The sequence below is a fragment of the Chelonoidis abingdonii genome, chromosome 18 (assembly GCF_003597395.2).
Source record: "Chelonoidis abingdonii isolate Lonesome George chromosome 18, CheloAbing_2.0, whole genome shotgun sequence".
Taxonomy (NCBI): Eukaryota; Metazoa; Chordata; order Testudines; family Testudinidae; genus Chelonoidis; species Chelonoidis abingdonii.
Genome location: NC_133786.1, coordinates 16,717,317 through 16,789,405, shown reverse-complemented (window position 1 = coordinate 16,789,405; position 72,089 = coordinate 16,717,317). Strand labels below are relative to the sequence as shown.

The 72,089-nt window shown below is 42.7% G+C and overlaps 3 protein-coding genes across 3 annotated transcripts; 1 reads left to right on the top strand and 2 right to left on the bottom strand.

Annotated features, from left to right (window-relative positions):
* Positions 1–39,497: 39,497 nt before the first annotated feature.
* Positions 39,498–57,214, top strand: LOC116834188 (NXPE family member 1). The gene is given in 6 exon segments (XM_075073448.1): positions 39,498–39,577; positions 42,386–42,672; positions 42,675–42,790; positions 43,371–43,425; positions 43,428–43,467; positions 57,061–57,214. Coding segments are annotated over 6 exon segments (666 nt in total). The 3' UTR covers positions 57,149–57,214.
* On the bottom strand, positions 49,192–56,447 carry REXO2 (RNA exonuclease 2). Its single transcript, XM_032796114.2, has 7 exons — positions 56,291–56,447; positions 55,480–55,563; positions 54,497–54,574; positions 53,334–53,445; positions 52,409–52,517; positions 51,981–52,034; positions 49,192–49,602 (listed from the first exon to the last, which is right to left on the bottom strand). The coding sequence occupies exons 1-7, from the start codon at positions 56,414–56,416 to the stop codon at positions 49,473–49,475; spliced, it is 693 nt and encodes a 230-aa protein (XP_032652005.1). The 5' UTR covers positions 56,417–56,447; the 3' UTR covers positions 49,192–49,472.
* A 7,414-nt stretch (positions 57,215–64,628) lies between the features above and the next one.
* RBM7 (RNA binding motif protein 7) lies at positions 64,629–70,765 on the bottom strand. Its single transcript, XM_032796115.2, has 4 exons — positions 70,588–70,765; positions 68,023–68,125; positions 67,027–67,129; positions 64,629–66,105 (listed from the first exon to the last, which is right to left on the bottom strand). The coding sequence occupies exons 1-4, from the start codon at positions 70,646–70,648 to the stop codon at positions 65,665–65,667; spliced, it is 708 nt and encodes a 235-aa protein (XP_032652006.1). The 5' UTR covers positions 70,649–70,765; the 3' UTR covers positions 64,629–65,664.
* Positions 70,766–72,089: the final 1,324 nt, after the last annotated feature.

Genomic DNA, 72,089 nt, shown 5'->3' with positions numbered 1-72,089 from the left:
AGCAGCTCACTAAGACTCAGGTGATGGTGAAGAATGAGGCTGCATATCATCATGTGTGTGACCTTGGGAGAACTGAACATTGTCCTTGGGGCTCAGAGCATCTACCTGGTGGGGTTTTATTTTTTTTTTAATCCAGACTGGTTGACAGTGTCATTCTTCAATGTGAAAAACACTTTGATGGAAAAGAATTGGGGAAGTGTGACACAGAGGATGAAATCATTGCCGAGCACATCTGGGATGGGAGGTGGTAACAGGCGAGCCTGTGCTGCAGAGGGTTTCGGGGCACTGCGGTATTAACCAGATGCTTCGGGGATGTTATTGATGTATTGTGGCACTTCTAGTCATTGAGGCCACTTTGTCAAGGCCCCAGAGGTGAAGCCAAGGCCCAAACTGAGAGAGAGATGGGGCCTGAACTGAAGCCCACTAAAGCCAGCAGAATGACTCTCATCGACTTCGGATCAGCCCCAAAGTGAGCAAAGGAGACCCCTCTCCCCCAACCTTCATTTTCTTAGGTTAGTTTTCTCTCTTAGTTATCTTCATAAGATAGAACCTTAATTTCTTTGATAATCCTAGCAGCCTTTCTCTGTGCCTGTTCCATGTGAATTGCACACACTATCCCAGATGAGGTCTTTCCAGTGCTTTGTACAATGGTGTTAATACTTCCCTATCATGACTGCAAATGCCTGGCTTGGAATATCCAAGGCTCACACTTGCCTTTTTCACAGCCACATCACACTGGTGGCTTATAGTCTTCCTGTGATTGACCAACTTGGCCAGGTCTTTTTCTTCTTCTGTAGTTTCCAACATGATGAGCCCTCAGCTTATAAAGACTATTCTTGTTAATGGTCTTTAAGTGCATGACCTTGCCTTTTGTATTATTAAATTTCACCCCATTTCTATTACTCCAATCCTCAAAGTGAGCCAGTTCTTCCTGTACAATATTCTGATCCTCCTTTGTATTGACGATACCTCCCAGCTTTGTCATCAGCAAATTTCATTAGCCCACTCCTAATTTTTGTGCCAGCGTCATTAATGAAAATATTACATAAAATCAGTCCCATAACCTGTCTTTGGAGAACTGCACTAGTAACCTCTCTACAGCTCTACAGTTCTCCTTTCAGCACAGCTCACTGCCAATCTCCCCTTTAGCCAGATCCCTACACACCTTACAATTTCTGCACTAATCCCAACTTCTCCAATTTAACTAACAATTTCCCATGTGGTACCACATCAAATGCTTTACTCAAATCCATAAATTAGATTGACTGACTGCATTTTCCTTGTCTAAGAAATCAGCTAGCTTATCAAAGAAAGATATAAGATTAAGCTGGCACTATTTGCCTTGGTAAATCATTGGTGCATTTTATCCCATTTTCCATTTACTTCCATGTCTTTAATTAGTCTTTCCTTCAAAATTCATTCTAATGCCTTGCATGCTAGTGCAGTCTGACTAATGGATCTACAGTTGTTTGGATTAGTTTTTCTCCCATCTTTCTTAAATACAGGTATTCTATTTGCTGTTCTCCGGTCATACAGTAGCACCCCCAATTTGATAGATTTATTATAAATCTTTGATATTGGACCTGTAATTTCATGTGACAGTTCTTTCAATATTCCCCTTTATTTGAATACATTAAGCTCTTTGAATTTTGCTTCCACCTCAGATGTGGTCATTTCCATTTCTATATACTCGGTCCCATTATCCATCCTGCCTTTGCTTGCATGCTCTACATTATCATTCTTATCAAAAACTGAGGCATGAGACAACAACCATTAGAGATTCTAAAATGTTACTCTGTAGGTGGAAGCTGGTAATGATGTGAAATAGCTTTATATAACAAGGAAGCTGCTTGCCAAAGAATTTGTTCCTTGATTCAGCAGTTTGGTACCTGCAGAGTCAGACTCAGGCTTATAATGTCTAATTATGGAAGCTAAGTTTATGTGTGCACAATTCTCTGTCTCTGTTCCTTTTTTGAACAGATACACAGGCATTTTGCTACATTGCCAATTCAGATCTGCCTTTCTGCTTCTCCAAATCTTTGTCACATTTTATTCACAAGCAGTTTTGCCATCCTGTTGGGCCAAACTCCAGCTGAGTCAGCAAGAAAATGGGACAGAGGCACAGAAGATGGTCAGTGAAGTGAGACAGGTACAAGTTTTTCTGTACCTCTGACAATATACCGATGTGGGGCAGCAGCTACATCCTCAGAAGAAAGATCTTGAAATCCCACTTCCCATGCGCTGTGTTTCCTATTTCCAGAAAGCAATGATCAGCAAATCCTGGCGAGTTTAATTGCTGATATTTATCTGAACCTCTCTGCACTAGAAATGAGAGTTTTGTATCTTCTAACAGTGAGGCATTAGAAAGAAACTTGGCCTATGGACAGGTTATTCTGTAGTTGTCCAACTGGAGAACACTTGTACTTTTTACAAGTATCTACATGAAGAAGAGATTTCTGAGAGCATGTGGATCATTACAGTAGCATAAGAAGTCAGAATGAGATCTTATGGTTGGAATCTTGACAAATTCAGACTAGAAATAAAGTGCATATTTTTAACAATGAGGGTACCATTTACCTAGCCACGTGGTAGATTCTCATTTCTTGATGCAGTAATTATTGACTGAGGTTCTCTGGCCTGTGTGTGGTGCAAGAGGTCAGATTAGATGATCACCATGGTTCTTGTAGGTGTAAAAACAAACGAACTATAAATCTTCCTCTGAAGCATCTGGTGATGGCTGGTATTAGGCACACGGTACACAGCTGCTATGATCCACTGTGGCTTTCCCTATGTTCCAGAAATCTCTGGAGCTGGGCGAATAATGTTTTTTTAAGGAATCACTAGTATTTTATTTGAGAAAAAAATCATGGCTATACACAAATATTCACCAGTTATTTTTTCACCTCTGTCAACTGGGTAATAACTGAAGGATTGAAAAAATGTTTGAGGCAGACCCCATTTGTTATAAAAGGGAATGGCTAGCACACACCCACACATATATATGAGGCCTGATCAGAAAACCCTGTGTGCAGGCATGACATGCCCACAAGGGACTGACAGACCCCAGATGACTTTGCTGGGGCTCTCATGGAGTTTGTGTGTGGCCAAGGTTTACTCCACATGTAAAAAAGAATGAAATGCAATTTAGTTTTAATGTCACTAAGTAACTTCCTTATTAAAGGGGAGGCCAAAGCATGGTCCATGGGCCAACCCTTTAAATTCTTTTCATGCGACCTGTAGAGCCAACTTTAATATGATCAAACAGTCAGACTAATGATCCCAATGAGTCATCTGGATCTGTGAGGGCTCCAGGATTCTGCAACATGCTTCCTCACCTCCTTGGTCCAATGTAGCTTGAATAGCTAGGGCACACTGCAAAGATAGGGTGTGATAGGATTTTCAGAGAGGGCTGACTGTATATCCCCAGACAACGAAAGACTGGAAGGGAGTTTTTAAGTGACAGGCTGGCTGAGTTTGTTTTGAAATGATTACTTTAAAGCTGCTGGGATTTTATTCCATTATTAATAATGTTAAGGCACCTGGAGCCATGGAGCAGCATCTTCTTTTATTATTATTTAAATCTAAATAAATAAATCAGTTCAGACCGAGGTTTGCATCTGTTCTTATTGCATCAGAAAAGGTTTGTTCATCCCCAGTGGAAGAAGGTATTCTGGATTTCACATACAGTGAAGCCTTCCTCACCAAGTAAACACCAGTCCACATTGTCCACATGCCAGGCTAAGAGTCCATGTGTGAGTTATCAGTAGATTGATTTTAATTTTGGCATATTTAATGTGATTTTATAAAATCAGATAATAAATACTGTACAATAATAGATCTGCTTTTGCAATATCCTTTACTTCTGCTTTTCACTTGAACCCTGTGAGACTGGAATTGCGTGTCTGAATCTTTACCCCTTGGCTTGTAAGAATCCCCTCCCCATCTGCAAATAGTCCTAGAATATAAAATTGCCGTTGCTAAAGTGTCTGTGGTAGCCAGGAGACTGTAAGACACCTGTACGCCATGTGATTATCCAAAGCAGTTGTCATACCATTCCGGTTATTAATGATAAGTAATTATGTATTAAGACTCCCACCAGGTAGAGCATTTCAGGGCAATTAGAATACACCTTGAATGGGGTGATAAAGAAACAAGACCAAGTGATTTTGTCTACCTTGGAAGTGAAATATTTGTCCCAAAATATACTGTCTGGATCATGCTATTTGTATTCTAGCAGGAAGGATGAAAATCTCAGTTTGTCATTGAGAGAGAAGCTGCTCCCTGGGGAAAATTTTCCTCATGTTGTTTCTAAACCTACTCAGATGCCTCCATCTCCCACAATTGCGTTTGTGAGTGAGAAGCAGAAGTCATGAAAAGCCATCTGATCTATAGGGAAAGTGCACCCTCAACTGGCCATTGGGCATTAGCTTTCTGATGGGTAGGATCTTTGCTTGGGGCAGCCATGCAGTTGAGGCAATGGCAGGATTGTCGACATGCTTTGATTCACTAGACAAGGTTGGCGCAGTCAGTGGGCCCTCTTATTTTCATTCAGAAAAAAAGAGGTAATGCATTGGTTTCATTCTTTGGGGAATCCCCAATGAGAGATGCAAAGAGATTCAAAGAAACATGACCTCATGGCCAGGAGAGGGGGATCTTTGCTATGACATTCTGGGGTGCAAACCTGACCAGTAAGGGGCTGTCTTGCCACCTGCCCTGCAACTATGGGTGCCTCACAATGCTTTGCTGTTGTAGCTTCCAACTTGGGTCACTCGCAATCAGCCTGCCAGCATGCAGGTCACACCCTGAATGTCTGTGTACAGTGTAGACGAGCCCTTAGCGGTACAAATCAGTTGGAGACCAGTCTTTTGCAAACTCCAGTGCCTTTTACTTCCCTGTGTGTGGTTCCACCACCACATATATACAGTTCTGTACACTTCAATATTACTCAGGTAGCCACCTGGGGAACAGCTAGCTCCTGTAACTAGGTGGGAATGGTGATCCCTAACTCCTCCCTTTCCTGTCCCCCTTTCCTGTTCCTTCCCGCTAGCTTTATAGGCCTCCTCCCCATAAAGCTCACAGGTGATTACCTTGCAGCCCTTTAATGAGCCATATCCTGCCAGTTCCAGTTACTTCCCCTGTATGGGAGCTGAGCTAGCAGGGGCTGGTTCAATGCCTTTTAGGCCAGCATCCTGTTATAATAGCCACAACTCTGATTCCAGCACACACCAGCCGCATTCTGGCTTCCAGTAGCCTTGCCTGCTACTTGCGGGGTGACCCCAACACACTCCAAGTCCAAAACTTTCCTCCAAAAACTTGTGTTCTGCACTGTCCAGCCCCTTCCTGGACAGTTCAGATAACTTAGATTCATTGCCCCTCTAAGAGGATCAATATACAAGGTGAAATACTTAACGCTGTTCCAAGCAACATTGCTGCCTAAATTTTAAGGCAGAGTTTCTCCTCAAAGTCAAATAATTTGTTCCTTTTGTCTTCTTAGGTCAAGAATAGATAGAGAGATGGACAGGGAGAGCTGAAGAGAATGAATATCTGGGGTGTTTTGCCCCTCACTTTTATAGTCCAGTCTCCCTTTGAAGTGGATCTTTCTGAGGGTTACCCCTCCAAGCAAAGTTTATTCAAATAGTAAAGAAAGTGGGCCCATGCTCTTTCTCCTCCCCTATGTATGCAGAAATGCAGATTTGCCTCCTTGTTCTCTTGCTGTCTCAAGGACCTTGTTTACTCTTTGTATGTAAATTGAGATAAATATACTTTCCTTTGTTTAAGATAAACCTTCTTAACCGTTCCTGCCTAATTGGGGCTATGTGGGTTTGAACATGTGCTATCAACATCATTGAGGGGGAATTTATAACTTTACATATAATATTGCTACATACATTTCACTATGATATTATTGACCAGCGAGTTTAGTTTTCAAATGATACCTCACAAGGCTTACGTTGTACAAAGATTATTACAATAGTGTGTAGGGTGTGAATACAGGGGTGCAGTCAGTCATATATGCACAGAAACGAGATCACCAAAGGAACCCCCAAGTGACCCACTGAGAACAATTGTCTTTGGCAAGATCAGCTACAGGCAGGGTATAGTATGATCAGACCAATGGTCCATCTAGAATAATATTGTTTCTTCCACAGTGACCAGTACATACCTTGAGGCTTCATAGGAAGGCAAATAAATACATAATGCCCCTTGCTAATTGTGCAATGCTGGGAACACGTTGCTTGCCATCTTTCATACTGATAACCTTGTGTCCTGAAGTGGGTGATTTGATAGGCTGATAAAGTAGGGCCAATCTATTCATATTAATAGTTATAACATTAGCCAATCCTTTTAAAAGCTACCTGAAATATTTGACTCTGTGGATTCCTGTGGTAGTAAATTCCATGGGATTATTATACACTAAGGAAAGCTGAACTGGTGAGATCATTGAGAAGATACTTTGTCTGGCAGCAGATGTCATGCTAACCTGCACTGGCCATGCATGGTATCCCGATTTTTAAATCCTAGTGACAGCTGTCCAAAGAGCAAAACCTCACCATGAATTGAACAGACCCTGGAGGCTGAACTCCCCTACTAGAATGGGGGTTCTTTCAGGCCAGAGAAGTTGGCGCATGGGGAAAGTGTGTGTTTTTTGCTGGCTATGCTGTACCTGCTCTGGGGTTATATAGGTTCTTTCTCCGGGACTGCTGTCACTGAGAGAGAAAGAAACCCAAAGTGTTGTGTAAAACCATGGCCTCTCCTGCGTCAGAGATCACTGTGATTCCTGCAAATAGAATAAGATCAAAACACACAGTCCTTTTGCCCCCAAGGCAGTTCCCTGCTGTCTGAGAGGGAGGGCAGCTAGTGCAGAGAGGAGACGAGACACAGACGTCGGTTAAGCACCGTGCTGGAAGAGAGGGGTGAAAGTCAGAGGTGATGTATTCATTTTTAAAAGACTTGGAGATAAATCATAACAGTCTGAAATAATTCCTTAAACAAATGGTTTGAGCTTAGCTTTTTCTCTTGCTAAGCTCTTTCCAGTTTGTCATCTCTTAGCTGAAGGGGGAATGCAGAAGAAGCTCCTACTACTCACGTACAGAATCTGTGCCACTGCCTCTAGTGGCTCTACTGTTTGCGCATTTGATCTACTGTGGAACCCGCTTACATAGTCAGCTGAAACTGACACTGTCAGAACAAGGGCTTCCCTTCACCTCAGCATGGTCATTGCTAACAGCTGCCGTGGAACGGGTTGGATTCAGAATCTTCCAAGGATTGGGGTTTGCTCCACCATCACATTCCAGCTAAGTATTTTAGCCGAAAACATGTCCCACAAAACTGTTACTCTGCCCTGTACAAGCCAGTACACACAGGAGGGGAAGCATGGTCTGGCCTATTCAATAGGAGATCCAGTTCAAATCCTGTTCTGCTACAGACATCCCGGAGTGACCCTGGTCAAGTCACTGAGCCTCAGTGCCCCTCTGTAAATGGGGATAATAGCCATGCCCTGTGCCACAAGGTTGTGAGGATAAATACATCAGGTACAGTAATGGGGGCTCCCTCAGTAGCTAAGACATACAGATGTAAAGACTGGTCAGGGTGTGTTACTCACCCCCTCTGTGCCCGATCCACAGGGATGGGGGTCTGATACAGCACTCGGCTTGAGATCTTGCCTCTTTAGCTCAAGCTGTAGGCACTGGGGCTTTAGCTCTGTGGATTCCCAGTTCAGTCTCTGGTGTGTTGGCAAAGAAGGCAGCTGTGTCTCACTCACACACAAATTAGTCTGCACCAGAAAACCCAGGCTCCTAGGTGACATGTCCACATGAGAGAAATGGATGACTTTGCTGAGGTTCTTCTGGGGTTTGTGTCTAGCTTGGATGAGATCCACCTGTAAGAAACAGAGTGAATGCATATTTAGTTTTAATATCACAAAGTAACTTCCTTATTAAAGGAGAGACCAAGGCAAGGTCCTTGAGACAGCTCTTTAAATGCTGCAACAGGGCCTGTGGAGCCACTTTTAATATGGCCTGGCAACCATCAGAGTCGAAGGCAGGCAATGCTTCATTCAGATCTGAGCTGCTCACGTGAGGTCCTCTGACCTTCACACAGCTCCTGTGCTTCGTGTCCTCTGTCCTCAATAGCCAATCAGCAGCCAGTATTTCACCAATGTTCTGAAAGCCCCTCCTTTTACCGAGAACATTGTCACTTAGTGCGGCTCTCGAGATGGAAGGGGGGGAATTCTAACTGGCTGGGGAGGAGTTTGCCACCCGGGGGGGGGCATTCCCTTGCAATGGAGCCGTGTAGAGGAACGGTTTTGTCCGTCTGAATTCCCTGGCCAAAGAGCTTCAGATATGGCTAGATCCTGAGCCCCTTTAACTCCCACTGACTTCCAAGAGGGTTCAGGATGCTCAGTGACTCACAGGAATTCCCAGCCTGTTGGAGGATGGAGCCCATGAGCAGAAGCTAGAGACTGAGTAGGCGGTGGATACTGAAATCCCCTAGCAGGGTGAGGCCTGGTGGACAGAAACTTGTACTGCCAGTACCCATGCTGTGCCATTCTCCAAGAATGTTTCAAGTCACCCCGTCCCACAAGCTAGGCAGTCACTTCATTTTCTTGGTAATGGTTGTAAAGAGAAGCAGTGGAAACAGCTTTGTTTGCGCTGTTCGTCCTCTGCAAACCTCGTGGGCATGTGCACGAAGCAGGGGCCCTGAACTCCTTTCACGAATGCCAACAGTGGAGCAGCTCTCCCAGCACAGAACTGAGGGAAGCTTGTTCTTCATGTACATAGCATATCCTGGAACAAACACAGGTGGCTGAGGGGGACTGTTCAGCAAACCAGCCATTGGTGGAGATGTGTAAGAAAGAGCTAAGAACAGGTCCTGGAGGTGCTGTTTTGAATCTACAGTGCTAGGGAAGTCTGTGTAAACATGCTTCCTATCCATTATTAAGTGTCTGGGCTTCATTAAATATTGAAGGTGCGTGATTGTGAAGATGTGGGAGAGAAAAAGAAGTGGGTTGGTTTTTTTGTTGTTGTCCGTCACATTCTTATTACCATTTCCAGAGGAACTAGAGACTTCCCAGCTCTCATCATCTCCAGCGAGGTGGGAGACACATGGAAAAAGCTTGACCCAAACACTGGCCTGCAAAGGGATTCTTACTAATGAGTCTTAAAGAGAGATAGCAAAACTAGGATCTGGCTGAGGGTCCGCCCCACTAGGAGAGAGTCAGTGCGAGTGTGTGAAGCTTGCATTGCTGCTGCTGTGCTGTGCCTGTTCTGGGGATACAGATATCTATCCAGAACCTTGCACTCAATAAAAGGACAAGAGAGCCTTGTAAAGGATCACTAAGGGTTTCTGTCTCCCTCTGGCAGTATCCAGGTATAGTAGGGACCATCATCTTTTGCCTTCTACAGGCCCTACGCTGGTCTTAGCCTCACCTTAAAACATTTGCACAAACACGCTACTCACTCCAAAGAGGCATCAAGAGCAGCGGAAATGGAGAACGTCTGGTGGCTAGGTGACTCAAGCAACATGGGAAGAGGATCTATTCTGTTCAACAGTCTGCTCTTGAGTCTGCACACAGTGCAAGGCAAAGCTCACATACAGAGGGAACAGTGCGCCATGTCTGTCACTCCCCCGCATACCCTGTAGCAGAAGGCAGAGTTCTGCTGTTCTGCTACTGCAGACTGAGCACAAGGATTTCATCCCTCAGTGCCAATCCATTCTGTTGGCTTTTACGCACGTTTTGTTCCATGGTTCAGGATTTCACGAGCAAGATCTGGATACAGCATCCCTAGTACCTGGGAAAGATCCTAGGTCTGACCAAAAGCGCTTCACATGGAAACCCCGATTGCAGCCCAGAAGCATAGTAAGTCTGCATTACACCTCCAGACAAAAAAGGTGTTAGCTGAATACTCAATCCTTGCATGTTAATTCCAGCCACGCAATTCTCTGGGGCACCATAATCTCATTCTAAACATCCATCGCTTCACGGGCCCATGGGCTGGGAGTGCTGCATCTTTCCCCAGAAGCTCATTGATATAATTTTCCTGGTTCTTCCACCACCCTCCCCATCTCTTCCTGATGTTTATAAGACTCGCCACAAAGCTGACCCCCGCATGGAATAGATGTTATGATTGTGTAAAGATGGGGTGGGGGGTGCAGAGACCAAAGGTCAGGACAGTAGGGTCCTGCTCTGGGATTGGGGCTCCTAGGAGTGATTGTAATATAAATAAATAACAATCATCTTCCATTCAGGCAACTGATGCCCTGGACTGCAGGCTGTGGTCTGCATCAGGATGTTAACTGTTGTGCTAAAGCTCTGTCAAGTTCAAATAAATCTAAAGTAACTGTTAATCACATGCTCCCCATGCCTAAATAAGGAGAACAACGTGACCTCTTACTGGCCAAAGAGCGCTGACAATCTCCCAAGCTCCAAGGGGCTTGGTTCCCACTATGGCTGCTCAGCTGTTATGCTGCAGTTAAATCTTGAAACTACAGTGACCTCATACCATGCTTGGAGATGCCATGGCAATAAGCGCTGTATAAACGTATTGTTGTTATTTACTGTTGACATTGCGCTAGTGCCCAGAGGCCATCAGTCAGTGATCACCTGGCTCTTTTGTGCTGGGTGCTGTACACCCGGATGATGAAAGGAGAGTCAAAGATGGTATGAAAACCATAGATACATACATGAAAGGCAGCACAGCCGGGGTGGGAGAGCTGAACAGGGAGCAGGAATGGAATCTTACACAAGCAGCATCAGGAAACAAACCCTGAGACATCTGTCTCCTTCATCAACACACGCCTGAAACTGCAGGCTGGCTCTCTCTCTGTGACAAACACACATGCGCGGCCACACACACACACACAGTCACAGCGGCTCTCTCTGTTTTGCAGACATGGGACAAAATGATATTCATTTCTGTAGGAGATTCTCATTCCATTTGAAAACCAGGGATTATACCTGTAAAGATAATACCTGCCTTTAATACCTCCATTTGGACGCAGGAATTCTGCCTTCTAATATAACTACCAAATAGAAACCTCTGGCCTATAAGTAAGTTTCAATCCCAGCTTTGCGGAGCTGGCTCCTAAGAGCAGCTTTTCTTCTCTCTCTCGGTGGCTTCTGAGCTATTTGTGTTTTGGAGACACCTCAAGACCAACTTGAGCAGCAGCAGCAGCAAGCCCATTGGAGCGCCTGCTACTCCGGGCTTAAGGCATCGTTTGGTGGTTGTTATTTTTGGGCTCAGCTTGTGTGTGGTGGTTAGAATCTCATCAAACCATGCAGGGGCAGTGTACAGAGGTGTTTAAAGATAAGACTCGCAGGTAAAATCTTACAGCCTTTACACTTTCCTTAAATGGGCTCATGTATTTTTTGTGAGGGATCTGTTGATATGCTGTATACTCTGTGCTCTCTCTAACCCTGATCTCAGGAGCTCTGCGGCGGTGTTCTTTAAGAGCTGCAGTTATAATATGGTTAATGTTGATTGGCGATTGCAGAACAAACTGGCTGGGGAAACTCTTCAACTCTGTCAACAAACTGTGCCCTGACCTTTTTTAGAGACAGATAAAGATACTCCATCTCCCATTAATACTAATCCCGCCTTAGTATTAACACCATTCAACCACTAGTAGGTTGTTATAATGTACCTCATCATCACCTTTGTTGTTTCTTACCCCTATTTTGGATTTTTAAATCTTTCTTTGCAAATAGGTCCCTCCTTTAATTATTGTTGTTGATTATTTGTATTGCATTAGCTATTGAGAACCCTAATCATGGATCAAGGCTCTATTGTGCTAGGTGCTGTACAAATACATAACCAAAAGATGGCCCATGCCCCCAAAGAGCCGACAGTCTACGTGTCAGACGAGAGAAGGACAAAAGAGATAGACAAGGGTAACATCTCAGGATAACAATGAAGTGATATAGAACAATAGGAATAAACAGTAGTCACATTGTCTAACCATTGTCCTCCAGCCCTGCCATATTTGTGCAGGCTGATTAAAGATCAGAACGTTGGACACATATCCCAGCCAGTGGGGCACTGGGGCCTGTTACACAAACAAACTGATATACAGATGAGCAATCAGATCTGACATCCCCCCGGCCAGCAAGGGCAAGGCAGCTATGTACACAGCACACAGAAGGGAACTCTGTGCCCGAGCTGATCTGGAGTATTACGTTCCATATGTGAGCATGGTATGTCTAATACATGGCGACCCCTGAACGTTGCACCACGTTTAATTGGCCATCGGAGCTTATTGTTTCCATAACAAACAACGTTAGCCACAGGCTGTCCCCCCTGGGAGCATGTGCCCATTTTGCACAGTCTGGATTAAACTGAGCAATCAAAGCCCTCTTGATCTTATTCTTCCCGTTGCTGAGCCGTGAGCCTGCTCCCTCCCGTCACTCATGCAGGCAGACTTTGCTTGTATGATAGCACAGAGAACCAGAATGCTTTTTTCCCCTTTGTTATCAGAGTGTTATTCCGACTGAAGTGAACAATACGAACATGTACTATAGAGCACTGGCTGATGATGAGAAGTTTCTCAGATCCCACCGAGGTTCACTTCAAAGTGACCTGTGAAAAGGTTCCACTATAATTATGAGGAGGAAATTGCTATGTAACTTAATTAATTAAATATAAAAATCCTTTAAAACTACAAAAAACTAAATTGCTGCAGAGCGAGTGAGAGGGGGCATCTTATTGATCCTGCAGCTCAGCCTGTTAATGATGTATGATTATCTACTGAAAAGTTGCGTATGGTTAGAGTTTTGAACATGGATTTTCAAAGGGGAAGTGTTCCTTATTTTACCAGAGGAAGGTTGGGTTTCTGGTTAAGACACTGCTTTTGACTCAGGATATCTGAGTTCAGTTCTTAGCATGGCCACCAATATACCCTGTGTGAACTTGGCCAAATCACTTCATCCCTCTATGCCTCAGTTGCCTGTCTGTAAAATGGGGATAATAATGTGTTCTTGCTCTTGACTTGTCTGTTTAAGTAATGAGTGCCTTGCGGCAATGTCTGTCTTGCTAAATGTCTGGCGCAATGGGGACCTGATCTTGGTTGGGGTATCTACTTACTGCCAAAAACCAGACAACTAATAATAATGTAGACCCTAATATTAAGTTTGTCGGGGTTTTTTTTTGTTTTTTTTACAAAAAACATTGTGAATTGGGTATAATCGACATTTGACTGAAAATGTTCCTCTTGCTAGTTTATAAATGACTTGTCGAGCTGCTGCAGTGTTATTTCCGCAGCCTTGAAGGACAAAGCTGCAACAAATAATATCTCATCTGCCTGAAGCGGGGAGGGCACCGCACCTGAAGAGGCACAGAAAATCTTTTAAACATCTTCTCTGTACTCTACCTCGTAACCAGATACAGCACGTTATCATGGGCAGCTGGAAAACTCACAGCCTCCTCTCTGCATCAATGGCAGAAACAGGCTCAGCACATGGGCAAGGCAACATAAGCTGCTGAAAATCAATACTAGGGGAGAGTTTCTGGCCCTCTTGGAGTCAATGGCAAATCTACCAACAGGGCCAGAATTTCACCCCAGATTTCTTATAACAAATGTTCAAGTCCTTTATCTCATTAATTTATTCCTGTGTAGTAATAAATAGCTGAGAGATAAAATCCTGGATCACACAGTGTAAGTGAGGACTAGGAGACCTGTTTTCTACACCCAGCTCTGCCACTGACCTGCTGGGCATCCTTGGTCAAGTCACATCCCCTCTGTGTGCCTCAGTTTCCCAGTTTGTATAATGCTACTTACTTCCTTTGTAAAGCCCTTTGAGATTTATGGATGAAAATGCTGTATAAGAGTTAGGTATTAGTATGTACCTATTTGGGATGCTTGGAACCTTGGGCACCCATCTATAGCTAGCTGAAGTCAATGGGAGTAGGCTCTATCTTAGAAGAAAACATAGCTGAAAAATATCTTTCTGTGAAAACAGGCACCACTACTGACTAGCTGTTAGAACTTTTTATCTGTTACTTTTAGGGCCCTTGCCAGGGTATAGAGAACTCCAGTTTGGGCTGTCCCGTTGTGTGCTATTTCAGCTTAAGTGTCCTGCATTTCCCCATTTGCATGGTAGGATAGGGCCCTAGTGTGAGACTGAACAGCTGCTTTACCCCTGGAATTCTAAATCAATACAATATTTTACCAGATTTGTACTGAAAATCCTTTGTTGTTCCCTGTCCCTTAACTCTGTTCTTCAGTCTGTCTTTCCTTAGACTTTGAACTCTACAGGATATTGATATACCTTCTTATATGTTTGGAAAGCCCCTAACAAATGCCAGACATCGCTGCAAACAAATAAATGTATTATCAGTATTAATATTATAGCTGATGAACATTTGTTTTCACCCCATAATGTACCAGGTGACTCAGCCACCACGAGAGACCACAATGCATCATGGGAAATGTAGTCTCGCTGGGGAGTGGGTCCCATAGCCAAGAATGAAGGCCTGAGGAACCTGGAACTTCAACTCCCATGAGGCACCGTGACTACTTAGATCGAGGCAGAGATTAATAATAACCTGACCTAAAACAAAACATTTTATTTAGATTTTCTCAACAGCAAAAAAATTCCACCAAAATTATTCTTTTTCCACAAAAATTTTGTCTGAGACAAAACCTCATTTTCCAATGGGAAAATACTTCATTCAGACTTTTCTGACCTTATTACATTTTCAGCAAGCTGCCTAGGCACTAACTCACTAATCTAACAACATAGTACTGATATTCTATTTTAGTGAGAATACCAGCTTAAAATTAGGAAGCTTTGTTCATAAATTTTGGGCGGGGGGGGACCGACTTATTTTCACCCAGGCTTCTATCAAAGTATTTTAAAAGATTTAAATGCTGCTGTATCTGAGGTCAAGCCAGGTAAGTTCAGTATCTATAACTGCTCATTCCATCACGACCAGAGATTTTTGTCTCTAGCAGCCATACCATCATCTGCCGAGGTGTAGTACTTACTGTAATTTCATACAGTTCTTTAGACAGATATTGAAAAGGCATCTGGAAAAATTGATAGCATATCAAGCCAAAGATTTCATAAAAGTCATTTTCAGAATGCCCAGCTATAGGCACTGGTGTCTGCTTCAGAAAAACAGGGCCAAGGGTATTTCTTCTGATCTTAGAGCTCCCCTGCTAGAAATGCTTTGGGTACTACATCCAGGCTTAGAAATAGTCACCTACTGGCCTGGCCTGAAGGTTCTGGTACAAAGAAAGGGGCAAGAATACTATGTGTGTGAGTATGTGTATGTGTACAAAGGACCTTGATATCTTGGCTCCTCCAGCTGCTGTTGCAATACAAATGAAGAAGACCGCTAAACAATTCTGATTATTACCATTTATTTTATCAATTTGTATTGTGGGCGCATCAATGAGCTTCAGTCATGGACCCGGACCCCCATTGTACGAGGTGCTGCACAAATAGACAACAAAAAGGCAGGTCTTATCCCAAACTTCTGCCCTTGCAGAGGACAAATTTGGCCCTGCTGAAATACCCAAGAGCCATATAGCATTTGCTGGTTTAACATGGGATGATTTAGGAAAGAAGAGAAATTCCATGGTGTATAAAATAGAACAAATGAAATCACATCTTTTATCCTTCTTCAGAGGCAAAATAAACAAACAAAAAAACCCAGCACCTGAGTGATTTTTTCCACCTGAATCTTTTGAATTGATTTTTAAGTTATTTTGGGTACCATTCTCCCCTGTGCAGGGGACTCATGCAATAGCTGTGTCATACTTATTAGCATCTAGCCTCTACTGAAACATCCTTCAGTTCTATTACTTCATCCTTTCCTTCACCCTGCCCACTCACTTCTCACATGCACCTGATCTGTCTTTCTGTTTAGACTGTAAGCTGTCTGGGGCAGGGGATGACCCTTTACCCTGTACAATGGGATCCCCAACTTAGTTAAGGCATCTAAGTGCTTAGCTCTGGTCCTCCTGTGCCACTGGCATATCCAGCAGTCCAGCTCCTCCACTGGTTACGGTCACGGGATAATTGTGGTACTTATTCCCATCTGATACCAGTACATTCAATATCCTCGCTCACTGGCCTTGCCTTTCTCTTTCCTCCATTGGGTACCCAGTTCAGTGCTTGCTTAGACATCTTCCCTGTGGTGTACTTGTCCCAGTCACCTGAGCCTTCTTCCCTTGATGATATCAAATGACATCAGCTCCCTGACTCTCACATTTGTTATTTTCTTTCCCTGAAATAGGTAGTATCTTCCTCAGCCATCTGCAGTAGGCAGCCTCCAATCTCTTTTGGTTAATCGCTGTCATCGGCCAAGTCAGTTGCTCCGCACAGTAGCACAATCAGTACATTAGCATGGAATAATGTGACCTTTAGTTTGTGTGTGGAGACCCCTTTTTGACCAGGTATTTGTCCGAAAGTGGTGTGTGCTTTTCCTAATATCATGAAAATCTCCTTATTGCAGCCACCTTCAAATGCCATCACGCTTTCCAGATCTCAAGGTACTCCTGCAGTAGAAATGACTAAAGCCCTTGGGTCTTCAGTAGTGCTTTGCACTGGTGCTAGCCCCCTCTGCATGGGAGTGAACTTCCTCCTTATTTCTTAAATCCTGCAACATGCTCTGGTGTGCTAAACAGCCAGGAGAACACAAGAAACATAATGAAAGAAAGAAAGAAAGACAGATATTGGGTCGGGTGGCAAAATTTCTTTCATTTTATTAAGCTCTTACATACACTTTTCCTAACTTAAAAAAAAAGCTTTTAAAAGTGCATTTTGGCCAGTTCAGGATTTTGTGACTAGGATGCTAGCTAGGTTGCCCTTGAGCTGGCCCCCTGCTTGCCAAGGCCAGGGTGATCTGTTGTTGCCTGTCTCACAGTTACATGCTCTCTGGAGCACTGGCTCCGCCATGCCCTGGGCTCATCACTGGGTTAGTGAGTGTACATCTACATGGCTGGCACAGCTGATTCTGCTGAGCCAGTGCCACTCTTTTTTGTGACTCTGCGTGACATGCCTAAGAATTTTGTCCCTACCTCCAGCAAAGGAGTGTGCATTTACTCACTGCCTCCACCTTTTCCCTCAAGCTGCCGCATGGCCTAATCTGCAGCTGTCCTCCTGGTCACAGCTTCTTTCCACTTGTCGCTGACCCTCCCCACCTCTTCCTTCATGGTGTCACTTGACATTTGCTTGTCATTCAGTGGCATGCATGCAGCATGGAACACCGGTGCGGCTCCTTCAGCGCAGCAGATAAAGCACTGCTTCGGCACCCAGCAATTTATACCCATCTCGTTCACATCCATCACTCAACAGCCAGCCTCAAGATGCAGAGTTGCCAAGGGTGAATGATCCTTTCCGTTAGAAGGAAGCACCATCTCCCCCACACTTTATGAAAAGCCCTTCCACCCACATTTAAGTTGATCCCTGGTTCTTTCCACCGTAGCTATATGCTTGAGGCATTTGCTTCTCCTCTATAGCTCAATTTGTGGAAGAGGAGAGCTCCCCTCACTCTCCTTTGCAGGATTCTGGCATGAGGGAGTGTGTGCATGTCCGTGTGTCCATCTGTCCATCCAAAAGTAGGTGCACAACACCTGGCTAAAACAGCAGCAGAACTATGCTTCATGCAGGCATTGTTCTAATAGCTTTCCAGGTGCGGTGACTCTATCATTGACCTTGTGAAAACCGAGGGGCAGATGCAAGCATCATAATGCGCAACTACAGAGATGATGTTGATATCATGGCTATCACCCCCAGGATACACTGCACAGCTGAGCAATACGCAAGCTCACGTCTCTCTCTCTAGGCACCCAGGGTGTTTCCCCATCCTTGAGGTTTTCTCAGCTGTTTTCATGGTGTTGAATTGTGACATCATGGATGACTGTGGCATCCTTGAATGTCTTGAGCCAAAGGAGCAGACAGAGCATGCAGGAAGCCAAGGAAGCGATTGTGCACACAGAGCATCGCTGTGCAGTAATGATGGGATGTGCAGAGAAAGAGACTGAGGGTTTAGTGGTGCTTGTATCATGTGAAATATGTTTTCTTCTGTTTAATTATTGAAAGAGTATGTGATGCATTAGAAAACACCTGAAAGACCAACTCCCAGCCCAGAGTGGCTGAGACTCTAACTCAGACAAATGTAATACACAGGCCACAGGTCAGATAGGATGAGCAGCAGTGGCAAGGCCCAAGTGGAGGCTAGTTTGCAAGAGAAGCCAGGGGTTAGGAGAAGAAAGAGGATGCTCTGTAGTAGACTTTTTCCAGTAGGTGTTTTGAAGTCCTTCAGAGCACAGCTTTGGCTCTCCAGTGCAATGGACTAAATTCAGAGGACATGCCCTTTGCTACTCCCATGTACTTGACAAGTTTATATGGAGGCAGAGGCCTTCTACTGGTGGGTATTTGGGCTCAGGAAGACAAACAGTGGGCAGAGAGGACAGGAAGATCTGATGTTCCAGGAGACACAGCAATGAATGTATCAGTTCAAGGATCGCTTCCTGCCACTGATTCATCCACGAGGCTGACTCACCTATGACCTCTGATCCTGTGGTCAACTCACCTGTGCTACCCACTCTTGCTGCCTGCTGGCCTACAACCCTATCAGTTATTTATATTGCACTGTATATATCCACAGCATGGTGCTAATTGGTCGTTGAGAGGAGGCCCCTGTCTCGAAATAGCTGATAGTCTAAAGGCACGAGCCATGGCAAACAGTACAAGGCATGACAGGAACCTACACAGACCACAAAATGGACAACAGAGCTTGAGTGCTTCCCAGAATGCTGGTGAGTTAGGGGACTCCTGGAGGAGATCGAGGGAGTTTCACATATAGCAGTGAGCTATTCCAGGCATATGGAGCAACATGATAAAAAGGCATGAAGAAGACAAAGAAATAGGAAGCTTCCTATTTGAGTAGATGCTTCAAAGAGCAAGGCTCAGTACATGCTGCTGCAGTCCAAGTGGTGGAAGGAAAAGCCACAGATAGGGAGAGCTCTATACTCCCCATGTTGCAGCCATATGAAAAAAGTCACAAACATCCCTCTGAGGAGCAAATGTGTACATACTGATAACCATTTCATTGGAACTGAGTGTGGTTACACCCTGGATTTCATACGCTAGAGCTACATTCTTGCCTTGTCCGTTGGCCATTAAGCAGAATTTGAGGGCTGAGACTTGGACTAAAATGCTGCAGAATGGGATAAACAGCCCATGACTCATCCTCTAAGCCGGGAAACCTTTCCTACTGTACTTATTTATGTATCTCTCCCAAGTATTTGTAGGAGTTTAATCCAGTGCTTAATTTGTGCCAGGGCTTGCCAGGGCTGAGCTCTACCACCTCTGGGCTTGGCAGTTCAGAGCCCCAACACCTCTGGGCTTGCTGCACCAATTATGAATGTAAAAAAATTGGTTGAGCCCCGACACCTCTTTCATTACAAATTAAGCACTAGTTCAATCATTGCAAAACCTGATCATCAAGAACAAAGTGTACAAAGCAAGTAGTTATTTGCAATGGATTGTGCTCTTGTCATCCTAGGGTTTAGCTACTCCCTTATCTCATGCATTTTCCCCTTCTTTCTTTTCTTCCTCTATTCTCTACTCCTATCACCTCCCTTCCTTGCTTTCTTCTTCAGCATCTGTTCTGCCTTCCCCCCTTTCACAGCTAACCATGGCAAGGACAAAGCATTGATGGCACTTTCCAATCTCTTCTATTTTAACTGGTGAGGAAGAGGGATACCACTCATCAGCGCTCCATGTCTTTGGAATTTAATTAGATCTAATGACCAGATAAATGGAGAATTTTGAATTGGGACCTGTGGGGAATCAGCAATGTGAAGAAGATTATGTGGTGTTATTTCCTTAGTCTTGCCTCTCAATTCCATCTCTGGCGCTGCAGTTCAAGAGAAAAGCACATGGTGAAGGATGAACCATCGCCCGAGAGGTGAGAGCCAGAGAGGGAGCCCAGGTTGAAGTCACCTCGGAACTCTTCTTCCTGAGATTGAGGGAGAAGACGTCCTGGGAGGGGACAGGAGGTGCCAGTCTCTGAAGAGCCTTTTGCAGGTGGTCCCTTGACAGTGCTGACAATAGTTTTTGAGGAAATAATAGCCCCACAGAGAGGGTGGGTAGCTGGCCCATCATTAGCTGGAGCTGCGATTCTCAAACAGCACATACAGTTTTGACAAGTGTGCTTTATCAAGTGTGTGCAGGATAATTTTGCATGTCCTTGTATTGTCATTTAGGGCACTTAAGGTGTTACTGAGATTTCACGATCCTAAAAGCTTATCTGTTAGTGTTAGAGAGTTATTCCAGTAAAAGGATATCATCAACAGGAACAACAGGAAAAAAAAGATTCTGAAAGATTCATATTCCAGATTCTCTGTGGCCCATTTTAAGTCCTTAACGCTGCACCCCTCCACCCACCAGATAGATAGACCCCTCCAGAGAATGGGGAGTAGGCTAGGGGCTAGTAATGGGTAGCCAGGAAAATACAAGCAACTATCTTACCGTTTTGAAATTCTGCCAAAATTAATTGATCTAGGGATTTTCACCCAGAGGCTCCGTCATTTCTCCACCGGCCTTAACATGTAGGGTGTCATTCAAATGCTGGCAGGCTGTAGATGTGCAGTGAGGTCTTTTTAAAATCATTATTAAGCTAGCTGTTGAGCTGGAGAGTCTGGACAAATAAAGGTTGCAAAAGATTTTCCAGAGGGGAAATGAAAACATTGAAACTAGCTAGTCTAAAGCTAACCAAGAGTGGGAAATCTGAGGATCTACTTCTCCCATCACCTGCTCCCTTTTTACCAAGGATGACACAGCTGGGGTTATGATTTCTCATTTACACTGGTGTGAGTGGGGTGACTAGGGCAGATTGTACCCCCTTGAGGAGCCCCTATCTCTCTAGCCACATCCCAAATCCTGGACACCCCTTTGTGCAGTCTGGAACCTGGAGAAAGGGGTAGAGAAAGGGTAGGGTTAGCGGCACATCACCCCCCACTGGCCCCAAAGACAGGAAAGGATAATACAACTCCAGGCTGCACCATCTTTACCACGTAGCCTCACCTCAGGCTGGGGAACCTACCAGGCCCCTGAGCAGATATAGAGGCATAGGTTCTCCACACACTGAGTTTTGGGGGTAGCCTCTGCTGCCTTTGTCTTGTGTGGGAAGAAGGCGGAAACCCTCCCCTCCAAGACATTCAGTGTTGGAAACTCAGCCAGGAGAAGCTCTTCCTTATTGCCTCCTCCTTTAGGTTTTTTCCTCAGGAGGGCCAGAACCACAACCAGTAAATGTTCCCTGAAACTCCTCTTGGCTAGATGGAAGTGAACAAAATTAAGTACCTATAACACCCAGATACCACGGTGACTGGAAGATAGATAGATATGCATGTGGGCTGTATGGGCTCGGAGGGAGGAATGGATAACCATACCTATCCATCTGCCCATCCTGGGAAAGGCAGCCCTTTTGTACACAATAAGAAAGATGCTTTCAAGCAAAAAGTCACCCAGTCTGAGGTTACATTTAGCCGTAGGGCCTCTTTTCTAAACAGTGAGCTGGAAAACAAACCTGCTTTGTGTGGTAAACAGATTTTAATGTGCTGTTAACTATATTTATATGACTTTCTGTCCAAGGAGATGGATTTATATATGTATTAAATGGGTTTCACCCTGGTACATGACTGCCCTGCCATATTTTATTTACAATGGGGATCAGTGGCAGCCCCGGTCATTAAAAAAACGTTGTATAAACATGCATAAAATATTTGTTGCAAGCACAGAAGTGAATAAACAGGAAACAAGATGCATTGGAAGCCCAGGGGCATAATGATCCGGGGAATTCAGAGGCAGATCACTCAAGTGCTATTTGCAACTTGCAATCAATATAAATATATTTTATTTTCCTCCCCGATCACACCACGTGCTATTTCTCACTTGGACCAAGGACTTTGACCACCTGTTTATCAAGTTATGTCATCCTTGCAACCAAAGTAGCTTTTGGAAGCAAAATGAGGTTCTAGTTTCTTTTTGTGGCATGAACAATAAATCTTTTGGAATAGGTTCTAAGATGGTGAGAACTGATGTTGTTCCAGTGAAGCAATTTCAATTTATGCCAGCCAAAGATCCAGCTCATCATTTTTATTGCAAACTTGGGAAAACCTTGAGGTATTTTCCCCACTGAATCAGGCCTGCACTGATCTTTCCTCTTTTCAGCACAAGAATTTCCCTGTCTTTCACCAGATGGGAAACCTGAATAGCAGAGCAATCGGGAGAGTAATCGACAAGTAAAGAAAGAGCTTGTCTGAATATAGGAATGGGACATTAGCTTAGCAGTGACCCTGTATGGGACCCCTGCCTGCTGCACAGTGACCTGACACTTACAATGATTGATGTACTGTCTGACTGTCTTCTAAGTATTTGGGAGCAATGAAGTGACCTCGTACTGTTCACACTCTATCTCCAGTTATCTGCCAGGGGCTAGTGCTAGATTTGTGCCAGTTTGAATCTTTACATCATCTAGCAAAAGCTCTATGTGAGCTGACAGTGGGTTTTCCTGGTTAAGAGCACTGGAAGTTTCTTTATGTTTGCAGCACAGAGATGGTGTGATGTTGTTTCAAACCAAGGTGATAACAGCAGGAGTGGCACTGAAGGATACAGGGCACAAATGTCTTCTTACTTTTATTCTGTAAAATGTCATCCACATCTGTTGGTCAGAACATGTTTTTAGTACTAGAGCTGGCAAAAAATTAGTTTGAAGCTTTTTATTTCAAGAAAAATTACACTTTTTTTCCAAATTTATTTTAAAAAATATCTTTTGGGGAGAAATAGTCAGATTTTTTTAATTTAAAAAATACCCACAAAACAAACCCTCTGCCCAAATTTTGAGTTTTCAAACATGCAAGTTATTTTTTTCAGATTTTTTGTTTAGATCCCATTTTTCATTTCTTCCTCCTTTTTTTTTCCAGGAGCAAAATGGAAAATGTTTAAAAAATAGAGAAAGAGAAGGGGCAATAAAGGGAGAAAAGGGAAGGGAAAAAATACCCCCCCAAAATTCAAATTTTTTGAAAATTTTGGAAAAAATATTGAAAAAGATTTCCCCCTCCCCCCAAAAATTTGTCATGAAACACACCATGTTTTTCAACTATCTCCAATTATGACATTATGGGTCCTCTAGAGCATGTTGGGAGTTCATGTCGTAAGTATGTAGATGTACATGTGAAAAGGTACACTTGGCAGGGCTGCCCGGGGGAGGGCAAGTGGGGCAATTTGCCCCAGGCCCTGGGCCCCACAGGGGTCCCCATGAGAATATAGTATTCTATAGTATTGCAACTTTTTTTTTATGGAAGGGAGCCCTGAAATTGCTTTGCCCCGGGCCCCCTGAATTCTCTGGGAAGCCCTGACACTTGGGGACATTGAAAATGACCTGGGTGTGTTTCCTGAGCACTGATGAGATATATGGGCCTTTAGAGGTACATTGAAGATATGAAAATGCTGTGCCATGAGAATGCAGGAAGAGCATGTCAAGAGACATGTCGGTGTATGGATGGAGTGGGGCCAACATCGGAAACACCGAGAGGTTTAATTAATTATTATAATGTCAGTTCCTCACCCTTAACCCAAACTATATGCCTCCCACAAAAGAAAATGGCCCAGAACCCAGATGGAATGGTGTGAAACTTACCATCCCCCATTCCACTTCTTATCATAAGACAAAGGTGTGTCTGTGATGAGAAAAAACATTGCAACAGAGAGAGAGAGAAATTCCATTTGGATGCTAGGATCCATTACTGCAAGTTCCTTCCATGGCTTCCCAAGCTCGTGTGTTTTCATTTGGGGAAGCCAGCAGAGGTCACTCCAGTACAGAGATCCCTCATGAAAGTGTTCCTAGAAAACATACAAACAGACCTGAATTGCTGATTCATTAAAAACACGTTTAAAAAAATTAAATGGCAGATTAGCTTATGAGGGGAGCTTTTACAAGCACTTTGCCATGAGAGTACAGAGAAAACAATTGTTCCCTAGTAAAATCCTCCTTTTAATCTCCATTTTTTTGTCCTATATTGCATCTTAAATCCCTTTCCTTCCTTCACATTCTCTGTTTGTTGCATGTATGTACACATACGCACTCCTAAGTCCTCCAGACACTTAAACAGCCCTTCCCACACACTTAACCAAGGTATTTGGTTGGTGGTATGTAGAACAATTGAAGAGTGAAATTTACACCAATTTACACCAGCTAAACATCTGGTCCAATTCATACACACTCCCCTGTGGAGGCTAATGGTAAAAATGGTTAAAAATAGAGCTGGTTGAAAACCCCCAAAACTTTTCATGGCCTTTTTTTAAAAATCAATATTTTTATGACAATATTCGTGGAAAATTTCTCCCACCTCTATAGCTGGTCAAATACTATGAATTTTTTCAGGGACACTTGTAACTGCAGCCATGCCCTTAGTCTTTTCCGGTCTCTCTAGAGGGCTCGGGCTCCCCAGGTATTTTGGCTCAGAACCACAGAGAGTCTGTCTGAATACTACAGCTTGCATAGCCCCTACCCCCTTGAGTCTCTCCTGTAATTTGGACCACACTTATATTCCCCAGCAGGGTCTGAGTCACATGCTCCCTTTATGTGATCCCTGGACTCATTCACCCAGACAGGCTAAACCTGGCACAGATGAAGCTGAGCCCCCAACTGTCTTAAAGGGCCATGCCCATAGAGCGCTTTGAGTTAAACCCGCCTCCGGAGAGTGCAGTAGGGAAAACACTGCTATCTGCCCACACTGACAGCTACAAGCGCACTGGTGTGGCCACATGAGCAACTCTTGCAATGGCCACAGAGAGCAGTGCATTGTGGTAGCTATCCCAGCATGCAAGTAGCTGCAACGTGCTTTTCAAATGGAGGCGGTGGTGTGGAGTGTGACATAGAGTGCGTTGTGTGTATGTGGGAGGAGAGAGAATGGGTTTTGGGGGGCGGGGTTGAGAGCATGTCAGCATGCTGTCTTGTAAGTTCAGACAGCAGCAGACACCCCTCCACACACCTCTCTTTCTCACACAGCATTCCATAGTAATGGTTGCTTTGTCTTGAAGCAGATAAGCAGCCGGCTGTCAGACACGGAGCTTTCAAAGGACATGTCCACATTCCTGCAGCAATTCCAAATCAATGACAAGAGTGGCCACTTGACTTAAGAGGATTATGGGATGCTTCCGGAGGCTGATCCGAGTGCAGTAACACAACACCTCGTTCACACTGACACCCGGGCGTTTCAGCCAATGTGCACCAAGCATTCGTCTTCTCACCGAGGTGGAGTACCAGGAGTGCTCTAGCCCTGGAGTCACAGCGCTCTGTGTGCCTTGCAAGGGTGGACAGGGAGTGAGCTAGGGTACCCGGGGCTGCTTTAATGAGCTCTAACTCGCAAATGTAGCCAAGCTCTGTGCCGAGGGTTGTGAGCCAGCTAGCAATGGTGAGTCGGAGTTCTTGTAGTATTTTAACCAAACACTCAAAATGGGGAAACACCTGGAGCGTGGATTTGGATTAGCTGTGGAAGAAGGGGAAACTGCAGCACCAGTGGGGAGCAAGGCAGGCTGGGTCAGCCCTGCTATGGTTACATGCACACATAATTGTGGCACCACATAATATACTGACACGACAAAGCACGAGTTGCCATGTGGAATCTGGAAAGTAACAACAATGGGAAAACTTTCACTGCCTAGAAAACAGGTAGGCTAGCTACCCAGTCCCCTTCCTACAAACATATTCACAAAGATAATACAGATATCACAAAAATGTACCTCAGTGCACAACTGAACACAGATGTATCCCTAAGTCTGTTGTTCCTTTGTATCCATGGCATAGAAAGAGGGAACCGTTGGGAAAATAATGGTAACAGATATTCCCTGCCTAAAGAAAAAATCAAATGGAAACTAGTAAAAACATGCCATACAGTTATCGTTGGTTAAAATGTACATGCAGTAAAAAAAGGAGAATGCTGGCGTAAGCAGAATGTGAATTTCACTGATGAATCAATAGCTGCTGGTGTGTTTAACACTTTGTTTTTACCCCCTCTTTATTGATACAGCTGGCAAAGTTACCTGATATGAGAAGATATATGTAAAAGCAAATAATATAGTTAATCTGGAGGATTCTTTTGTAACTTGATTAGCAGTAAGAGTTCTATAAAGCTTTGTTTGGTTAGTTGAAATATGTAATAAAACATTCTAAATAAAACAAGACATTTGTTGGGGTTTGGATGAAGGCTGGATTTGATTATTTTATGCTAAGGGGGAGTAGGGAGTTATGGTTAAAGGGTTAGAGCAGCACTGGCTTGGGACTTCAGAGGTGTGTGATCAAATCCAGGTTCTGTGATAAACTTCCTCTGTGACCTCAAGCAAGTAAATGACTCTCTCTGTGCTTCAGTTACCCATATGTAAAATGGGCATATACTTAGGGCTATTAAAAAAACAAACAATTAGAGCTTGTAAAGAAAACATATTTCCCCATGGAAAAATTTGATGAAAATAAAAAATATATAATTTTCAGTAGTAATTTTTGACTTTTCACTGAAAAGCAGAAACATTTCTGCAGACTCTCTGATACGAAAATTTTCATGTAACTGAAAACCTCTTTTGTTGAGAAAAAGTTGGTTTTGGTTCTGATACAGCCCAACATGGTGAAAATCACATGAGGACCATTCCAGGGGAAAGTCATGAACATTTTCTTGTGAGCCTTCTCGCGATTTGAGATTTCCGTGACCTGTATGACAAACCTAAACCTGAGCCCTCATCCTGATTAGATCTTGAGCTTCTAACCAGGAATTTCGGCCTAATCCTAATTCAGATCCAAACAATGTCTCATTGGACCATCTCCAGTAATTATGTAACTTTGCAAATTAGAGTGACTTAAATTAGGGTTCGTAGCAGAGTGCGCCAAGCCCCACATGCAGGATAGTGACGTCTGTGTGTAACGAGTCCACCATGGTCTGCTACAGAGACAAAAAGGAACTGGCCTGAACCTTCAACCAGACCAATGGCCAAACCTTTCACAGAGTGAATTTCACCAATTCCTCTTTAAAACACCCTTGTCCTGCAGAGTGGAACACTACAAACAGTGTGCACTGATAAATGGATATCTTCATTGCTGGCAGCCTGGAAATCTGCACTACTTGTGGCTAATTTAGACCATGAATACTTTGGAGCAGGGATCACGTCTGCCTCTTTCTCTGTTTGGGTCCTCAAAGGGCCAGGCGCGTGGTATCTAAAAGATGGACTAAAGCTCTGGGATGAAGTTACTGTGGTTGGTAACTTTGCTCCTCAGACACAATGGAAGTTTCTACAATATGGGCAAAGGTCATCTGTGCAGGAGACAAACCTTTCCTGGGAGCTGGTCTGAGATGGTAGAATGAACTCCCCCAGGATCTAAGGTCCATCCAAAACCTTGCCTCCTTCTGCTCCAAGCGAAATGTGCTTTTCTTTGAACTTGACTTCTCTAATGTTTGTAGATATTTCATGCAAAAAAAAAAAATCCCCCAAAAAAGACTTCACTGCAAGCACTTTCTCTCTTGGGGGAGAAGATGAGAAAACAAATGTGTGACAGATGTTAGTCACATTGCTTAATGCATCACTGGAAGGTCTCAGATATGAACATCATGGGGGCAGTATAGGAACCTAGATAGAACAGAAGTCAGTGACTAACACCCTGATGGCACTCGGTCAATAATGATAATTAATAAATCACCCTGGAAAATGAGGAAGTTTCTCACTATCAGATAAAAAGCCAGGAGAAGTTTCTGTCAGCTCTGTTACAACAGTTATCCCCTGACAGGAACAGGGTGTTGTGCATGGGATGTTCATGAGAAGTGACAGGGCTTTGGCTCTTAGCTCGACAAAGCAGAAGTAATGTACCTACGTTGGCCATTTGATGGAATTTTTTGGCAACGGCTTAGGTAATTTTGCTGCCCCAGCTGCGCCCCAAGGCAGGAGATTCACACAAGCAGTTCCCTGTAGAAGGGTGCTGGAACACTGACTGCCTTTCAACAGCTCAGAATTAATTCATCTGGAAACCAACCAGTTCAAGCCCACGGAACACTCGTGAGTGCAGGGACCAACAGCTCAGGTGCTGATAATGTGAGAGCCTTTCTGGGTTTGTACCAACTAAACGCTTTTCTGATCTAGTGGCTGCTCAGGGGACTGTGTGAAGAGACTAATTTTCTACTGGACAGGTGTCGTCGGGGAAAAAACACACTTGTGATTGGCACTAATTGTCCCCAGTTTGGAGTCTCAACTGAAGGTTCGTGAATGGATTAGACCATGGAGATGGAGGACTAATTCTGATCTCTCTGGTGTAAATCTATTGACTTCAGTGGAATTACTCCTGATCTACACCAGTGTAAATGAGAAGCCTCAAGCCCTGAATTCCCCTTCCCCACCAGAAGGTGAGTCTCTCCAGGTCTGGACATTGATGGGATAGTGAAGAGACACTGACATGACTGCAGCTCAGGCTGAAACAGATCTAGGGCGAAGCAGAAGACTGAGCTACCAGTGCAGCATTGATCTCACTACACAAGAGATGTCCAAGAGAGAAATGAAGTTGCGAAGAGAGAGAGACACCAAGCAGGGATGATGCACCTTTGGTCAAAAAAATCATTATATTTTTGCACATGAAGTCGAAGTGGCAGGAGCCAGAGATGCAGAGAGAAATGTGAGAAAGAATGTTGAATATGGGAATTTCAATCTTCACCACAAAGGAGTCTCCCCCAAAAACAGTTGAGCTTCATCAAGCAATACCATGAAAGACCTGGCTGAAGAAGAGGAGAAAGAAGATATTTTCCTCACATGAGCTTGTTCCACACCTGCTATTTGTACCAAGCTCATTTAATACTAAAACAAGCCCCTGGTGATGAAGCTACCCAAGGCAGTGCAAAAAAGAGACAAATTTTACCATCAAGGTATGTAAATATGCAGATGACTATTTATATGGTGATTTGGTTACATCTCATTTGTTAGTAACTTATGTGTGTCTATTTAAATCAAGATGTTAAAATCAGTGTGTGTATAGATAATTTTTCACAAAGTACCTTGAAGATTACAAATCATAAGAAGACTATGTAAGGGCTAACAGTTGTTTTATTACTAGGAAACTATGACCCATTATCATTGCACATGGAACTTTCAAACTCTTATACGTGTGAATAACTTTATTTCTGTGGTAATACCGTTGAAATGAATGGGATTATTTACATGAGTAAAGTTACTCACTTGCATGCAGGAATGGAACCTTAGTCAGTTTCCTTGCCTTGCTATTTATGTGGAGCTTTCACACAGTCACAAGAGACGTATTTTTTTTAAAATAGGAAAATGTGTCTGTAAACCCCACAGAAATGATCCAAGGAGACTCCAGCGTAAGTATACTTGAACTGCTTTTTACCTCATTGTTTCAAGCTGACAAGTTTGATGTTTAACGTTTTCAAATTCACACAAATAAAAGTACTATCTGAGGAGACAATCCTACAGTGTATGCAGGCACAAAACTCTCACTGATGTCGATAGGACTTACAGGCTACAAGACTGGGCCCTCAGTGAAAAAATAATGTATAGCTTTGGTGTTTTTATCTACCTTTTGCCAAGATGCATGACAAATTTGTACTAAATCAGAACCTCAAAAGATTCCAACACATACAAACAGGCACTCTATTGCATAACTCAGGAAAAACTAGACAAAATTAACCATACAACAAAATTGCTTCAGAAGCAAGAACAAACATTATTTAAAAATGTATAAAAACAGATGGAATATTTTTAAATGTTCTAAGAAAAAAGCCAATTAAGAAAGAATAATATATAAAAAGGAGAGAAACTAGGACAGTTCATAATTATTTTTTGCAGATTAGGAGGATAAAAGTAAAAATAAACTAGAAAAACAAAATGAAAACTCATTGGGACTGTATATTCCAACAGTAACTGCATGTGAGGTTTGTGCTGTTCTATGTTAGCATCTGCTGGTGCTGCAATGAATTGCAGTCCTCAAGTGTAGATAAACATTTATTTCCATGCTCCTGATCCAAGTCCATTGAGATCAATGGTGTTCTCTGTGTGGTGCACTGGCATGGGTCAACTTGCCAGATCCAGGCCCAAGACTGGACACTCTTTATGGCCCCAGTCCTGCCATTGAGTCCATGTGGGTTCCGGGGATGTTCTCATTTGCAGGGTTGAAGCCTAAGGAGGGATTTGTCTCTTTACTACAAAGGTCAGTTTCACTCCTCTTAAACACACCCACAAGTGGGGGCGTTTTTTTGCTTATAAAAACAATGAGGAGTCTGGTGGCACCTTGAAGACTAACAGATTTATTTGGACATCAGCTTTTGTGGGTCAAAAAACCACTTCTTTTGTGTGAAAAAACCCCACTTCTTCAGATAAACCCACTTCCTCTTTTGTGGGTTAAAAACCCATTTCTTCAGACACATCTGAAGAAGTGGGTTTTTTACCCATGAAAGCTTATGTCCAAATAAATCCGTTAGTCTTTAAAGTGCCACCTGACTCCTCATGGTTTTTGTGAATACAGACTAACAGGGCTATCCCTCTGATGCCGTGTTTGCTTATCTTACTCCATCAACTTTCAGTTAACTTAATCTGGCTACGCAGTGGTCCCTTTTATGAAAAGACAGGAATTCTGCTTGCTCGGGCTGGTTTTTCCAGAATTCCCCTTCCTGGTATCTGCATCTTTTCAGCTTTTGTATGTAAAAAAAGAAAAGCCGCTTCTTCAAATAAACCCACTTCCTCTTTCGTGGGTAAAAAACCCACTTCTTCAGATGTGTCTGAAGAAGTGGGTTTTTTACCCACGAAAGCTTATGCCCAAATAAATCCATTAGTCTGTATTCACAAAAACCATGAGGAGTCTGGTGGCAGCTTAAAGACTAACAGGGCTATCCCTCTGATACTGTGTTTGCTTATCTTACTCCATCAACTTTCAATTAGCTTAATCTGGCTACGCAGAGGTCCCTTTTATGAAAAGACAGAAATTCTGCTTGCTCGGGCTGGTTTTCCCAGAATTCCTCTTTCTGGTATCTGCATCTTAGCCATTGCTACATCCAGGTAATGCACAAACTGCAAGTTCACAAATGTTTCTGGAACTGGTGAGCAAGAAGAATTCAGAATCCACTGAAATTCCATTGAGAAATAAACTTTAATAAGTTGGGGCTGAATCTACAAAAAAGTGTTTTTAGTTTTGTTTTGTTTTTTGCTAAGTTACTGTTTGAAATCTTTACCTATGAAATTAACCTTTCTTTGAGAGACTCAGTGATGAGATGAATTAAATCTTATATCTCAAAGGGACTGAAGAAACATGTAAATCTTCTACTGACCTTGATTTTGTTTCATCTGGAAATAACATCATACAGCCAAAGTTTTCAAAAGTGACTAGGGATTTCAGATGCCTCAATTTTCAGGAGCTCAACTTAAGACATTTTCAAAGAGCCTGATTTTCAGGGGATGGATGTTCAGCACTTTTTGAAAATCAGGCCCTTTTAGGGTTCTCATAGATTCATGAGATCAGAAGGGACCATTATGATCATCTAGTCCGACCTTCTGTATAATCCAGGCCAGAGAACATCACCCAATGATTTCTTCATCAAGCCCAGAAATGCTCTCAGATCTTTTAGAAAGGCATCCAGCCTTGATTTAAAGACTTCAAGTGATAAAGAATCCACCGTCTCCCCAGCTTAATTATTCCAATGGCCTGAATTTGTCTCCACTTCAGATTCCAGCCAACAGGTCTCAAGCTGAGAACCCAAACTGCTAATCACTTTTCAAGATTTTGGCAAGCATTTATATAGCACCTTTATAAAATTATGTTTATGCCACACTGTGCAGTCTTAGCCACTGGCCACATATGCTGTTCTGCCCAACAGTGGCAGGAGGTGAAATGTTAAGCCAAAAATACAAGGGCAAGTCACCGCCTTACAAAAATTCACCCCAAGAACAAAGTGAACGCGTGCTTTGCTCAGCTCATCTTTGGCCAATAGAGTAAGGCTGCTGGGGAAGAGGCAGAAGAGCAGCATTCTGGAACACTGTATGAACCCCAACACAAGAGAAGGGAAGAAAGGGGAAAGAGAAGTTGGTGACTCCCTAGGAATAATTATGGAAGGAAGGACAGGTGCTCCAGAACCTAGTTCCCTACAGCTTGTTGAGTTCTAGGTTGTCAGGGCAGAGGACCTCATCATATGATGAAAAACTTAGCAACAGAGTTTCCCAAGGAGTTTGGGCAAGAGAAAGCTGTTACCGAGCCTCACTTTGCACCTGCCCTGTAAAACCCTTTTCTGCAGTTTGTTAGGTTGGGTCAAGAGATTCCCATTTGGAGGTGCTAACTTCGTTCAGAATGAGCTGTATAGCAGAGCTCACTCTTCCTCCTTGCAATTACCAACACCCCTAGATCATGTCCCTTCCCCTCTCACCATGACTCCAATCCAAACCCCCTCCCTGCTGCAGAATCCTTCTGCTCTCTCAGGTACTCCCTTCCAGCTCTGGAACATCCCACTCCTACAGCAATAAACTCCTCACTCTACCCTAGGCACTCAGGTACCAAGGCACAGTTGTGAAAACCTAGTTGAGATTAGATAGAGTCAATCAATCAGACCCTATATATATAGTGAGAGAAGGAGACGTGTCATTAGAATAGTAAATATCCTAACAAGTTGCAATACAAACTGTACATAATGATCAGTTTACCGTCCACTGAAATGCTGCCACATCTGGGATCAAAGACAGCAGCTTGTTAATAGCAAGTAGGAACAATATATAGCATGTTAAGATAGGAGTGGAAGAACACCCTAGTCTACTGGAATACCAGGGAGTTACATTACAGAATATAATGACCAGTTTGCAAACTGGAATTTGAAACAGACCCTGGGATTAACGTGTCTGGTTTTGATGAAAAATTTAAAAAGTGCTCTGAAATTACTTAGGTACCTATGAAAATTTTACCCATTGTGCTGATAGAAAAGCCTATCTTCACAACCTTACTTTTACAAGCCAAGTGAATTCCCCATAGCATAGTGCCCCTGTACCACCCTGTGTTATTGAGTCAGGGCTAGCACAGAAAGAACACCACCCTCAACACTGCCCACTGTAGCACCACGGCGTTCCCTGGTGTTCCACCCACACCTCAGGTGAGATATCCCACAATTTGAGTACTGTGTGTCAGAAGCTCACAAGAACCAGTCAGGGGTTAGCTTTGATTGCTTCTTGTGTTAGTCGGCAGGATATTTGCACACCATGAAAACATTTTTAGCACTTCAAAATATTTACACTGGCTTAATCATGTTAATGATGTGCTGTGATCACAACAATCCCTATGCAGGTCATTTCTCCGAGAGATAAGTGAGCTTGAAGGCTTTATGTGCCTTCATCTTCAGTATATGATAAACAACTTGCTTTCTGGTCAATTATCTCACAGTGGAATCTCAGTAGTGAGAATCTATGGCTTAATTAATTCCAGTGATTCCTTTTGGTGATGTTGATTTAAAACCATTACTATTTTGCAGGAAAGAATAAATGGGTGCATAGCTCATAAAAGAAATGAGGACTCCATCGCATTTATTCTTTTTTTTAGCAAGGTGAACTGATTGCACAGTTTAGAAGCACCTAAACAGAGAGAACATATCTGATATGAAGGGGGTCTTTAAGCTAGAAGACAATGGTGTAGCAAGATCCTGGAACTGGAAGATTAAATCTGAAAAAAATCAAATTGAAAAAGATAGAAGTGAGAGTAATTAAACCCAGAAACTACTTATCCAGGGAAGTAGAAAAGTCACCGTCATTTGGAGTCTTTAAATAGATACCACACATCTTCCTAAGAGAGATGTTCTAGTTCAATCACAAGTTATTGGGCTCAGCAGTAGTTACTGCTGGAGCAGAAGGAGAAATTCCCTCCCCTGCAGGAATCACTGAAGGAAGGACTCTGCCCTGGGCTATCCAGCAGGTCAGACTAGATAATCAGCATGGCACCTTCTGACCTCGAGACCTCCAAATATAATTTCTCATTTTAATTATTTTTCCTGTTGCACACCTGAGTTGACCAACTTTAAAGGTCAACATGCAGCATAAGAAGAACATGAGAATGGCCCTACTGGGTCAGACCAAAGGTCCATCTAGCCCAGTATCCTGTCTTCCCACAGTGGCCAGGTGCCCCAGAGGGAATGAACAGAACAGATAATCATCAAGTGATCCATCCCCTGTCGCCCATTCCCAGCTTCTGGCAAACAGACGCTAGGGGCACCATCCCTGCCCATCCTGGCTAATAGCTATTGATGGACCTCTCCCCCATGAATTTATCTAGTTCTTTTTTGCACCCTCTTATGGTCTTGACCTTCACAACATCCTCTGGCAAGGAGTTCCACAGGTTGACTATGCATTGTGTAAAGAAATACTTTTGTTTTAAACCTGCTGCCTATTAATTTCATTTGGTGACCCTCTAGTTCTTGTGTTATGAGAAGTAGTTATGTCACAGAGAAGCTTGGCAGTAAATCTTGCTGCCATTGAAGTTAATAGAGGTTTTTGCCATCAAGTCCAATGGGAATCTGAGCTGGCCATGGAAGTATGACGCATTGTGCATTGCAGTCTTCAATCTGACTGATGGAAACAGAACAGGAACTAAAGGATGTCCTCAAGAAAATGGATGGGGTAATATCTCATATCTCTTTCCTTTACATGCTAAGCAGAGCATGACTGTTGTATTAAACCACATCACCACCTACTGCGTTGGAAACCTCTTAATTATTGACTTAATCTGTATGATTGCTTAGGCAAAAGGAAGAAATATGGAGCAGATTTGTTGTGAGCAAGAATATATTTCTTTAAACTCCAGGCCAGAGTGTCTGAACACACTGACAATTATAACAATTGGTTAATTTCACCTGATTTTGGGAGGGCAGAGTTGCAGTTTCCCTCTTGCTCATCCACCCCCAGGAAAGGACAATTTCTGTCCTGCAGAGAGCATGGACGAAAGGGTATGAAAAAAATACCTTTCGTGGTCCTGACTGCCGGTGGAACATTGCCTGTTCACACTGAATGTGGTCTTAATCTAACTACAAAGACTGAATTATGTCAATGGCTAGACCAAAGAGATCCAGAGGCGTTCTCCTGTATTAAACCTCACAATGGGTTTTGTGAGGCTTTTACCTACCTGAAGACAGCCAAAAGCCAGATTCATATCTCAGCGTCTTGAAAGAGGACCTCTAACAGGTATTTATATTAGAAAATAATTCACTGCATTTTCAAAGGCTTGGAGAGGGTTTAGGAATTGGTGAGATCAGTGCAGCTAATCCTTTGAAACTCCTTGCAAATGGAGGCCATAGGTAATGCCTGAGTGGGGCTAGGAGATCTTGTTTTAGATTCTGTGGGAATGAGGGTTTTGACAGTTCAGGAGATACTGATGGGGGAAACCTCAAAGGGTTTTGAGAGCCAGTTCAGATATTGAGAACTTATTCAAAGTTTGAAACCATTTTGTTCTGGAAATCCTGCTGAAGCGCTCATGTGGTCAAGCTATTTGCATTCTCTTCTGGTTCCTGAGATCACAGAATGTCCCTTCATCAAGGCTGAGAAACTATTTGTGAACCTTAAAGCCAGTAACTGGGCCACAGTGGGTACAATTTTCAAAGGAGCCCTCAGCTGATTCAGGAGCCTAAGTCCCATTTCCAACAGTGCCTTGGGGCCAGATTTAAAGGTATTTAAGCATCTAAATCTAAATGTATCAAATTAGGATTCATACCTTTGGGGTATATTGTAGTAAAAATGTGTATGTGAGGTTGGGGCATTGTATGTACCTTTTCCAGCAGGGACGGGGGATGCTAATGAACCTCCCCCATTATCAGCCTCTGCAATCACTTCCTAGAGAGAGCTGCATATACTAGTTCAACCTGAATTCTCCAGCAGAGACTCTAGGATAAATAACTTGTGTTTAGACTGGTTTTGGGCCCTCTTCCTGACCCAGCCAATGGACAAGACTGCTGATCCATGGTGGATCCCGATCCTTAGGCCTGGGCCCCCTGAAGCTCCAGATTGGTTGCTTGTTCTGAGTTGAAGCTGTGATTAACTTGTTACCAAAAGGAGACCCCTAAGATGGAGGGGGCTGTTGAAGGATTTATCCTGCCAGAGCCCCTGTCTGAGCTGGGCTGAAGTCTGGTAAGAGTGTTAGCCTGCATGTAGGTTCTCTTAGTGTTTTCTCTATTCTTAAGATGAAAAGCATTATAAAGTAGGCTTGCTTAGAAAGAGCTATGTGGTAACTTATATCTGCGCAAACCCCCTGTGCTCAGTCTGTGAAGAGAAAGGAAGCAGGCTTGTTTAGGCAGACTGTCTTCATAGGGAAATACATAGTGAAGGCAGGGACCTGTACAGCCTGGGAATTGACTGCTCAGAAGGGAGAGACACACAGGTCAGCCCCAGAAAGGCAACAGCTGCAGGTGCCCTGAACTACAGAGAGGAATGTCAAGTGCAGTTGCCCCACCCAGCAACTGAATGGCTCATTTAGAGCTCCTCTCCCTTTAATGGGCACCAGAAGACTGGCTCATCCAGACAATCCTAATGCTGCAGTTTGATGGCTACAGAACCATAACGCATCTCCTGTCCCCTCAGATTCTGCCTCCTGCCACTGCCAGGGATGTGCCTAGTCATAAGAACCCTCCCCAGTTTTCATCAGGCCACTGCCTAGTGTTAAGCAGGGTTACTTCTGAATTAAGTTCTTCCTCACTTAAGCTGTGATAGCTTCTCCAGTACATGTGTGTCTGTGCTGCTCCTCAGCCTACACTGCTCCCCTGCAGGTGTTGGGTGGTTTCCTCACCCACATGGAGGAACCAGCTTGCATCCCTACTCTTACTGCTACTCCTCTACCTCACTGCACAGCAGCCTTTCAGATACCTGCTCTCTGCTAGCTATTCTCTCCCAATCACAGCCATTCTGAGAGGCACCTGTTCCCATGCCCAGACCCACAGTATCCTTGCCCCTAAAGAAGGAAGCAGGCTCACTGGATTACTGGTTGTGTTTCCAAGGAGATAGGTTTTTCCTCTTAGGAGCAGTTTCTCCAGGGTCTGTTTAGCTCACTAAGTTGTGGGGGAGTCATACCTTCACTCACACGCTTCTAAATTTTTAAGAGCTGCGGAAAAGGGTTCTGTAGCTCATCAGACTCACGATACCTGCAAAGGTCTAGTATTTCAATCAACCCTCATACAACCTAGAATAAGTAACCCAAGTTCCTTTCCCTGATCTAATCGGGACTGGCTACTAACATGGCCAGAACTATATAGCCTAGCCTAGCCCTGCCCCCTTCCGATAGACTCTCTAGTTTGGGAGGGAAATTAGTCTATAAATAGACTGCCTTCCACACACATTTTTTGTTTGGTGGTGTGGGGTGAGTAAAATGAACACAGTTCTTGTAATAGAAAAACTGTACCAATTAAAGAAAGGGAGTTAAGCCAAAAAGAACAGCTGGGGATAAGGGTTCTTAAATGCTAGGAAGAAGAAGTCTGTTCTTTCTCTTTAACCAGTCTAACCAGTTAGGGTATGTGGTGGGGAAACATAGGGATGTAGGGGGAGAATGAAAGTATTCTAGCTTGTTCCTTCAGATAAGAAACATTTCAGGTCTTGCTTCATCCTGCAAGGTGTGTCATGGTCATAGACCAATTTTCAGGATTAGAACTTTTGCATCTTTTGCTCTTTATGTAGCACAATAAGTAGAAACTGCAGGGAAACAGAGGGGTTCCAAATCACCATGTTTACTTAATACGTGCAAGCTACTGAAGCCTAGCCACATAAACACACTGGTGCTTTGCCTGGTTTCTAAAACCTAGAACATAGGGAGTGGCACTAGAGGGCTCACAAACCATTTAAAGGAATATTATCCAACTCTTATATGTCCTAGGACTATTGTAAGGCTCTTGAGAGGTTTAACATAAGATTCTTCCTCCCTCCCATCCACCATGATTGTTCCCCAATTATACAGAGAACAGACATGAATACAGAACTAGGAGAGGAGTTTCTCTGGAGTCCTGCTGCTTTCAAAGGCCAAAAAAGGAAAATTGCTTGAAAAACACATGCAGGAACATGGAGTAAAAAGCCAAATATTAGTTTGTTTCTAAAGGAACTATCACAGCAGCTCTAGCTGTACCATATTGCCTGTAGTTAAACTGCCTAATGATGCCAATCAGGTGTGGCTTGTTGGAGAGCCATTTAAAATCTCCTGCTCAGTTTATACAGAAATCAAACAAGCAAGAATAAAAAGTAAAGCCAGCTAATCTATGCACCCTTGTTTTTAACCAGCCCTTTTTGCATGGCACTCCCAGAGCCATGGCTTGACCTTATTTAGACCGTAAGCTCTTTGAGTTAGATGCTGTCTTATATGTTTGTATGGTACCCAGAAAAATGGGGGCCTACTCCAAACTGGGGCCTCTGGATGCTACCATATTCCCCATAATAGGCTTGCCTGGCCCTTTCAGAGAAGGGCAAAAGATGAGCCCCTGCTCTGAGGAATTTACTGTACTAAGGGGTGAGTGAAATGCATTGACACCAGATTTGCCTTCCTGTAGGGTTAAAGGAAGCAAACACTCATTGAGGCTGATTCTGATCTCGTTTACATTAGTGTAGACTCAGGGGAACTCCACTGAAACCAATAAGATAACACTAGAGTAAATGTAGGTTGGATGAGAGCAGCTTTTGGTCCATTAAGATGAATTCAGTTGTGTTCCCTCCAGAATGGTGGGCAATGGAACTGTTTACTCACATTCTCTGGTAGGAGAAGCAGGGCTCTGTCAAACTATGTGACTAGGAGGCTCATTAAAATGAAGGACTGAGTGATGGCACTGCCTTGGGCTATGTATCAAGTAATCAGCTGATGTGAAAGCCACTTTACTTAGCCAGAGCACCTCAATCCTGACCTCAGCTTTCTAATTCCAGGCCTGGGTCCTTCCTAAGGTAGCTCTGAAAGTGTATCTTACTCTGATCCCTTGTTCTTCCAGGCCTTAGTTACCACAAAGCAGCTCCAATACAGGTTACTCGTGAACCATAGCCTTGTTATTCCAGTAGACCTGTGTATTAGTGGATCTTCTTAAACAGAGACCAGACTTCAGTGATGTTTAGATCCCTGCTAATCCTGCAAAGCTGACCAATTAGGAGAATTTGTGCTTGACTTTTTGCCACTCTTCACAGCAGAACATCAGTCATATGGGAGGTTTCCTTTCCAGATTTGCCTCTTCAGCGCAGGAAGCAGCTACAGATGACTGCCTTGAACACTGCACACACACCTGCCTCCTTTTCATGTGTGGTAGATTTAGAGGAAGAACTGAAGGGCTAGAGACTTATCACTGTTTCCCAGCTCTTCAGATAGTTTTTGAAGCTGTATTGCCTGTAAAGGGTGGCTGATTTGGACCTTAATATTTGTCTGATAGATTGAAAAGACATGACTTGTGGCAGACAGATTATGTTTGGTTAGGGGACTCGGAAGAGTCATTCCAGCTACCTTCAGAAATGAAATGCTTCATAACAGCTACTTAGCATGGTCTATATTGAACAAAGCTACTTAGATCCCAAATTCTGGTCTGATGTAGATTTCCTAGTAGCAGCACTGACTGTCCAGTCAGTGTCTGTATGAATGTTAATGGGAATTGTGCAGGCAGGGGAAAAATCCCAGATGTCTCATTAAAATGAAGAATATCACCCATATAGAAATAATCTCACTTTTGCTTCCTGTACTTAGCAGATTACATTTATATGTTGTGTTATAGATGCATGAGGACAGTGCTATGTGATAAGCCATTTTTAGATCTCATAAAAGTCCAGTATGTAAAACATATGCTGCTAACGCAGCATTAGCACATAAGTGACAGGTTTTTGTTCTGCATGGGAAGTTAAGATTGACAATCTTTCCCTGTTCTTGTAATTCCAGGAGTCTCAAATCAGCACCTGGTGTTATAATAGTGCATGTTGCAACACTCTAAAGTGCTGATTTCCTCTGAAAAATAACAGGCTGGGGCTCCATATATATTTTCTTTCAGTGATTTTCACATAATATTTACTCTGTTCACACGTCAGAAAATATTTTTTTTTTCTGACCAGCTCTGTGAGCTGAGCCCGAGATTTGCAAAGCTACCTTGCTCATCACCAATGATAGATTCTTCAGTTAGAACTTAGCTGACAGCTCTGATGATGTGAAAGGTAGTGCAAGTCTTGCCAGTGCTAGTAAAAGCTTGTTTTTGTCGGTAACATAAGAGACGTGTGGCACAGTTGTGCTGAAAAAGATACAACCCTTTTTATAACTTTTCTGACCCAATCCAACAGTGTTCTAGCACAAAGATCAGGTCTGCCGCTGGTGTAAATATGTGTAGCTTCACTGAGGCCAATCTAGAAGTGGAGGATTGTTATAATTATTATTTGTGTTAAGGTAGCACTTAGGAGCCCTGGTCACAGAGTGTTTTAGGAGTGACAGGAGTTCTAGGAGTGACACTGGCCATATGCTGCAATGTCCAGGACAAAGGTTACAGAATTAAGATTAACTTTGTTAAATTAAGTTAAACCTAGTGAAGCAGGTATAATAACTTTGGGTCCATTGTGTTAAAAATACAATTGTTTGAGCTGTTGTAGGATTGTATGTAACTTGACTAATGTAAACGTTAGGAACCGCAAAGGACTTTTTGGGGAAATACATATAAGGTACATTCCCTAGGAAATGTCTGGAGGGTGAGGGGAATGCAAATGACCCACTTCAAATGCATCCTTTTTTAAGCTATGCCCTGGGGAGGAAAAACAATTGCATGCTAATTATCTGTTCTTGGAAGCCCTAGCTGAAAGTCCCCAGAACCTTCTGAAGGGGAGGCTAAACCTGTGAGGCTGCTTGTTCAGCGCTGAAGCTGTGAAGACCTTGAACCCACAAGGAAGCCCCTTGAGTGGGGCTTAGAAGGACTGCTCATGCCAGAGCCCAGATTAGAGTTGGGTGAGCTCTAGAAAACTTATAAGCAAGTGCGTACTGTGTTCTTTGATGTTTTTGTGTATTCTCTCTGTAGTGCTTTTACCTAAGAATAAAATAGGCTTGCATGGGAAGTGCTTTGTGGTACCTTATAATATGGGTGATTGCTCTGTTAGTCTCCTGACAGGAAGGGAGGTAGGCCTCCTTAAGTGGAGTCGGTTGCTGAGAATAATCCAGTGAAGGCAGGGAACTGTTCAGCCTGGATGCACCCTGATCAAAAGGGAGAGAAGTGGGCCTCCATGCAATAGAAGCAACAGCTGGAAGCCTGAAAGTGGATGCTCTTGCTGTACCAAGTTGCCCTGAACTATGACTCTGGGTGCTGTGCAAACACGCACACAAAGGCAGTTCCTGTCCCTAAAGAGCTTACAAGTTAAGAGACAGTGGGTGGCTAGAGGCTGAATGGTGGGGAAGCTTAAGTAAACAGGTCATACATGGGGGACAGTGATCTCAGCACACCGGTAGCCTAGAGGTTAAGTTGTTTTTAGGCATTGCAGCAAACAAGAGTTTTAAGGAGGGTTTGAAGGTATGATGAGTACATTCTTTCTAGATGTTAATTTCAAAGCTCATGCTAGAATTTTAGTAGCATTCAGGTCTCTTTGACCTCTCCTTTCACCCACTGAAATTTGCGGAGGTCTTTCTAACTGGTATTGATGAGTTTCTTAAACTATTTGCCCTTATATGAAGTACTTGGAGGCTACATTATTCCATTCTGTTGCTTTGTAGCTTACCTTAAATTAAGGATGATGAATTGTAGTAAATTCTAGATACAGACTAGGAGAATCAGTGTTCAAAGTGGAAAGGGAAGCCAGAAGGGGGATCTCTTGTAGTGTTGCTAGATGGAAAAATAAGGAAGTACTGTAGTGCAGGTCTGAAACAGTGTCAACTGGAGACTCCAGCTGGTGGGAGCAGCTTCACAACCAGCCAAAGCTGAGATGGCCGCACTGGAGGGCGGGGGAAGGAAGGGGTAAAATGGAGCACAGGTGGGGCCACACTTCCCCAGACCCATGTGCATGATAGATCTCTCTCTCACACACACACACACATACACACCCCTCTCTTACAGGGACTGTCTGCAATTCTGTGTTTGCTGGCTCTTAGGCACTGCCATAAAACACGATTATTAATAATCATTAATAACAGAATTCTACTCTTTACCCATCCAAGGTTCAAGGAAATTCTGTTTGAGGTCTTCACAGAGAGGCCAACCCCTCCAGGGAAAGAGTGAATTCCTCCTTTTGAGTGAGATTCGGGGCCCTTGGAATCAGTGGGAGTTTCGTGTTTAGTGGTGTACAAGCCTTAAGCTGGCCCTCTGCACAAGGGGTGAACTTCACCCACTGTGAATAGTTGAATCCATTCTTTAAAATGAGGGAAATGGTGACAAAATCAGTGGTTTAAAATCCCACGCATTTCTCCTTTGTTAGCTCTCTGAAGGTCTTTGGGCACCACAGGAATGGATGGTTCGAGACCCATGTGGCAGTAGACAAGGAGAGGAAGATTCAGATTCAGTGAGAGATTTGTGGGCACCTCTTTGTGTGTCTTTCTCATTCTTTTCCATAAAAAGATGACATCACCACACATGAAATCAACAGGTTAGTGGGACAGAAAGACACGGCCATAAAGCCGGGCCTGCACTTTAACTCCTGCCCTATTGATGATTTCATCAGCAGGGTGATCGATGTTCACAAAGCCACCCCACGCCTTCTGCTTAGATCCCTGACCCAAAAGTAATCATCAAAGCAGAAAATACCAGGGAGACGCACATAGACATGGTGCAATTCAGTGACATTCATGAATATGTCCAATATATGGCAATGAAAGACATTTTTCACTAGGGCCAGTGCAAGGAAGTTTTGCGCCCTAGGCGAAACTTCCACCTTGCACCCGCCCACCAGCCAGCTAACCCTGCCCCCCACCCAGGAGGGCCTGCTACCCCCCTGCCCAGGGAGCCTACCCCCCCACAGCAGCTACCCCTCCACAGCAGCTAACCCCACCCGGGGAGACTCCCTCCCCCACCCCCCAGCATAGCAGCTAACTCCACCTGGGGAGACTCCCCCCACCCCACCCGCCGCAGCTAACCCTACCCAGGGAGCCCGCCCCGGTTTTCCTCTGCTGAGCACGCCGGCATCACTAATTCTCCTCCCCTCCCAGGCTTGTGGCGCCGACTGGAGGAGTCTTAGAGCAGGGGCTGTGTGCTCAGCAGAAGAGGCAGAGTGGAGGTGATCTGCAGTGGGGAGCGGTTCCCCTGTGCGCCCCCCCTGTTACTGCAGGCGGCTCTCTCTGCACCCCGCCCCAGCTCACCTCCACTCCACCTCCTCACCTGAGCAGGCTTTTAGGCGCCCTCAACCACTAGGTGCCCTAGGTGGCCGCCTCGTTTGCCGCCTAGTTTGCACTAGCCCTGTTTTTCAGGGTCTTAAGATGGGTATCATTGATGCCTGGTCTATGACTACAGCATATGCCACAAATTTCACCCACCAGATCATGTGGTTGGGAACCAAATCAATGTGTGCTAATGTACGTGTGGTATCTGATATTTATCTAAAAAGAAAAAGAGGCATAACTAGAGAACCGAGCACTTGATTCGAACTGGTTGGGAGGATAAAGGGAAATTTCACCAAACTCCTTCAGCCCCCCAAAAATAATCCCCCCCCAAAAAGTTGATACTTTGAAAGTTAATCAAAAAATAAGGAAAAGTTTGAAGTTTGTGTAAAAAAACAAAAACAAAAAAATTAAAAATCATCACAATTTCAAAGATTTGATAATGATTAGCAATGACACAATTTACTCATTACAAAAAGAATCAGATTAAAGATATCACTGTAATACACTGGAGCTTTTCCCCCCCAGCTTCTGTTAAGCCAATGTCTTCACCAGTTCTAAGATTCAGACTGGCTGGAAGAATTAGTGGTTATTATCTTCTCTTTCTAGCTTTAGTGGTAGTCTTTGAAACAGAGGAGATCGGTGAAAAAATGTATAAGCAAGCATCCTCACAGCCTTTCTATGGCAGTGAATAAAGAGCCACAGTAGATCCAACCCAGAACAAAGTAGGTTAATTCCCCTCTGTTCCGCTGAAAACCTGAAATATTGCCATTCTAAACATATGTACCATATTTATCCTCACCACACCTGACAGGAAAAGGAAGTGCTAGTGTCCTTGTTTACAGATGGGGAACAGAGACTAAATGATTTGGCCAAGGTTGCACGGAATGTCTGTGGTGAATTTGAAAGTGGGTCTCCTGTATCCCAGACTAACACTGGGCTGCCCGGGGGGGCGTGGCAAGTGGGGCAATTTGCTCTGGGCCCCGCAGGGGCCCCCACGAGAGTTTTTCGGGGGCCCTGGAGCAGGGTCCTTCACTTGCTCCAGGGGCCCCGGAAAACTCTTGCGGGGCTCGGGCCCCCAGAGCTTCTTCCACTCCGGGTCTTCGGCGGTAATTCGGCAGCGGGGGATCCTTCCACTCCGGGACCCACCGCTGAAATGCCCCGAAGACCTGCAGCGGTGGGTCCTTCCGCCCCAGGGCCCACCACCAAAGTGCTGGGTCTGTGGTGGCAATTCAGTGGCGGGGAAGACCTCAGGCCCCTTGCATCCTCTGGGCAGCCCTGGACTAATGGCTGGACACCCTTCCCGCCCGCTTCCTCTGAGTGGTCTCAAATATTAGCAGCTAGTGGTATGCCACTAACAGAATCTGTTTGGTCTTTAGTTTAGTGCTGTTTATGCTGCCAAATTGACTAACAAAGCTCTGGACAAGAAGTTCAAGTTGCAGCATGCTTTTCAGCCCTTAACACTTGTCCTTATTTCACTTTTATTGTTTAATGGATTTGGAAAGGAAGAGAAACAATTCCCTAATGGGCCAGGAATGCGGCACTCCAAACAAACTGATGTCATGTGGTAACGTGCAGCTTTGCTTCCATGGCTTGTGTTACAGGAACAACTCTAAACACTGTACAGCAAATGCAATAAACTGATGAGTGAGCTGTCGGCTTACACTGTCAGTGCATATTTGGGGGTGTATATTGCAGTGCCAGAGTACTGTCAGGGGAATCAAGGTGGAACATGACCATCCTTCAGATTAACCATGTGGTAGAACAGGCGTCATGCAAAACTCTGCCAATCAACAGCCGCACTGTTGTGCTAAGAGCCTAAAGACTTGTTCTGTATGAAATGGAGATGGCTGCAAGTTGACTCATCTTCTATACTGAGCAGGGTGACCAGATAGCAAGTATGAAAAACTGGGACAGGCGGTGGGTGGTAATAGGCACCTATATAAGATGAAGCCCCAAATATCGGCACTGTCCCAATAAAAACCAGGCTATCTGGTGACCCTAATACGGAGGCATGGCTGGTAGAGGCTCCAAGTCCCTGCATACAATGTCCCATCTTGATTCAAACAGCCAGTCTACTTGCCATAAGGCAGTCTGCTGAATCTTGAGCCAAACCTGCAAAAAGGGTGCATGGGTCAGTTGGATGTCTCCGTGGGGCTGATTGATATGAGTACTAAGAGTTAATACAAATAATTTGATGGTGCAATTCCTTCAGAGTTTAGGTGTGACCATCCCTTTTACTCACTAAGTGGCTTATCTTGTTAACAACAGACCTCCCAGAGACAGATCATAACACATGCTAGGGCTTACAATGCCACTAGCCCAGTCTGCATAAGACAACTTTTAGTCATAGTCATCGATTAACATTACGGCAGTTTTCCTGGAAGAGTTTTTCTTCTTTTCACAGTTTAGTCTTTCCTTACTAAGTGCATAGCAACTTCCCAGAGCCAATGACCATACTAACCCCCCCCCACAATCATATTAAAGGGGGACGATATGTTATTTTGAAAACAAGTTATTTGATTCCTGAGGGTTTGAGTAAATTAAACAAATACTCAGATTAACCAGTGCTTAAATTATCAAATAAATATGACCATATGGTGCACATATAGGGTTTTTTTAATTATTTTATTTTTGTAGAATAATGAACCTACTGCTTTCTAAGGGCTTGATCCTTAAAACAAAAAACCTTTAGGCAATAAATAATCCCTTTGAAGTCTGTTAAACATGTGCATACATTTTTGGAGGTTGGGGGCCTAAGCCATCCATTTGCATATGCCAGGAGTAATGGCAAAATCACATGCAATAAATGGAATTGAAGAAGGGGGTGGGAAATCTAAGTGTGCAAGTGGAAACCATGCATGTAGATAAAGGAATACAGTAAGACACTCTCAGCTTCCTATTCTGCACGTGACCAGCAATCTAGCTAGCCTGCATGTCCTACCAGGTCAGACTGTGCCTGGATAATCTGGAAATGAGCAAGTTACAAATTCCTACAAAGAGCGAGATCTTGTCTGTCTTTAACTTCTATTTTTCTAAGAATCCTGCTCACCAGTGAAATGCCCCCACCTCTGTATTTGACACAAGCAGTAGAATAACCACTGATCAGTAACTTTATATGTCTCAAGAGCTCTTTACAAACATTAAGCCTTGTGTGATGGGTTAATACTCATTTTGCAAATGTGCCAACAGATTGACAAAGAGGTTAAGGCCAATATTTGCAAACTTTTAAGTGCCTCAAGTTAGTTACCTAAATAAGTGGTTTGATTTTTCAGGGGCTCTGATTCCAGTCCCTATGTGTGCTCAGCAGCTCTTGAAACCAAGCCACATTTTCTGCAGGAAGGTTGCCTCATTTTAGCCATTCAAGTTCAAAAGTGTTGTCCGAAAGTAACTTATCAAGAAATCAGTAACTGCAACTAGGATCTGGGCGTCCTGACTTCCATTCCCCTGCTCTGACGGTTCCATCTCATGAACCTTGGCACAAATGCTGAGTTATAGTGTGATCTAAGTGAATGTACATGCTGTAACCTTTACATAAATGCTTGAATCAACTGTTTTTACTAATGTTCTTTTGTTACAGTCACACATTGTATGGGTCTCCCTCCGGTGGCTAATATCTACAACTTCATGGGGTTCTCTCATTTGTAAGACTTCCATGTAGATAAGAGAAGGTGCTAGGGATTGTACTGCCAATAAAATTCTCTTATTAATGCCTATTTTCAACCATAGACACGATCTGCTGACATATGTCACTCAGCAAGATATCACATGAAAAATGCCAGATTAGAAGGAGATCCCCTTTCCCCACTGGCTTTATCAGGCAAAACAGGTGGAAGCCTGCTTTCTGCAACATGTCTAAACTTCACAACTAGGGCTCAAATTAATACTTGTTTGAAGAGAAAAATTGACTTACTTACTTACCTTATGGGAGATTCCACAGTATCAGTGGATCAAGTATTTCACAAAAACAGCAAACACTAGGTTAAATGATTATTAGGTTAAATGATATCACGCTCCGTTTTCTTAGAATCAAAGATATAGCAGTGGCTTTTTTCCTTGTCTAATAGCATTGAATTTGTTAGGCTTCTGCTTTCTGATAAGCGGTGGCTTTTCTTTTACCCTGTTTACATTTCCTTTGAATAGCAAAACACTTGGCTAGGGAATATTTATTTTACTTTCCATTACTAATTTTAAGTGACCAATTTTACCATACTTAATGTACATTTATGTATCAGTAAAGGTATGTGATTTGTTCGATAGAGAATTCAAAAGCATGACAAACGCATCTGCTTAGGAATTTCAAGAGAAACTTGAAATCAGACCAGGCCCACTCAAAATGTTGTTAAAAGTGGCTCACCTTGAGTAAACCGAGAATGAACAAGGCATATGTCAACTGGAGTCCGACCTTGTGGTTTCAAGTAAGTTTCATTTATTGAGCATGAGTTTAGCATAGCAGGGCTTGATCTTGATTGGGAGCTACCATAATACAAATAAATACAGATATGGAACTCAAAGCAAAATTTGGAGGCAAAGTAAGAATTTTCAAATTGAAACAGAAAGAAGAGTTTGCACCAAACCATGAAACAAAACCACCAAATCTAGAAAGAACAGAGTACAGAGACTCTAATTTGGTACATTCATGCACGGAGTGAAAGCTGCAGTTATTTATTTTCTTTTAATAATTTAAAGATAGTCTGTTTCTTCTTCTCCATTAGCACTTAAATATTTTGGTCTCCATGGACTGGGAAGCTTTGGACTTTGCTTGGGGTGGATATGGCTTGAAACAGTCAATTGCAATGGAAAACAACATTGACATCCCACACTCAGAGCCCATGAGTAAACAGTTAAAAAAACAAATATGTTGCTCATGAAATTGACAAGCTGGCAGGGGACTGTCATAGTTCTGGGCCAATACTTGAGATCCTTCCCCTTCTATACTTTCAGTGTTTCAAGTTCACAAAGCCCTAACCTCTTCTTTGGAAGCCTAAAACTAATCATCAAAGCAGAAAGTGCCAGCGAGATGCACACAGCTCCAGAGCAATTTGGGGACTCTGGCTATGTCCAATACCTGGAAATGAAGGATGTTTTTCAGTATCTAAACATTTGGTGTTCCTGATTCCTGGGCTATGACTATCGACTGCTACAACCAGTGTTCTCACACACGATCATGTTGTTAGGAATCAAATGAATGTTTAACATACATCTGTTAAATAACACCTTAGCTTATTTATGGGTTAGCATGGACTTGTGGTCAGGTCGACAAGTTAAATGGCAGCAGCATCCTCTTTCAGGGCCTGATCCGAAGAGCAGTGAAGTCCATGGACTCATTTAGATCTTTCCTAGCCACAGGAACAACCTGTGAAAACTGGACATGTTCTAACCATAAATTCTCTTAAAATGAGTATTACAGGCTGACCTGCTTATCATGCCAAAGCACTTCATTCCTGGCCTGCAGCCTTTATATTTTTTATATTGAAATTTCATCTGTTTGATCACAAATCAGCTTTCTGTGCAGTTCCTCCCTAGCATCCTTTGAGCCCAGACTGCTGCCTGCGTGAGAGTTTTGTTAAGTGGATAAATGTCCACCATGGACTAAAAAGAGCTTGTTACTTGAATTAGCTGTCGAGAGATAAGCTGATCATACCTTTGACACCACAAGCATAGAAGGCCACCGCTCACCAGGCTACATTAAGTGATGCACATGTTCAGTCTGTCTTCAAATGGCACTGTGTATTTTACAGAGGAATTCTTGTTACGCACACACATATATGGCTACTGTAGATGCAATATATTTCCCATAACATTTTATTTTGAAAAACTGAAGGAGGCTGTTCACCTTTTAGATGAACATTATACACAAAGTCTTATAACCAAGGCTGCTGCAAAAGAAAAGACAAGGTGTAAAAAAAAAATCTTTCAGCAGAACTGGTTTTATTTTGTAACAAAAGAGTGCATCTAGAAGTAAATGAAGAGATGAATCAAAGAGCAAAACAAAGGAGCTGCTGAGACTTTAAATGGCAAATTCACAGCTCAAACATGTTAAAACAGACAGAAGTCTGAATTACCGCTGCTTTCCTAATGATTAAAAAACAAGGAAACTGAAAGAAGCCTCTTCCTTAAACACTGGTGAACAGAAAAACAACAGGAGATACATCCAGTGGACACTATAGGGTGGCATTGTGAGATGGAAGATCAGCTCACAGTTTTATCACTTTCTCCATTTTCTATTATTTTTCTTTTCTTTTCATCTGTTTTCCTCTTGAAGATGCTATTTCTGTAGAACTGAAGTTCTTTGACGCTTTCCCTGATGTCATCGAGTGCTCTGCAAGAGAATTAAGGAAGGTTTCAAAATGCACACACACTCAGGCTAAATTTGGATTCTGATGCATTTTGCAAATTCCAAACTGTGTAGGGAAAAAAAAGTAGACCACTGAGAAATATCGTGCACAAATCTGTCAGTAATAAAACCATCTTCTCTAGACTGAGTAATACAGGAAACAGAAGTTCACCAGGACAGGCATGCAAGGAAGTAACACATTACTTATTGGTTTGTGCTATTATGCAAGGCACAAGCTCTAGCAAGCCAATAGATTCCATGACTTCAGAGGACTGGACTAGATGACCTCCAGAGGTCCCTTCCAATCCTATGATTCTAGTGTAGTTGAGGGTAAAGGCAGGTAAACTGAGCTGAACATGTTAAGGTTGATGAATATGGAATTTAACACTACCTGGCCTGAAAATCAAAAAGGTTAGTTTACCCACTTTTAAATCACTGCATGACTTCAGCTATTAAAACAAGTATTGGTATTAGTCTGAGATGCCTAACAATGGACAAGGACTCGAGAGACCCGGATTCTATTCCTGGTTTGGCCAATTAGCTGCTGTGAGACCCTGAGCAAATTGCTTTACTTCTCTGTTTCTCCTCCCACCCTTTGTCTGGTCTAGGTAACTCTTTGAGGCAGAGACGCTTTCACTATGTATTTGTACAGTGCCTACCACAAATGGACCATGACTTCAGATAGGGCCTCTAACGTACCATAATAATTATTAGAAAAGGACAGTGGTCAAGAACAATATTGAGTAAAAACCAACAAACAAAAAAATCAAATCAAGACCTAGATTCCGGTCACACTAAAATCTAAGTAAAACCATTGCTAAATACCAGATTCCAGAAGATAGTGCTTCCTAAAATCAGGGCACCATCAGCCAATCTTTACTTAATGATGATGTTTCATTCCAACAAATGCTTCCTGAAACTGTGCCAAAAACATGCCAGCATCCAGCAAGCAACATCAGTAACCAAAATGTACCTATAACCTCCCTAGCCATCTTTGTATTTTAATGCACAACAGTTTTAAACACCAATCTTTCCCAGCCATTCCATCCTACCGGTAATCACCTTCTGCAATACGCCAGGCTTTAGAAAGCAAAGGCCTGGCTATGATGCAGGCTACTCCCTTTGAACCCTGGGCCTTCATGTGCCCATCTTACAGAGCCCAAGCATCAGAGAGCTCTAGGAAAAGAGGTACTTGAAGGTTCAGTTACTCCTTTTTCCGAAGATTCCCATGCAATTAGCAACAACTATTCTCCATCCCTGCATGAAAGAACTGTGCCTTATCCTAAAACAGGAGAGGTTTCAAGAGGCAGTAAAATTAAGCAGTAAAAATAACTTATGCTCATTTTACGGAAAAGGGACCATCTGTCAATGTAGTTATGCGCCCAGAGGGAAGGCATCTCAGTACTGTTCCTGTTGGCTTTCTATTTATGCTAAGTCATAGTGGCTTCATTTCCCAATGGGAATGAGTTAAAACTGCCATCACGCCTGTTGAGCCAATAGAGCTTTATTGCTGCACTTTGTATAGCAGCAGCAACAATCTGCCAGACAAGTTCTGTTTTCCAGATCTTTATTTATGAAATAAACAAACAAAGGAAATGTTTATATTACAATAGTACACAGAGGCTTAAGTCAGAACTGAGGCCTCGCTGTGCTAGGCACAGTATTCGGAAAAACACGGGGAGCAATCCTGCTCCTGTTGAGGTCAATGGCAAACTCACATAGACTCCACAGGACTTTGGATCAGATTCATGGTGCTGGGCCTGGAAAGCTTACAATCTAAGAGAAAGTGTTAATACTTTCTACTACACGGCACCTTTCATCCGAGGATCTGAAAGCAAGTTATCAATGTTAACTATGCCTCCGAACACAGTCAGGTGGTAAATCAAGGTTAACCCACTTCACAGATAGGTAAACAGGCATCAATACATCACAAACCCAATCTCCAGTCCTCTGCTTTCACTACTGGTCCTCTGGTAACAGCTTTGCTTCAATACAAAACTTATTAATATTCTATCTTAGTTTTTTTCTCAGATGCTTAGCACTGTGGTATGTAAGTGTTGTGAACATGTATTTGTCAGGACAAGTATCTTGGCTTAGTAAACAGAGTGAGTCATTCATTAATGGATAATAAATTACTTTCCTTTTCTGTATTTTTACAGAGTAACTTTTTTTTGCCGTAATCAGACATTAGAGAGAGGGATATGGCAAGGAACAATTACACAGACTTCCAGTGCCATTGGCAATAGAACTAATATGTCAGGTTTTCAGAGAAATTGGTATGCTCCATATTCTAGTAGAAAAGAGTACTGTAGCTTAAAGATATGACAAATGTACTACATTAAAGGCAACAGTGGAAGTCTTACCTGTGAGAAGCCACCTTCTTTGGTGCAAACTCAAATTCTTCTGGATACCAGCGCCTGTATATGGAAGAAATTGAGTTTTAAATCCATACATCTTAAATACATACTCAGAGGTCTCTTTGGGATTGCTACAATAGGAAATGTCTCTTCAGTGCAAAAATTTGAATTTCACTGTCATTCAGAAAAGTTACTGTTATAAGCATCAAAATAATATAATCCATGTGAGAGCTAAACACCTCCCCACTCTGCATGCAGTTCAATAAGTAGGTCCTTGTCCTTTTTCTGATTGATCCAAGTGGAATATCCGAAAGAACTAAATGGCTGCACACGGCTCTTTCCCTGCTGTCCTCCTCTCTCGTTTTAGAAGAAAATTAGTTAAATATAACTAGAGCTCCTTAGATCTTTTTACACTAACTTTGTATGGTATTTACCTGCAAAGTTCTTTGACAGTGCTCACATCAATTATCCTGTAATGAAGGTGCCTCATGAACTGAGGCATATATTTGTCAAGAAACTTCTTATCTGCATGAACAGAGTTTCCTAGAAAAAGACAAAACAGATACTTCTTTCAAAGACTTTACAAAGCTACAGTGAATTATATCTGAACTAGAGGTAAGCTATGCAGACTGAAGAAATCACATATGACTTCTAAATGTTTTCAGTTAGGTCATAGGTTTCATGTTCCAATAAATATGATTTTAAAGGCTGCTGTCTGATTTCCATTCTGAGATCACTTCTGTATGGTTTAAATATATAATCTCTCTGCATTAAATTCTTCAATTACTTCCTCTACAATTTCTGTGTCACAAACCTAATTATTTCAATAAAAGTAAATATTACACAAACAACCAGGTTTTCCACTAAGGGTAAATAAGCTTTACTGTTTGTTTAATATATTTTCCTCAGGTCATCCTTTTGACCACTCTGAGTCAGTGTTCTGAGTCACCATCAAGTAACAGGACGTTCAGAATAGCAGCACTTAGAGGTTGATTGGATTTGTATCTGCAGTTAGTTCCCTATTTTTCTTTTGCATTCACAAAAGGCTAACAACACTAAGTCACACCAGTAATGACATAAATGTATAATGAAATATTACTAGTAACAGGAATTTAAGTTTCCTGCAGATTTATGGGGATTTTCAGAAACCCATACCTAATATTTGCTTCAGGCAATTTATAGAATGGATGATACCTAATGCTAAACTTTCCCTGCTTAATGAAATTTGATTGCATGCAGATCTCCAAGTAGGAGACTAAATCACTCCTGCATTGTGCATTAACAGGCTTTTCAAAGCTCCACTGGGAACGAAAGGAGGATTGATTTTATTAGTATTAAAAATATAAGTACACATTTTACCTGCAAGAGGACAGAGGCCGGGGGGTGTTTGCTGTCGTACAAAGGACAGAAATTCATACTCTGCTTGCTGCAATGAAATTGTACTTTCTTTCACTGCCTTGGTAAGGCCAGACTGCAAGAAAGAGGCATCCATCACCCATCAAATATTTACCATTATTTAAAAATACTTGTAGCATATTTAAGTAGCAGTCAAGTGTTACCTAGAAATCAATAACTGAAACAGTAACCAACTAACAGCACATTTAATGCCCAGAAGCATTAAAAAAGATGACAACTTAACTCTTAAATTTAACCTTGTGGAAGGTCTTATCATTTTACCAAATGCACTAGTGTTTATCCACTTCAATCCTAGCTAAGGGACAGATGATAGCATTGTGAACCAGACAAGATGCTGGTCAGTATAGCTGCTTAAATCCACAACCCTGTGAGCATCAGTAGAACTAGCAAGAATCAAGTCAGTTTCACACTGCTGCGCAGAGCTTTCCCAAGCAGCAGCCACTGGTGGCCTCACTATCTTTCACATCAGCCATTATTGGTAGGTTTACTTCTCTAGCTAGAAGATGTCTAGTAAAATTTTCAAGGCCTGTTGCTGCAAGTCAAGGTTGTTAAGGCCCTTTGGATAGTCTCAAAAAGAACAGGAGTACTTGTGGCACCTTAGAGACTAACCAATTTATTTGAGCATAAGCTTTCGTGGGCTTCGATGCATCCGAAGAAGTGGGCTGTAGCCCACGAAAGCTTATGCTCAAATAAATTTGTTAATCTCTAAGGAGCCACAAGTACTCCTATTCTTTTTGCGGATACAGACTAACACAGCTGCTACTCTGAAACCTTTAGATAGTCTGTTTCAGGTAGTCTTGTGGTTAAGGCACTGGACTGGATCTCAGAAGATCTGGACTCAATTTTCAGTTCTGATATGGACTTCTTGTGAGATCCTGGGAAATCACAACCTCTCTCTGCCTCATATAGCACCTCATCTGTAAAATGGGGATATTTCCTTTCTCCCACCTTTTGTCATCTACATTTAGAATATAAGCTCTTCAGGACAGGAACTGAAGGGCTATAAAGTGCTCAGCACCTAAGACAATTGGGAGATGAAGAATTATAAAATTGCTACTAGTTACAAGGACACAGGGATTCTAGTACTATTACTCTAGAACCTTTACCTTCCCATGATGCTCTTTACACCATTCTGACATGCCATCCAGCAACTCATCTGGCTGGTTTATAATCAGGTTGGGACCCTGGTAATGAGAAAAAAATAGTAATCAAATCCTAAAACTTATCAGAGGCATCTGTCTACCTCCTGCTGACAACTCTAGCTTTAAGGAAATTACAAGAAAGCTGCTAATCTTGCTCTGCACAGCAATCACAAAACCCATGTGGTGGGAAATGCCTCCCTGACCTGGTATAAACTATCGAGTGATTCTGTATGGATACTAGCCTGTGGTTCCAATTCGTCTCTCAATGGCTTCTAAGATCAAGTTTTCTTAGTCTGCAAATAAAAAGGCATAGCAGCGTTCTTTCTTACTGTAATTGGAACTTATTTGACAAGCGATGATCCATGAGTCAGAACTGAATCCAGTTGCCTCTCCCAGCACTGTGTGTATTTTGCAGCTCTAAGTAGTAAGGAAACCTTATTCTTGTCACTAAAGCAAGAATATATGACTCATAATGTGTAAAGAGGAAGCAGGTCTGTTCAGTAAGATACTGCCAATTTTACAGGGACATCTTCCAGGTTACGATCACATCTTAAAAACAGGCATTTTAGAGTCAGCAGCTGGCAAACCTTACAGTACTAAAAAGTGACATGCTACACTGTCGTCAAGGTTGTTCAAGAATGCAGGATATCTGCCACTAACATTTTACACACAGCCACAATCCTAACAGACCTCAAAAGTGTGTACTATAAATTGCTGTTTGACTCGTATTCCATTCCACAGGCTGTACTCATCTGGAAACTGAACTTATGAAAGGGCACATACCATGCTGGCTGCTTGTTAGCCAGATGGTTCACAAAACATCAAAGATGATAATATTCCACTCTAACTTAATGGGCAGATGAACCTTCAATTATAACAAAGTAACAGTACCAGGACCTAGTAATCAGACGTAGGCCAGTACACACTGACACCAAACTCTAACCTACCTCAGCCAAAATGTTTAAATCAGAATCAGTTATGAGACAAGCCATCTCAATGATCTGGTCCTTCTCTATGTCCAGTCCAGTCATCTGCAAAGGCAGAAGCAACAATTGTAAGAAAAGAGAAGAGCTATGCTTTATACTTTGCAGGGAATGTGTGTTTTAACAACATTTTAATCCCAGAGTTGGGCTAACACTGCTGTAATGTTTGGGTTTTTTCACAAATGCTTTGCACTGATTCCAATCACAAGTAGAAGGGAAATAATCAGTGTTTGCCAAACTAAGAAAGGAAAGGAAATTTTCCAAAGCTTCTCAGTGGGCTCTGCAAATACTTGGAGAGTGAATGTAGAGCAGAACCGCTCAGCCATAACTAGAAAAGAGACCTCGAGAGCTGGAACCCCCCAGGCCTGAATCTGAACGGGATGCTTCCCTGCCATCTGAAGCAGCAAAGTGCAGACCAACCTACAGCCTGGGAGGATCAAAGAGAGGGAAAGGTTCTGTTAGTGCAGGGAGCCGACCCAGACCCAGGCTTGGTCTTTGAGGTGTGTCTCCCTAAGCTTTGCCCAGCCAAGTCTTAAACACCCCAGGCAATGCCACCCCTAGGCAGTGCCCAGGGGCAGGGATCTCCTCCTGACACCCAGCCTGGCTTTCCCTTGCACCCTCCCTCCAACTGCGACCCCCTGGGCACCTGCCTGACATGGGGGACCCCTCCCCCAATCCTGCCCCCCTCAGCCAGGTACATCCCCAGGGAAACATCCCACCTGCGTCCCCCACCCCGCCCAGCGGGGGGTGCCCCTGCCCCGAGGCGCCCCCTCACCTCCAGATCCACCCAGACCATCCTCTGTCCCATGCTGCCCCACGCCATGGCCGCTCCGTCCGGGACCCCGGCTCTCAGTGCCGCAAGCAGCCGGCGCCCGGCTGAGCCCAGCAACCAAGCACGCATCGCGACAGGCCGCAAAGTGTCAACCTGGGGACTACAATTCCCAGACGCCCATGCGCCATCTCGCCACCCAGTCCTGTGACTGGCTCTGCCCCGAGGCCTGCTGGGAAATGTAGTCACCCCAGGGTATCACAGGACGCAATATTCACCTCCCCTCCCGAACAGCAGTGCATGCTGGGGATTGTAGTCTCCACACGTCCCATATGTCCACGTACGTACTGCTGGTTACTCTCAGCAGCAGATGCTTAGTTTTTATTCTGCTCCAAGCACCTCTCTACAGGGAGTATTTTACACTGAGGTCTGTTTAGTTTGCAGGTTCTAGTCCATGACTGGAGCTCCTAGGTACTAGGATAATACAGGGAGTATTTTACACTGAGGTCTGTTTAGTTTGCAGGTTCTAGTCCATGACTGGAGCTCCTAGGTACTAGGATAATACAAATAATTTAAAAGAAGTAAATTGCATTTACTTCCTCAAGGCAGGGACCTCTAATATTGCACATCGACCACAGCCGCATCATCAATAGTCTGGGCTCCCATAAAACACACATTAAATAACAAAATAATTCATGACTGAGCCACTGTGAAGTAAATGGGACAATCAGAAACCTGAATAGTTGTCTCTTACTTGAATTATAGTTCAGGCTAAGATTTTTGTCACATATATGTTTAGTCCAAGTCACGGACAGGACATGGGCAATAATGAAAAATTCACGGAAGCCCAAGCCCTGTCTCTGACTTTTACTACAAATATCCATGACAAAATGAGGCACCTGGGCAGCTGTAGACAGGTTGGGAGCTCCAGGGTCCCCTTCTGCTGGTGGCTCTGAGAAGTGGGGAATCCCACTTGCCACTCACAGCAGCCAGGAGCTCCTACGATTCTCCCTGCCGCTCAAGGCATCCAGGAGCAGCAGGGGGTGGGGTCCGCCTGCTGCCTGTGCAGGGGGCTCCCACCACCTGGGGCAGCGGGGTACCCTGCAGCTCCCTGCCTCCGCAGACAGCAAAGGACCCTGCTGCTCCCAGCTGGCGCTGGCTGAAGTCGCAGAGGTCTTTGGAAGGCACAGAATCTGTGACCTCCATGACTAAATTGCAGCCTTAATTATAGTACCTGGACACCACTGCACCAGGCACTGTGCAAACACAGAAGATTCCTGCCCCAAAGATGTCACAGTCAAAACAGGGAAGACAGACAAAAGGTGGGAGGAAACAAAGTGATCACACTTGCCCCTTAATCCCCAGACCCATATTTCCTTTCCATTTGCTCTAGAAAATAATCATTCACTCTCAGATTTGTATTTTATGCTGCTGAAAAGTGCCAAATTGGCTGAAGCTGGAAATTGGATAATGAACTCTCCTGCCTCTAGGACAGGTATAGTATAAGCACTACCCCCAGCAAATGTGCATCAGCCTTCATGTAGGAACAACCTCCAGAAGGGGGGACTTCAGACTCTCCTGATGCTGCCAGCAAGAATGCCAAATGAGGATTTTTTTTATTATGCTAATACTTGTCCACTAGAAAGTGGACCAAAACCCACCAAGTCATTTCATGTAGGGGTTATGGAACAGCCATTAGACAGTGACAGCTGGTGGGAAAGCCATTCCCAACCTGACCTGCACGCAAATGAAGAATCAAGAGGAGAAAGGGTCTGTGCCCCATTGTCAAAGCATTGAACCCTCCCCAACCATTTTTAATTTCATGTGCAAGTCCAAATTTGCTTGCTCACATGAAGCACACAGAAATGTTCTTGAGGCCCTAAAGTAGCCAGTTAGGAAGCAGAAACTACTGCATTGTGGTTGTAGCATAGGCGACAGAGTGAAGTATGAGCCACATGTTAGGGTGTTCAATTTTAAAAAACATAGTGCTGCTTGCATTTCCCATCAGGTAAAATATCACCATGGAAAAAGCAAGCTTTATTTTAAATAAAGAGAGCTCCCCCCTGCACCCTCGTGGTTAGGGCTGTCTCATTGCATCAAAGCAATAACACAGCATGGCACTGTAGTAATGGGCACAGGATTTTTTTATTTTTTTTGACAGCAGTAATATGACCCTTAATTTACAAATGAATTCACCGATATGCCAACAATGGCTGGTAATTTGGTGCTTAATTGCAAATATATCTTGTTTTCAAGCACAGCGCCAAGAAGTTATGTTCAAGCTGGTTTGAATAATGGGAGCTTAGGTACACATATGTGTGCCTTTCTCATAAATGTGTTTAAATGCTGTTTGGTAAATCCAACCAACAGCTTCTTGTGGCAGTTTCTCCAACTTCACTACAACTGTAGGTGGATTGTGGCCTCTAAAGAACTTGTGCTTTTACTGATTTCTTGAAACTAAAAACTTACATGTTTGCTGAAAGCTGCTCTCAAGGTTCTCAGTGCTTTCCAGAGAGGAAAGTGCTGAATTTGTCTGCCTCGTTTGTCAATAGACATCTTAACCCAAAGTTAAAGTAAACTACTAACAAATTCGTCCCAAAACACACTTCTTTGTAAAAATAAACTTTTTAAAGCCTACATCCACTGGAAATGTTTGTATTTTTTTTAATTTCAGAGGAAGCAGTAATTCTTAAAAAAAAACTTGATTTATTCAAAACAATTTCCCAGGAAATACATTTTTAAATAAACATTAAAAGTTTAAAAAGTCAATTACACAATTTTTTGCCAGAAGCTGAGGATGGATCACTTGATGATTACCTGTTCTGGTCATTCCCTCTGGGGCATCTGACATTAATCACTGTTGGAAGATAGGATACCGGGCTAGATGGACCTTGGGCTGACCGAGTATGGTCTGTCTTATGTTTGATATCAAAATGTTTGGGTTTGTTAAGTTTCAAAACAAACTCAAAATTGCAGAATTTCCCAGAAAACAGAAAACCCAGGCCCTATTTAATGGCCCTGGCATTCTAAAATGAGAACACTTATTCAGCACACTTGGTGCTTAAATCCAGGTGATGTACAAGCAGTTCATGGATATATGCATAAAATACCAACATTTTTAATTTCTAATTTCAACGAGCATCCTATAGAATCAATATCTAAATGTCCAAGATGTCTTATGGATATGTTTTTAATATGGTAGTTTTCTGCTGTTGCAGTCACAGATCTTGCAAGTCATGATGTATCTCATTGTGAAATAGAAGGTGGAATGTGAAAAAAATTAAAGAAAAGGTAAAGAATTCTAAGATATTTTTCATAGTAAAATCTGGCCTTGTGTGTTTGTTATGACATTGTCACATTACCACATCTATTAAAATCTAATTTATGTGGACTATTTTAGCACTGGATCTTATGGCCTGGTACTACTGCTGGCATTTTTAAGTAAAAAGAACATTAAGACAAAATACAAGTTAATTTAATAAATCATGTATTTTTTACACTGAAACTGTTATCCAAGCAAGAAAAGTAAATTTAGCTATATCTACACCAGTTTAAAAAAAATCTTTTCCAGAATGTATACTGCACAAGGATCACAAATGCTAGTTTTCAGTGCTACAAGAAATAAGGGAGTCTGCACTTTTTCAGCAATCAGTTTCCCCCAGATGCTATCCCAACACTTCCATTACGATGTGTGCTTCAAAGAAACTGGTGAACTAGCAGAGAAAAAAAAATCACCTGCATGTTGCCAAACTTCCCCTTCTTATTTTTCCTACCAAATTTTTTTAAGGGAGTGTTCTGAAACTGTGACAGGATGAACACACTTATATTTACTCAGCTAAAACCAATCACTTCTTTCTTATTTACAAAAGAATTGATATTTTCTGGCAAATTGTATGATTAGGCTCATATCCAAAGTTTGTAAACAAGATGTGGTTTTTATGGCTTCCCTGCAGCTCATTCAGCTTCTAATTAAATTCACTACACCTGTTCTGAAAATCATGCTCAAAAACTTATTTCAGGGGTAGGCAACCTATGGCACGTATGCCAAAGGCAGCACGCGAGCTGATTTTCAGTGGCACTCACACTGCCCGGGTCATGGCCAACGGTCCGGGGGGCTCTGCATTTTAATTTAATTTTAAATAAAGCTTCTTAAACATTTAAAAAATCTTACTTACTTTACATACAATAGTTTAGTTATATATTATAGACTTAGAGACCTTCTAAAAACTTTAAAATGTATTACTGGCAAGCGAAACCTTAAATTAGAGTGAATAAATGAAGATCCAGCATACCACTTCTGAAAGGCTACTGACCCCTGACTTATACAGAGAGCAGAACAGGCCATGCTAACTCAGTATGTGAACAGCTTAACTTTCTAGAACTAGCACTACACAGAAGGAAAAGGTGAGTTAAATTATGACTGATATTTCATTCTTTGCATGTTTTTATTAAATTCAATGGATCAGTAAGTTTTTTTTAAACTTGAGTGTTATACTGTATATCTGCTAGGGAAAAGGTAACAGCAAATAGCTACTGTTTGCACAGGATTGGTTTTCTGACTGATGTAATAAAACTTGGTAGTAAAGTGTCAAACTTTGCTGAGTATCTACTGTATAGCTTCCAATTTAAGAAAAAAAAAAACAAAAAACAAAAAAAACTCCCAAAGGCCAAGCCAAAATGGTTGAGTGCTGTAAAATTAAGGATGGAGTCTTTGGAAGACATCCATTTATTATTCCAAAAGTCTTCTGCCAGAAGTGGTTTTTTTAAATTTTTTTTCCAATTATCATACAGTGAATGTTAGCTACCATATCATGTATCAGGTCCTGCATCTTTACTTCATAGGAGCTATAGAAGGCAACCAGCCCAACTGACCACGGAGAATCCAAAGTCTCATGGGACCCCCCCCCCCGACTGAGTTAGTGGCAAATTGCTACTGTTACAGAAGCAGCCACACCCCTTGGTGGGTGCCCCATCCCCACTGAACTCTAGCCACTAGGCTACACTGCTCTGCACCCCATGGGTGGCTCCATTGACTCTGGCCACTAGGCTGCGCTGCTCTGACCTTAGGGGCATAGACCGTCATACATGGTAGAGAATGTGGGTAACGACCAGGACCTGCTCAAAGGTCCAGGGGAAGGAATCTAGACAATGGGAGCCCCACTGCCGCCCAAGACGGATACGAAGAAGTTTCTAAAGTGGATGCTGGAGAGTCAGCAAGAGCAGGCGGCCAACAGCAACAGCAGCAGGCTCAGATGATGCAGCAGCTGGCCAGCCAGCAGCAGCAGCTGCAGATAACCCAGCATCAGGAACAATAGCAGCAACTCTTTCGTGAGTTGGCTGCCCAGCAACAAGCACAACAAGAATGCTGGTCCAGCAAGCGGCAACTGTATTACGCCCGCCAGGAGCTCCAGCCCCTACACCCACAGGGGTGGGATCTGGAGAGACGCTGGAGAGGCTGCTGCTATGCCTCACTAAGATGGGGCCAAGGGGCCACCCCGTCACCCCCTGGACCCAGAACTTGGACCCCTAGCAAAGAAACACCCAGATCCAAGACAGGCTACGCTTGGGGCTGGACTCACCCAGGCAAAGCAGGAGCAAATACAACCGCTCATAAGGGACTTCCCCAATCAACCTCCCTGGGATGAACCAACCTTATGCACCATCACATTCTGACAATACCCAGTCAGAGAGTGAGGGATGACCACATACCAGTGCCCCTGAAGATGTAGGCTCCAGTATGACAGGAACTGGATACAATGCTTGAGATGGGGATGCTCAAGGAGTCATGAATTAATGGCGAAGCCCAATCATTCTGGTCCCGATGGGACCACTCAATTCTGAGGTCAACGCTATCTCCCAGTTTGAGGCGTACCCGATGCCCTCTGTAAAAGAACTCATAGAACGACTCGGGGGAGCGAGGTATTTGTCAACCCTAGATTTAACCACAGGGTCCTGGCAAATCCCCCTAACAACAAACTCCCGGGGGAGTGGGGGGAGAAACGGCCTTTCCAACACCATTCCGCCGCTTCCACTTTGTAACCATGCCGTTCGGGCTACATGGAGCCACAGCTACTTTTCAGCGGCTGATGAAGAAGAGCTTGCTGCCTCATGATCAGTATGCAGCAGCTTATATAGATGACATTGTAGTAACTGGGAGGACCACCTGCAACACCTCACTGGCCCACCTTACAACAGCTGGCCTCACAGCCAAACTGGCGAAGTGCCATCAAGCAGGAAGAGGTAACATACCTCGGGTATGTTGTAGAGGGAAGGAAATTGCACTCCCTAATCAAAAGGTACAAGTCTTTGTGGCTACACCCACACCCAAGACAAAGAAACACGTACATCAGTTTTTGGGACTGGTTGGATACTATCGCCATTTCATTTCAGACTTTGCAACTATTGCCCGCCCTCTTTCGGACCTGATGAAGAACTCTCAGCCATGACAGGTGCAGTGGTCTGACCAGTGCAACGAGGCCTTCAAGACTCTGAAAGAGCAATTCACACAGGAACCAGTCCTACGACACCCTGACTTTACAAAGGAGTTCATATTCCAGACATCTCAGAGGTGGGCTGAGGTCATACTCTCCCATGAGCTGGAGGGGGAAGAACACCCAGTACTGTACCTGAGTCGCAAATTATTTCCTTGGGAACATTACTCAATAGTAGAGAAAGAGGCCTTGGCCATGAAATGGGCTATTGATGCCCTGTGCTATTATCTGCTGGGGAACACCTTCAAATTGATCACGGACCATGCCCCCCTCAGGTGGATACACAACATGGACACGAACCCCTGGATTATGCGCTGGTACCTCTCACTCCAACCTTATGACTTCTGCGTATTTCATCAGATAAGACCCAAGCTAACACTGATTTTTTTTTCTAGAGAGGGAGGGGAGGAAGAGGAGATGGCCCCCCTTGGGGTCCTTCTTAAGGGGGAGGCTGGGGGATTGGGTCTGCTTACCCTGCACTAGCCCAGACCGGGTGAAGTCCCGCCTCCTGAGCAAGACTGGGCATGCTCCAAGTGCTCTAGTAGTATAAAGGAAGGAAGCCCAGCTCATTCTGGGTTGGAGGCCACAGAGGAAGGACCTTGCTGGGAAGTGCCTGTGGAGGGCCTGCCCCAGCCCCTAACGATGCCTGGAATCAGAGCTTCCCCCTGCCCTCTTGAACCCCGCCGGCTGGAGGAGCCACAGGAAGTGACCAGCCCAACTGACCATGGTGCATCTGAAGTCTTATGGGAGATCCCAACGCAGGCACTGGTAGGAAGTGACCTAGAGAGGGTAATGGAGTGGTACCTTCCACCTACGAAACCTCAGAGTGTTTTGGTAGAATGCTCCTTCTTAGTCAGTGGCAAGTTGCTATGCCACTCTTAGGGCCCAGTGGAGTTGGGTGGGCTTGGGTCCCCCTACAGGAACAGCCACACCCCTTGCTAGGTGCCCCACCCTCATTGAATTCTGGTGGCTAGGCCATGTTGCTCTGCACCCCAAGGGCAGCTCCACTGAACTTTGGCTGCTAGGCTGCACTGCCCTGACCCTAGGGGTACACACCGTCACACGTACATAACAGAAAATGTTCTAAGAGCTTCACAGCATTAAAGTTAATTCTCTTCATATCATTTGCACCTTCCATAACTGATAATAATATTTTACTATTGTAGTTGAGTGGATTTTTGTGCTAGTCAAAAATGGAGTCTGATATTAAATTGAAATCCTCTTTAGTCACACAATAGTACAAGTTCTCAAACATGCACATCAGTTTGATCTGCAACGAAACTTTATGAACATGTTTCATTTAAGTTTTTTTAAATAATTATGGAGCCTGGCCATTACAATACATGAGAACATGCAAAGACTAGGAGACAAGCAACTAGCATATTTTATATAGGCCAAGTAGATTTGAACTATTAAAATCTAGAGTTTAGTCTCTGTCTCAGTACTGCAACTTGTCGTCCATTGCCAGGCTTTAAATAAGGATGGGGTCCTTAGTGATATCTGTTCTTTAAATCTTTCAGGAAAACATTGAGCATATTCACTCCTCTTGACAATACTTAGAATATTGGCTATTCTATTTTCCTTATTCAGACTAGTTTGGTTTTGAGCAAGTCAATGTGACTAAATGTTTCTTATGTAAAAGACATCAAATCAAAAGTCTGAAAGAACTAGACACTTCAGTAGGTCCTCTAGTTGGTTCTGTATTTCTAATTACAACGCAATTCTCACTCAACCATAAGTTTTATAATCACTAGCTATGTAGGAGAGACACTAAGCTGCAAGCTGAAAAGAAACAGCTTACTGTAGAGTTTACTTCTCAACAATCCTTTGAAACTTCACTGAATATGCTTTTATAAAAAACTTTATTACTATACAGAAACATAGGAATGTATATATTCAAAGGTGATCTGGGCATGTGAATAGAGTTCAGTTATTTAAACAAGATTTCAATACATGAGGAATTCTGTCACACTAACAGCCTCTTGGTTACTAATCTGAAAGAAAAAAATCCACCTTTATTACTTCTGTATACCGTAACTCAGTCAGACCACAATTTTTTAGTAACTGATTGAAAAGTTAATGTTGTATAAAAGTTAGGGGAATACATCTAAAAATAATTATAAAATAGGCATCCCTGTTTCTCCTATGCATTAAACAAAAATTCTTTACATCAAAGGTACAGGCTAAGTTCAGATTCTTTTCTAAAACATAGACAACATATTTCAAGGGATGCAATCAGTTCCTGAGTGGTTTTAGTTACATAAACTTAATTTCTTCAAACATTTTAGGCTACTGCACATAATTTTAAAAAAAATATTAAAATCAAAAGGCCCAAGATTGGAACAAAGGAGAGCAAATTGAGAAGTCTTTAAATGCAAGAACTCGGAACACTGGAATTGTTTTATCCACAGATTTTACAGGGCAATTACATTAAATACTATTCTTCAATACATTTTCAAAAGCAACATTTAATTCAGTATGAAAACAGTGTCTTTAATATTTAAACTGTCAGATGTAATCATACCACAAGTAATTTGTTTAATGGGATTACCACCAGACCTGTTGTAAAAGAGATGACTTTTTTTAATTATACTAAAAAAATACATTTTCTTTATAATACAACCAAGCTGTACAACTTCACCTACCTCAAACTACAATGATTTTTTTTTAAAAAGTTGTGGCACATTTCTCGACATAAAACCCTGAGGTTAAAGGTTAATACAATAAAAATGAAGCTGCTTTTTCTTTTAAAAAAGGTAATGGAGGTGACTTTACAAACTTTTTTTAAAAGGTAACTTATGATGTTACTCTATACACTGTTTTAAAATCAATTTGAGACCTGAAGGAGAGAGTGCATAAAAGTTCTTTAGAGCCCACTTTTAATACTGGCTAATGCCGGGATGGACGCCATTTGCCATCTCTGTAGTTCTCTCTTCTGTTATAGTCATGGCTCCAGCCATCATGGCTCCTGTCTTCATAGCAGTACTCATCCCTGTTCCCTCTGGAGTAGTGATCAGACCCAGGGTCATGAGGACTCCTGTCTTCATAGCTGTACTCATCTCTGCTCCCCCTGTAATGATGATCAGATCCGTAGTCTCCAAAACGCTGCTCGCGGTTAAAATGTCTGCTGTCCATATGATAAGGATGGGAGTTCAGCCTGTTCTTGCGCTGTGCTGATGATCCATCTGGACGACGCTGCATTTGTGAGCCTGAAGACTGATTAAATGAATGACTCTGCTGCTGCCCCGGTGAAGTATAAGTGGACTGATCTGAATGCGGAGAACCATACTTTCCACTGTATTGTGACTGCTGCCATGTACCACTATTCATCTAGGGGGGAAAAAAGCTAATCAAGAAAGAATTCTAGCCGAATTGATGGATACTGAATCGGCATTTGGCTCTGCTGAGACTGGATGACTGATGGAACAGCTTAGCACTCCATGGTGCAAGACTTAGGACAGTTTTTTAAATGCTTAAAGAGCTAGGAGTTCTGCATTACCTAAATAGTAAAGACAAGGGGAATACCATGCACTATGTGCATCAGCTTTCATGGCAGCCACACTCTCTCTACTGGAAACTTAATTCATACAGAATTTTCAGCCCTCTAATGAATCGGGCCTGCTTAACTCCTCTCTTCTAAATGATATACTAAATAAAATTCAGCATAATAAAAAGCAAGAGCATTTAATTTCTTTGAGCTGTAGTTTTGGTTTAAGTGATTACACTGAGCTAAGAAACAGATGACCCAACGGAGACAAAAAGAAAATATGTAACATACAGACCTATTTTTGGCTAGTGAGCATTTGTTTTCAGAAGTTCACACTCAAGCAGCATGAAAGAAACCCGAGCTGATGGTTTTATTCATATGGATGCTAAAAGTTGTCCTTTGTCGAACAATATATGCTCCTCAGCTGAAAAGCTTTGATGTGAATACTTATTAACAACAGAAGGACTGGATGCAGGTTCACAGAATAAGTTTAGAAATGTACATTGATTGTTTTATCTATAGTTACTCTTTGGTTCAAAGAGTTTCCAGGCACTAAACACTTTAGTGGCAGGAACTGTAAACCTACTGCAATTGTACTTTCAACAGTCCATAAACACATTCCTGTGAATCAGTATCTGTTAAGTAAGTATCCCTCAGTAAAAAGTACTTAAAATTAAAAGGAGAGACTTCTTTCATGTGTTATCCACCTACTGCTTGTGGCCACTAGCTTTAGATTTTCTGTTTCTATTAATTTAACAGCATACCACTTGTCTCTGAAGGTTATCAGGAGATGAGAAAGACCTTTGGAGCATCTGCACGGATGTGAATCCTGTTGCTAACATGTTATCTGTGCTCCTATCATATCTGCTGAAAAAAGATTAGGAATTTTAGTCTTTAGTGTTTCATACCATCATTGTGCAAGTTAAAGAGGCATCAGCAGCCTAATCAGTTTTGTTTTTTTTTTAAACCAAGTAGTGCTGTAACTTTGTTTAAGGGCTTGCTTATAGTGTGCATCTGAGAGCCCTTTGCCCACTTATTTCCCCTCTTCTGTGTGGGTCTTTCACACAGCAATGGAAAAACATTCTTAAACAGGGAAGTGACTCAGACCACAAGAATTGGCAAGTATACTTTGAGGCAGGAAACTGCTTTTAGCTTTTCTCAGAAGGGACTAGCCATGAAGGTAACAGCATACCTTTAACATTCTCCCATTGGCATAAATACTTCACCATGGTGAGAAGAGGAAGCTAGCCGTGAGAGAGCATCTTCCATCAACATAGCACGGGTGTGGACAGCACAAAACTTGCATTGCTGAGGGAGCATAGGGGCCTTTTTCCACACCCCGAGTGACATCAGTTAGATAGACTTACCCAGTAGTGTAGCCCTGCCCTAAGCAACTACAAAATTTCCCTAGATTTTTCCCAAAAGAACACAGCTCACTAGAGCACATAAAATGGAAAGCTTTAGAAAAGCAGTGTTTCACATTAGACATACCTTTTTCAAACTTGTTTTTTTTTTTAAAAAAACAAAAACTTTTCCTCACAGTAGGTTCCTAATTTTTATTTTGTTGCCCCAAGAGATACAACTGTGCTCTACCTACAAACAGTATAAATGAATAGGAAGAGGGTCTCACACTGGAAAGAAGGTACAACTGCTACTCTGCCCAGAAGCAGGACAGCAGCTACAGGAAAGTCACCATATATTAAATGACTCAAGTATATATTTGATAAGCACTTGCTGGGAGGTAGGACAGAAGTATTTACCTGTTGGAATTTGGTGTTGAATGTGGTGTGCTGGAAGGACTTGTACTAGCAGTTCCATGCTGGGAATAAGATGAATTGCCATCTTGAGACGCATGACTACTCCCTGAATTAAAACAAACATTTTTGTAAGACAACCTAAAGAATGAATGGAAGTTTGGATAAGAAGTGAACACCTGTTAGAAGATGATGGAAACACTTTTGCACTGCTTAATTAGCTTTGGAGTTTCATCAGTAAACCGCCAAGTCACACAATCAGGTTTACAAAACAGGGTGTTGCAACTGTTTTAATACCCAATAGTAAAGATGCAATCAACTTGCAACATTCTTGCTAGTAAACCTAGTTTAACTGCAATCAGATGCAACTGTTACTAACATGCCAGTAACAGTAATTTGTTTTAAAAAAAAAAATACCCAAACTAAAGCTATGAGGAGTTAAGAGCGGCAGTCTTCAGACAGGGGCTCATGTACCCTGGGGGGGTAGTCAGAGGTCTTCCAGGGGGTATATCAGCTCATCTCGATATTTACCTTGTTTTACAGCAGGCTACATAAAAAGCGCTAGTGAAGCCGGTACCAACTAAAATTTAATAGACCATGATTTGTTTATACTGCTCTAAGTATTATACACTGAAATTTAAATACAATATTTATATTTCAATTGATTTTATGATTATATAGTAAAAATGAGAAAGTAAGCCATTTTTCAGTAATAGCAAGCTGTGACACTTTTGTATTTTTATGTCGATTTTGTTAAGTTTGTCAGGTGAAACTTGAGGGTTATGCAAAATAAATCAGACTCTTGAAAGGGGTACAGCAGTCTGGAAAGGTTCAGAGCTACTAGTTTATCTAATCTAAACATATACCAGTAAACATAAAAAGTGAGCTCTCCTTACCTTGTAGGAAAGCTTGTTTCTAAAGGCAACTTATTTCACTAATCGTTTTGAGCCTTACCTCTTGAAAGCAAATGGACTCATCAAGGCAGGGATCATCTCTTATGCTACACAGCACTAAGCACAATAGGGCAGTAATCTTAGTTGCAACCACTAGATACTACCATAATGTATTAATAATCTGAACTTTGCTTCTGACTCCAGTTATACTGCATTACACTCCAAATGTCTAAACTGTGCATTCACTGAACTCCATTCTTTCACCTATGTAATAGGCATGAATATATTTAATTGTTTACCGACCCCACTTATCAGGTACTACATATATAAATGTTTTGCATGAAACCTAAGAATAAAGTTAATGAATTCTATTGCCCACACGCCGTACATGGACCACCAGGGCATTCCATAAGGCTCACATCCTGCTTCAACACGATACACTAACAGCCAATTTATTAGCATTTTGTCATGCTTGCATCATTTTGGTTTGCACAAGTGTGTTAAAAGGTTTTCTATGTACAGTATTGTCTATCTAAATACATACAAAACATGCTGAACTTAAAATATAAATCAATATAGGTGACTTGAAATCTTATTAAAATATGTAGATTCTGTTAGACCCACACAAAGTTGGGTTTATGTGGCCCTCCTGTGTAATAAGGGTAGGCATCACTGACCTAAAGGATAACCACCACTTTGAGGACTCTTAACCAAGAATTCCAATATTTATTTCCTTCTTCTTTTCAGGCATCACAGTCAGTTCCACTGGCAAGCCCAGGCATTCACTCAGACTCTATACTGTCGCTTCCAGAACATTGTACAACCTTGTGACTGCGTCTCTTCAAAACCTCATTTAGCATCATAGGTAAAAAAAAAAAAAACAACAAAAAAAAAAACCAACTAGAAACAAAAAGATTCCCCTCTTTCTAAGCATGCAAATTCCAACGCTCTTAAATTTGTTCGACAGCAGCAATTTATCCCTACTTCAGAGATCTTCATTTGCCATCCTATCCATTTCCAAAATATCTTCACTAAGTTGCACCCTCTGTATCTTCCTCTCTGGCAAACCTTTTTACTCCCTGTACACTAATACAAGACCTCACTGCTTGGTCAATAATCAAAACTAAGGTGAGAGACTAGAACTTCAGTGAAAAACAAATCCCATCATTTGAGTCCGAACCATTTCTGCTGTTTCAATGCTATTAAGACAACTTTGGATATATACTCGGCTACATCAGAAGCTCTCCCTCCATACTCTGGATTTGAACAGCCCTGAGAAAATGTAGAAGTTCTCTAAATACATAGATGTAATCAATTATTAAGATTACTATATTCACCATTCACACAATATTTGCAGTGTAAAAAACAAAAACCTGAAATCAAAGTTAACACACCAAAAAAAAGCAACTTATGTTCAGGCAGAACTGACAGACAAGTCTCTTGCTGCAGGAGAAGTTAATAATAATAAGGAAAGGCTAGTGTACCATCTGTTCTGATGCCTTCATTTCACAAATATACCAACCATTAAAAAGTGAATGACAATTAGATATCCTGCAATGAATATCCTTTTTATCTAAAAATATTAAATATAAATAGTCACGTTTTTTGTGAAGGGGGAAAAAGATAACTCCACTTTGCCTAAAACAACTAGATGTTTAAATGTTTATTTCATGGATACCTGATCGGAACTGAATTTTGATGGGCCTTCCAAAAAGTTTGATCCCATTAAGCAGACTCATTCCATAAGGAACAGATTCTTCATGTTTGAAATTCACAAATGCAAATTGCTTTGGTTTACCATCTCTATCCTTAGGTATTTTAACTTTAATTACTGGACCTCCCTGCAAATCAAGAAACAAAAAGTGTTAAATAAAAATGGAGCAAGTTCAGAAGAGTTTTACTCTTACAAACAAATGGAAAAAAGGAAATCAAGAAACTCATAAGCAAGCACACAAAGAACACCACACACATACCAATTCTGCAGAGACAGGTTACATGCATCTGTATTTAAGTGAAGCTGTTTGGGACAAGGAGCATCTTTTTATTATGCATGCATACAATGTCGAGATAAAGTCCTGTAGACACTACAATACAAAGAGATGAAGCAGTTGTAGTTATGCAAGCTCCCTATCCCACTCTAAGAACAAAACACATACTGCAATAGAAGAGTAAAACTACCTCAAATTAGAAAGAGACCAAGGAAGAGGCTCGATCAATACTGCCAGCCACAAGCAATCAAAAATAGTGACATCGGTTTAAAAATCATGACATCTAACAATAATAAGTTTTGGTTTCTGTGTTTCCTGGTTTGAGCCTTTTGGTCACCACTAGGTCACATTTCAAGCTTTCCTTCACAATTATGATTTTTTTCAAGTTTTAGTTGATGGTTCAGGGGTGAGGCACTGGCCTATCCTAATACTTGGGGGACTGGAGTTCAAGACTAGTGACTTCCTGTATGATATTGGTTAATTCATGTGGCCTCTCTGTGCCTTGGTACTTCACCTATAAAAATGAGAATATTCCTCCACCTCAGAGTATTGAGGACAATATATAACAGTGTGATGAAGTGCTTTGAGGTCTGCTAATAGAAAGTGCTTAAGAACTAGGCAGTATTATTATTCAATCTACTTCAGCAGTTGAGCCTTCACAAAACCACACACTATCATGAGCTTGGCAATAAAATTGTAAAAGTTTAACAGTGCTGATGCAGGATTTGATGTGCAAAATTCTCTGATCTGCCTTCTGCAGGAGGGCAAACGCGACAGGGTTCTCAAAGTGTCAGTCACAACCCCAAAGTGCCTCATAACCCTGTTTTAATGGAGTCACCAGGACTGGTGTTGGACTTGCTGGGGCCTAGGACCAAAGCCAAGGGCTTCAGGCCTGGGCAGTGGGCTCAGGTTACAAGTCCCCTGCCTGGGGCTGAAGTCCTGGGCTTCAGCTTTGCTCCCCACCTGCTGCATGGGGTGGTGAGGCTTGAGCTTTAGCCCCTCCACCCGGGGGGGTGGTGCTCAGGCACACGGAGGCTTAGATCCCACCTGCTGGGGTTGTGTAGTAATTTTTGTGCAGTGACGTTTGAGACTCAGTGAACTAGGTAATCAAAATGGTTGCTTCTGCTTTAAAATCTGAGTATGTCTACACTACACAACTAAGCCCAAACTCTGAGTCAGGTTTGAACCTAAG

Bases quoted from the DNA above. Each gene is read 5' to 3' on its own strand.
- REXO2 (XM_032796114.2), bottom strand. From the start codon at position 56,416: ATGCGTGCTTGGTTGCTGGGCTCAGCCGGGCGCCGGCTGCTTGCGGCA. The intron at 52,035-52,408 runs GTAAATACCATA...TTCCATATACAG, and splicing joins ACTGTCAAAGAACTTTGCAG to GCGCTGGTATCCAGAAGAAT. The intron at 49,603-51,980 runs GTAAGACTTCCA...ATTCTCTTGCAG, and splicing joins AAGAAGGTGGCTTCTCACAG to AGCACTCGATGACATCAGGG.
- RBM7 (XM_032796115.2), bottom strand. From the start codon at position 70,648: ATGAGTCTGCTTAATGGGATCAAACTTTTTGGAAGGCCCATCAAAATT. The intron at 68,126-70,587 runs GTATCCATGAAA...GTTTTAATTCAG, and splicing joins CAAAATTCAGTTCCGATCAG to GGAGTAGTCATGCGTCTCAA. The intron at 67,130-68,022 runs GTAAATACTTCT...ATCTTTTTTCAG, and splicing joins TCAACACCAAATTCCAACAG to CAGATATGATAGGAGCACAG.